General features: G+C 34.1%; 1 protein-coding gene and 1 pseudogene across 1 annotated transcript; one reads left to right on the top strand and one right to left on the bottom strand.

Moving 5' to 3' along the window:
- The window catches only part of LOC120146019, a 9,961-nt pseudogene extending 9,333 nt beyond the window's left edge, over positions 1-628 (bottom strand).
- Positions 629-32,487: 31,859 nt separating this feature from the next.
- On the top strand, positions 32,488-62,678 carry LOC120147188. The gene is made up of 13 exons (XM_039160628.1): positions 32,488-32,591; positions 32,867-32,923; positions 33,020-33,502; positions 34,129-34,215; positions 37,092-37,133; positions 37,289-37,333; positions 45,267-45,332; positions 45,441-45,497; positions 45,592-45,653; positions 54,455-54,574; positions 61,039-61,116; positions 61,209-61,315; positions 62,478-62,678. The coding sequence occupies exons 2-10, from the start codon at positions 32,888-32,890 to the stop codon at positions 54,471-54,473; spliced, it is 897 nt and encodes a 298-aa protein (XP_039016559.1). The 5' UTR covers positions 32,488-32,591; positions 32,867-32,887; the 3' UTR covers positions 54,474-54,574; positions 61,039-61,116; positions 61,209-61,315; positions 62,478-62,678.
- The last annotated feature ends 9,411 nt before the right edge of the window (positions 62,679-72,089 follow it).

Raw genomic sequence — 72,089 nt, 5'->3', positions numbered from 1 at the left:
ATTATTTTTATAAATTTTAATAGTTACCTTAAAAATTATTTCAATAGTAAAAAAGAAAGTCAAAATAATATTTACAAATTTATTATAGATAATAAAAAAGATTTTAAATTATTAATTAATAATTAATAATAATTTGTTAATTTATTAATTTTTAATAAATAATAAGATAAATAAATTATTAATTTACTACACCCAAAAATCAAACTTTAATTATCCTAAAAAAATTTGTGAGCTTAACAAGCAACAAACCGAGTCGAGCAACAAGTTTTTTAGCGAGCATGACTCAAGCAAAATTTTAACGAACAACAAATCAAATCAAGCAACAAAATTTTATGACGAGCACGAATTAAACACTATCAACTCAAAATCTACTCACTCGATAAACTTCACCGCTACATATCATAGAATGCAACATTAAATTGATCAATTTCACATATTCCAAAATTGAATAAGTTATGGAGTTTGAGGTTACCTCCAACACCTTTTGCTCCACGGAACGTTTCTCTGGATTTTTAACTTGCCCTCCCATAAAGGCTAGATATTGCATAAGCATCTTCGTACTCTCTGTTTTACCAGCTCCACTTTCCCCACTTACCAAAATTGCTTGGCTTATTTGCTCCTTAATCATCTGTCTGCTCACAACATTAATTACACAAATAATTCATTTCAACAATGCAAAAGAAAGGAGAACACAGAAACATGCTATCTGTAGGCAGAATCTGCAATAACATTTGGATGTGGGCTCAGTTCCCTGAAAGCTGCCCCTTTGTACTTTTCCATCATTTCATTTGTTACTAAATGTGGAAGCCTTTGAAAAGGATTTACAGCAATCAATATATTTGCTGTATAGGTCTGGAATAACACATCAGCACATTTAGCTTCAGAAAGCAATGCCTTATCTTTACACCAAAATTGAAACAGTCGTGAAATAAATTAAAGCAACATATTGACACTTGGTCGTCAAAAATCACCCTCAATAGGACTACAATATGTGAAACAGGATGTGAAATGACTAATATGAGTAAGCACTAAATGTCATCATACTGCATATATTCTTACAAAGGCATGTCATTGAAATATTTTGAAGAGCTTGAAGTCCATGTAGCAAATGATGGACCTTCACAGCCAAACTTGAGAGGGAGTGTGAAAATCAGGGGATGTTAACTGATGTTTGGTAGGGATATTTTAGAGCAATTGAGTTGACTGGTTTTTGGAATAGAACTTTAGGAGTAATTGTTGTACTTTGCGCCCATTACCAACTCTAAAATAAGTCTAACAGCAAAAAGAAAAGGCTAAAAAGATGCAAATCGTCTATTATACTTACATAAATTTCATTGATATCAAATCGAAGTTTTAAATTATGCAAAACTCCAGGTTCATGCAAATATGCCAGCTTTGTCATATCATCAACACCAGAGGGAGGAAATTCAGGGTCCTTTGGATGGACACCAGATGCCTTGGTCACAACCTACACAAGATGAAAGGAATAAACAAGCCACAAGCCTTTCAAACTCTGATTTCATTTTATACAGTCAAGGAAAATTAGAACTTAAAAAGATGAAAGATGCCATGCTGCGAAAGTGATGACCGTGTCCATAATCTAAAGAAAATATGTTTTACCATTGAAAATTCTACATTGTACAAAATATAAGTTGAACAAGAAGTTCTAAATCATCAGCATCAATAAAGCATGTTCTCGTAGAAGAAAGTAAGAAAAGAAGTAAATCTAAGGAACAATTCAAACCTTTTGTTACCTTTACCAGATTATGCCCTAGCCAAATCATGAGCCATGATATATTTCCTAAAGTTACTGTTCTAGTAAAGATCTTGCATCCTAACTCTTATTACCTTATTAGTGATTACAATTGGTCCTTGTATAAACTATAAAACTGTTCAAATTGGAGAAGAAATGTATTTCTTACTTCATATTGCTCTAACAGTAACTTACAATTTATAGGAAGGAATTAGTCTAAACTAGGAAATGATCCCTAAGATCAGGGGATTTGATTAGAGACTATTTACATAAGGTAAACTCCAAGAAATAAGGAAAAAGGATTACGTCTCTTTATTCTATGAATTCCAACACTCCCCCTCAAGTTGGAGTGTGTATGTTTATCAAACCCAACTTGCTAGTGAGATGTTCAAAAATATTTTTGTTTAGGCTCTTGGTTAACAAATCGGTAATTTGTTGTTTAGTTGGTAGGTAGGTTATGCATACTTCTCCTAAGTCGACATTTTTTTTGATAAAATGGCAATCTATTTCTACATGTTTGTTACGATCATGATGATCTGGATTGTAAGCAATGCTAACAGCTGTTTGGTTGTCACAGTACAGTTTTATAGGTCTGATATGAGGCATTTTTAATTCCCCTATTAGTTGTTGTATCCGAATTCCCTCGCATATACCATGAGACAAGGCTCGATATTCAGCTTCAGCACTACTACTAGCAATATCAGACTGTTTTTTACTTCTCCGCGCCACAAGGTTACCCCACACGTAGTTGCAGTAACCGCTTGAGACCGCTTGTCATTTACCGAAACTGCCCAATTGCATCTGTGTAGATGTACACATATCGACCAACTATTTTATTGAATTGTAGGCCCTTGCCTAGGGTTCCCTTCAAGTACCTTAACACTCTGTGGATAGCCTCTAAATGTTTCTCCCTTGGATTATGCATATACTAGCTGATAACACTCACAATGAAAGCAATGCCAGGACGAGTGTGTGGTAGGTAGGTAGGTAGGCAGGCAGGCAGGCAGGTAAATTTTCCCACGAGCCGTTGATATCTCTCCCTGTCTATTTCTTCTCCATCCTCATTAGTTCCTAGTTTCGAGTTAAATTTTATTGGGGTCTCAACATGTAACATCCTCAATACCGGGTTAGTGACCAAATTGTAAAGTTTCATAAATGGGTGATTTAAGTAGGATAATTAAATAGTTCAATGATTTATTGGAAATATGATGAAGGTTATTTAGTAATTATTGAATGAATTGAAGGGTAAACTGGTCAATTGACAAGTAAGATTTTTATATTCCTTTTATAATATAAGCAACCACGTGGGAAATTAGAGAATTATCCAGAGTTTTCTTTCTTCTTCCTCCTCCTTCCGTATCTCCAAGCTCAAAGGTGAGTTTCTTTGTTTATGGATTAATTGTTGATTTTAGGGTTGGGGTTTGATTATTAGATGATAACTAAGCTTAAGGAAAGCTTAAGTTATCTTAAAATCAAAGTATGATGGAGTCAGGAGGGATTAAAGATTTGAGGTTCTTGGGTGAAATCTTGAAATAGAGTTCATAACTAGAGTTGGAAGTTAAATTTGACTTGTCAAGGGTCTAATTAAGAAGTTAGAAGCCATAGAATTGGAATCAAAACATATTGCAAAGTTGATTTAATTCTTGAGTTACATTTGAGGAATAGAATTTTGAAGTTAAAGATAGTTTATATATATATAAATTGGTTTAAGCATGTGTATATGAGTTGATAACATGAAAGAGGATGAAAGATGAAGCATTTGAGTTGATTTGAGTAGATTTTCGGGCTTAAAAATTAATTATGGGCTATGTGCATCGATGCACATTCAATGTGCACCGATGCATCAAGAGTAAATCTCTAGAAATTGTTCAGTGTGTATCGATGCACAGGAAGTGCATCGATGCACCTCTTAAAAATGAAAACATCGAATGCAATTAATGCATCGATGCATAAGGAGTGCATCGATGCACATGTTAAGGGATGCATTGATACATGGTAGGATGCATCGATGCACTTCAAGGGGAAATTGAAATAAACCTTTCTTTTGGTCTAAGAAATTATAGATTAGCGTATATCAATTGAATACTGATATGTATCAATGTATGATTATGTAGATATCGAACATGAATAAGTTCCGGTATGATCATCAAGTTAAGATTCGATCGAAAGAAAGAAAATCATAAAAGGGGATCGAAACTTAGTGAGGCCAAGGTAAGTGCATATTAGTTAGTTTATGGTGCTAAATGGAAACAAGACTTGTGACAAGTCTATTTCCCATGTTAAAATGCATGAATATATGATTATATGTATATGCATGACATGAATTGTATATATGCATGATTATATGTGTTAACATGCTTTTGAATGTAATGATATGAGAAGTATGTGATATGTGATGTATATATATATATGAGCCATATGACATGATATATGCGAACATGAGAAAACAAAGTATAAGATATAAGCTATGTAATCCTATGAGAATATGAAAAGAAACTATGTGACTACATGTATATGTGAAAGAAGCTATGAGCTTATATGACATATGATATGAAAGTGTACATGTGAATATGTGACATGATACATTGCTAATGCCCATGTTATGTGTAAAGAGAGCTAGAGGTATAGTTGGCATGCCAAGAGTCGAGGGTTCTACGTGGTCCTTCGGGACATATATGTATTCTTTGGAACATTTACAGGGTCTTGTGAGACACATATATGATCCATTGAAATATGTATATGGTTCTTAAGGAGTGGTCCTTTGGGACAAATACAGTGCATAGGTCCTTCGAGACAAAATTCATAGCCCCTAGTGGGACCTCATACGAGCTGTGGTAACAACATAGTGCACAACCTCAATAGACTCACATATCTACAGTTCTCACAGATGTACATGGGCTAACAAAGAGATAACAATAAATATATATATTACATGTAAAGTATATGCTATTGTGATATGAATTGTATTATATGATTGATATGATGATGTGTATATGTGTACATTTGATTACATGAAATGCTATTTTGTTTTGTGTGATAGCATGATATGATATGATATGATATGATATGTTCATGCATGATTAAGTAGTTAGAGTTACTTTAATGTGTTTAATGTCTCACTAAGTCAACGACTTAGCGTGTAATTATTTCACACGTAGGTATGAGAAATGAGAGTGGAATAACGAGAAGCAAGACAGGTCAATATTTTCCTTACGAGGATCAGATCAGAAACATATTGAACATATATATTTTGTTTATAGAATTAGTTGGCATGTAGTTACAAGATTTTAAATTGAGTATGCTCTGATAGTTTTAAAGAACAATTTGATTGTGATTATTAATGTAAAATGCTCATTTTCTTTAATGATGAAATTAAGATTTTAGTGGATTTGTACAAAATAGAGTTTTGAAAAGTCAACATGACACCTCGGACTCGGATACGGGTTGGGGTGTTACACGACAGGTTTGCAGCCCAACATGTCAGTGTCCTTTAGTAAATCTAGAACATATTTTCGTTGAGATATGGAAATACCTGTCCGAGACCTTGCTGCTTCCATTCCAATGAAGTATTTTAGATTTCCCAAATCTAAGTTCAAATTTCGTACTATGATACTCCTTTAAACATTTGATTTTATCATAATCATCTCTTGTTATGATGATATCATCAACATAAACTGTAAAAATGGAGAATTTACCTTCTTTTGAGTGTTTGTAGAACATAGTGTAGTATGTCTGTCCTTGGATGTAGTCCCTGCTGGTCATAGCATTGGCGAATCGACTGAACCAAGCTCTTGGGGACTGTTTCAACCCATATAATGATTTCTTTAACCTGCACAGCCAACCTTTTTCTTCTTCAAATCATGGTGGAAAGTCCATATACACTTCCTCAACTAATTCACTATTTAGGCAGGTATTTTTTTACATCCAATTGAGTCAAAGGCCAATCAAAATTAGCAGCAAGTGACAAGAGAGCTCAAATAGTATTAAGTTTGGTAACGGGAGCAAACGTCTCGTCATAATCAAACTCATATGTTTGTGTGAACTTTTTTACCACAAGTCGAGCCTTGTGCCGGTCAATATTTCCATCATCCTTGAATTTTGTGGTGAAAATCCATTTGCAGCCTACGATTATTTTTCCTCTAGGAAGATCCGAGACTTCCCTTGTTCCATTGTTTTTTAGAGCACTCATTTCTTCTATTACAACACGTTTCCATTTGGGAGATTCAAGAGCTTCTTTCATATCCCTTGGAGTCTTTACATGGTTGATATTTATCATAAAGTTTTTATAAGACTTTGATAAATTTCCATAAGACACAAACCGATAGATAAGATGTTGGGTGCAGGTCATTGTGCCTTTTCGAATAGCAATTAGAAGATCAATAGATGAAGAATCATGAGTTACCTTTGGTGTAAAATAGTCTTCGGTTGTGGATGAGTCTGGAACTACTATGTCAGTTTCAGGAGAGTAACGACGTCGAGAATAAACAAGGAGTTCAGGAGCACGCTGTTGTTGTGTTTCTGAGGTAAGTTGTTGCTGTTATTCAGTTGGGAAATAAGTATTTTGAGAGTTCAAATCATTATTCTGGTATTGTGTGGGAAGAATTCCTTCATAGGAATTATAAGGATGCCATTTGTATTGGAATTTTGTGGGAGATTAGGTACAGGTGGTGGAACAATAAGGAGGGTATTAAGGGTCTCATCCTCATTGAAAATGTAACATCCCAAAAGTCGGGTCAATGACCAAAATAGATTTTTTGGTAATTTAGTGACCAATCTCATAAGAGATTGAAAGTTTAGGGATTTAAATGAAAAGTATTGATGTTGGATTTAAAAAACAAAGTTTGAAGTAAAAAGAGTATTATGGTCATTTTTTTAGGAAAGATTTTTATTTCCCTTTACAAAGGGTAATAAGCACGCGGGAATGAGATAATTTCTCCAGAGCATTCTTCAGTCTTCTTCTTCTTCCTCCCGTATCTCCAAGCTCAAATGTGAGTTTATTTGTTTGTGGATTAATTATTGATTTTAAGGTTAGGTTATAATCATTAGAGGATAATTAAGCTTAAGGAAAGCTTAATTTATTCTAAAACAACAAGATGAAAGATATAGAAGAGATTAAAGAAAATGAGTTTTTAAGTGAATTTTTGAAATAGAAGGACTTAATAGATTTTGAAGTTGAATTTGACTTGTCAAGGGTTAAATTAAGAGATGTGAGGTGATAGAATGAGTTTTAAAACATGTTGAAAATCTGGTATGATTCTTGAAGTTAATGAAGAGAGGATATTAAGGTTAAAGATGAGATAAATGAATATAAATGAGTTTAAACATGTATATCTAAGTTAAGAATAAGAAAGGGGATGATATATGACGTAATTAAGCTGAAAAGATTGGTTTTTTAGGTATAAATTGGAATTTTGGGCTATGTGCACCGATGCATCAAGGGTAAATCCCAAAAATTGTTCAAGGTGTATCGATGCACCTGAAGTGCATTGATGCACTCTTCTAAAATACAAACATCGAATGTCATTAGTGCATCGATGTACAAGTAGTGCATCGATGCACCCCCTTAAATGTAAACATTGAATAAGATTTATGCATCGATGCAGGGTGTGGTGCATCGATGCATACATTCATTAAAAGATGAAAATGTCTCTTCTTTTAGTCCAAGAAATGATAGTTTAGAATATATTGATTAGTATCAATGAATTACTATGTAGATATAGAGCCTAAACAAGTTCCGGAACTTGGCAAATAAGATCGATCAAGGAAAAGATAACAGATCGGTATTGACTAGTGAGACCAAGTGAGTACATGATATTAAGTGTACATGATGTTTATGGAATTAAGACTTGCGATAAGTCTAATTCCGATAATAGATGACATGAGTACAATAATATAAGTATAGTGTGATATGATGTTTAAGAGTACCTGAGCATGATCGTGTAATAATATGGTGCTAGAAGTATATGAGTAAATGCATAGGTTTAATTGTCGAATGTATCTTTATATATGAACCTTGTGAATGCATGTATGTGTGATAATAGGTTACATGATCATAAGAGATAAGATATATGATAAAATATATGTTAAAGTGATATGACTCATATGTGTTTCTATGAGAACGTTACACGATATGCTATGTATGTAATATGAGTGATGTGAATATATGTATGAGATAAGAATCATAATTATGAGCTATGTGAAAAAAAATACAAGTAGAGGTGGAAAGTTATGTGATATGTGAATTTGAATTTCATGGAAAAATGCTACGTGAAAGTAAACTATGTGACTATGTGATATGAATATGTGAATGTGTAATGAGGTAAAAGATAATTCCCATGGCATGTGTTATGAGAGCTATATGTATAGTTGGCATGCCAAGAGTCGAGAGTCTACGCGGTCCTTTGGGACATAGTGGTCCTTCGGGACATATGTGTTATAAGTGGTCCTTCGGGACATCTACGTGGTCCTTCGGGACAAATTCTACGCTCCCCTAGTGGGAATTATACGAGCTGTGGTGATAGCATAGTGCACAACCTCTATGTACTCACATACCTTAAGTTCTCAATAGTGTGCATGGGCTAACCAAAAAGATAACGATAAAATGTGAGTTGCAATGAGAAATGTGTTACATGTTTTATATGATGATATATGTGAATGTGTGTATATGTTACAGGAAAGAATGTGTGTTATGGGTTATGGCATTTGTTATGGGATGTACATGAATATATGTTAAGGTATATATATGAATGAATATCAAGGACTCATATGATGATGTAAGAACATGTTATAAGATATAGAATAAGAAAATAAGAGATCATATGAACAAGAGAGAAGAGATAGAAAGGATAATCATATAAGAGTATGAGAAAATATAAATGGTGACATGCATGTGTGTATGTAATTGTTACATGAAAAAGTATGTATACCAGTATGACGTTGTATTACATGATATGTACATTCATTTGATAATTTACATATGTATTTATATGTCTCACTAAGTCTATGACTTAGCTTGTGAGTGTTTCACACGTAGGTTCAGGAAAGCAGGAAGAGAAGCTAAGAGGAGTAAGACATGTTAGTTTCTCCTTACCGAAGGTCAGATCAGAACCTAAATGAATAACATGTATTTTGTTATATATAGAATTTAGTTGGCATGTAATTAAAAGATTTGTATTAGATACACTCTGATCAGTTTTGTAAAAGCATATGTTTTATATCATAGAAAATAAATGGTTTTATTAGAAATATCAAACTGAATTTTGGGTATTTTGTAAAAGTAAATGTTTTGAGTAGTCAATGTGACACCTCAGACTCGTATCCGGGTCGGATACGGGTTGGGGGTGTTACAGAAAATCTCCCCCTGAAGATGAGTTGCTGAAAAATAAGGTTCTGTTTCAAAGAAGGTTACATCTCGGGAGACAAATACATAACACAAAATAGGTAACATTTGTATCCCTTTTATATAGGAAAGTAACTAATAAAAAAACAAGTATGAGCACAAGGGTCGAATTTAGATAGGTTGGGTTGGTGACTATGGACAAAGGCCTTACAGTTGAATATTTTAGTTGGTAAGGTTGGAACATGAAATAGTGGGAAGGACTTTTGAAAAGTGTTTATAGGTGTTTGACGATGAATAATTTTAGATGGCATTCATTTGATTAGGTAGTATACAGTAAGGACAACCTCTCCCCTTAAGTATCTTGGAATATTTGTGGTAAACATTAGAGCTCGAGCAAAATCTAAGAGGTTTCGATTTTTTCTTTCAAAGATTCTATTTTGTTGTGGTGTGTCAGGGTAGAAGCTTTGGTGTATGATGCCTTGTTCTGCAAGGTAATGGCTTAAAGCACAATTGAAGTACTCTCTTCCATTATCGGTGCAGAGCATATGTATGGTGGAATTAAATTGGGTTTTAGATTGTGAGAGGGGGTGTAGCTGTGGAACATGGATGAGTTACCTGTCATGTGGTCAGAGGCACCTAAATCTAGGATCCATGAGGACTGATTACTAGAATCAAAAGTGATATTAAGGGCATTACCTTGAATAGCTAAGGATCCATGAGCAGTAGATGTTCCAAGTATTTTATGGAGAGTTTCAAGTTGAGATTTGGTTAGGCGAACATCTAGGGTATTTTCAGCAGTGGATGAAGTGTTGGAGGATAACAAAGCCTTGATTTCTTTCTGATTTTTTGTGTTTCTAGGGTAGCCGTGAAGTTTGACACATTTCTCTCTAGTGTGACTAATGCGGTTGCACTGGCTACACCAAACTCGTTCTCCCGATCAAAATTAATTTGATTCACTCATTTTTTTGGAATTGAGGACCCCTAGATATATGGGTTGAGGTTTCAATAGAATAGTGTCCAGTGGTGGTCACTGGTTTTTGGTCTTTACTATCTCCCATCATAACTCGACGATGATTTTCCTCTCTTCGGACCTCTACAAATGCTTCACCAATGGTAGGAAGAAGAGTTTTGCCCAAAATATGTCCACGAACCTCATACAAATCCCAATTCAGTCATGCTAAGAAATCATAGAGTCTCTCGTTGTTGAGGTATGTTACAAACTTGGAGTGTTTTAAACCTTTACCTCAGTCTGCTTCATAGTACATGTTAAGTTCCTGCCACAAGATCTTCAAATAGTTGTAGTAATGTGTTACCTCTAGTGTCCCTTGTCGAATGTCATTTAGTTTTAATTTGATCTCAAATATTTGGGAGGTGTTTCCAAGATCAAATTAGTTTTTCTTGACTACATCTCACATTTCTTTTGCAGTCTTGAATAAAAGATAGGTACGACTTATGTGGCTTTCCATTGAATTGATTAACCAGTCCATCCCGATTGAGTTATTGAGTTCCCATGTAGCATAAGTAGGGTTCGTTGTAGTTGGTTGAGGGATTTCTCCATTGATATACCCTAATTTCCCACAGTCTCGAATAACCATGAGAATAGATTGAGACCACTATAGGAAATTCTTTCCATCTAAACAGTGGTTAGTGATTATAAGGGCGGAATTCATATCACCATAAGGGATTGGTTGATTTATAGTTTGGGAAACATATGAGGTTTCAGATTCGGTAATAGTTTCTTTGTTTTTTTGTCATGGGAGGAAAATAAAACAAGAAAGGTTTCTAGAGAGTAAGAGCAAAATAGGATCAAATGAGTCCTAGAACTCTGATACCATGTTTAAATTGGATAAGAAATGTATTTCTTACTTCATATTACTCTAATAATACCATACAATTTATAGGAATGAATTAGCCTAAACTAGGAAATGATCCCTAAAATCATCGATTTAGATTAGAGACGACTCTTAGAAATAAGGAGAAAGGATTATACCCCTTGATTCTAGGAATTCCAACAAAACATATCTAGGATTAGTTTGCTTATTGCAGTATCTTGAATGAATGGAAAATCTCTTTTTCTTTATTTATTTATTCTTTTGCAGTGAATAAACAGTTGACTCGATAGCCAACATGAATAGGTAATGGAACAAGAGCTATGAAATGTAACTTTCTAGTTCATATTTTAACACAAATGATACATAATCATCATATTTTGTTTTTCGTTCTACGGCCTTTTTCTTGTTCAAAGATACTTATCTCGTGTAGTCTTAGACATTTAAACAGTGCTGATTTCTCGTCACTAGCTCATATTTAAAAAATAAAAACATTTTCTTTCTGACCCAACAGCCGTGCATAAGAAATATGCCATAATTCGAAGGGTTTGCATACCACACCTACAACTTGATTCATGATGCCAACACCTCCTTGCACTTCCAGCTACAAAAAATTAGAACCCTACACTATATGACTTAACAAAGTTGCCCTAGTATCAAATAACATTCCATAGCATTAGATAATACTATGGCATAACATATGAATAAAAACACTCTTGAGTAAAACATTAGGTGGGTGTAAAAGAACTTATACCATCAGCACTAGCATAATGGTCTCACAGTAATTTTGAGCAGCAAACTTGTCAAAATTCAGAAGTTAGAGGGTTTCATTTCCAGGTTCTTCAGATGAGCTTATATCTCATCAACAAGGTCAAAAGAATTCCCGGCTTAAACCGAATCACACCAACTTATCTTGTAACATACGGTAAACCATTGGCAACCAAGTACTAGAAGATCAATAAATCCTCTACGCTCTTTCATGCTTGCTAAAGCTTTATATTATGTTTAGAATAAAATATGGCTTAGCCATAATCTCTAGATATTCAATAAACATAATGAAAATCGTATCATCTCATGAAGGAAATTTAGAACTTCCAAATTCATTCAACTATGGCGGTGGTGATTTTCTATTCAATTCTAGCTTAAGAATACACATATACAAGTTTCATGATTGCAAGAAACAAAGTAAAAAGCCCTTCATGAAAGAATTAAATCATTGAGTTGCAACAAAACTGCTGTTGGAAGGAAGTTTAACATATTTGACAATAGAAGGAAATAAAAATATTATGTTCCAGTTATTGCACAACATAAAAGGTAAAAAAAGGTAAAACAAACACTAACAGTTTTCTCTTTACATTTTACTGTAATCTCTTCCCCGTTAATTTGTTTAACTTCCCCATCTAGCCAAGCTGCCTCAGGGTCCTCCACCCAAACGACAGATCCGACAATAACATTGGATGGAGCAACCTGTGATGCCATGTCAAATCATCAGCAAGTCAATGTGAAGTAATACAGACACATCACAAACAATGAAACATAAAAATAAGTTGTATTTCTACAATTATATATAGGTATAGCAAAAGGGTTGTACAGTGCATTTTGTGACCACCATTCGATGCCACATTGTTGAATCCATATTTTGGTTTCTCTACATCTCTCTCACCCTATAATCCTCTAAGACAATTTTATTACATCCTTCAATTAGCAAGTAAAATAATATTGAACTTGAACAAGCACATTTGGCTAGTTAGCCAAGTCGTTCATTTTGTTACCTTATATTTCCTTAGGTCATGGAAACCACATTCAAGTGAATAAAACGAACTCTTAGAAGAGCAGGGTCAAAGCTGTATATTATGCTCACACTGCTGTAGGGGAATTATTGATTGAATTGCGTTAAGCAAATTACGATAGTGTTATCAGTCAGTTGATTTCAAATAACAATTTCCAGGTTACCATCCATTAAGAAACCTTTCGACCAAAAAAAGAGAGAGAGAAATGCAGCTCTGGAATGAGTTGAAATTAAATTTCCTCAATAATTACAATGATTATTATTTTAGAAAATGAAGCTCAAAATCCAATAATTCACATTTAAGAAGTGCACATTTCTAAATCAACCCAACAACAAAATGGAGGAAACAAACAACATTCAGGAAAAACAATAGAAATATATAAATTCCCAATTGAATTACTTCACTGGAGCTAAATAAGCTGTCTATTCATTCACGGCACTGAATCCAAAATCAACAGAACAATCAATTAACTTTAAAGCAAATACAGGGAAAGAGAAACAAGCTCGAACGTAAACAAATTCAGAGGGTGAAAAAACAAATGCATACCATTGTTTCTGATCATTAGATTCAGATCCAAGGCAGAGCCAATAAACCCAGCTTGATCCTTCAACGCATAAATGCGAAACACGACCTTCACACTCCTATCAATCGCACCCAATGCATCTCTTCCTTCTCTCCACGATTGCAGATAATCGATTATCGCAGTGTCCGTTTCTTCCCATTACGTTTCTTGCAGAAAATGAAGGAGCAAATTGGATTGATTATCATCAATAATAATAATAATGCGTATTATTTGATTATAATAATACAAAAAAACATACCTTTAAACACATATTCGCCAATGCATGAGAGTGGCAATTATCAAAAGATACACAAATATTCATTCGTCTCGTTAACCATATTTCCTTTTTCGTTTTTGGTTTTCCAGAACGACGTAAAAGCACAACATTCACGATACGAAATTCCTTGTTTATCCTCGACTTCTGAGGATATTTACTCAACACTGCTTTTTCACGGTAAATGCATGCATAAAGTTTGTGGCATGGATTGAATTGTTCATGCAAGTTCACATTACTTTATTTAGTTTTTTTATATAATTTATTGTAACATCTTTTGGATTTTATAATTCAAATCTAAATGATGATCTGTGGATAATTTGCAATATGTTCACGGTAATTTACTATTTTCCTTTTCTATATAAATTACTTCTTTTACTGCTATTAGTGTAGCATGCTAAACAAAGGGTTAAATTTTTACAGTGGCAGGGAATGGAACAGCTCGGTTTTGAAAACCTGTCAAGGCGAAACGACACCGTTACTCGGAACAACTTATCCCGGACCATTGCCGCCGGTGACGTCCGTAGTGAAGCAAGTTCCTCAAACGATATCAAAGCCGGTGGCTCTGCATCGATATAACGATGCTTTCGCTGCTGAGGAAAGATGAGCATCCTTCTGTTAATGGTGGAAGCAAGGGAAATGATTGTAGCCATTGGTGTCTTGCTGGACCTCCTGATACTTGGAACCAAATCCTCTATGCATTGCTCTCAAATTCCCAAGGAGCTAGGGACTTTGGTTTAAATTTGTAGCTTTTTTTAACTTGTTTTTTTCTAGCTTAATAAATTACATTTCTCAAAAAAGAAATTAATTAAACATTTACAAAATCAAATCTTTTCTTTAAATTAGATAAAAATATAAACTTTTCCTCGTTGCCAACAGTAATAATACTTATTTTTATAATTTTTTTTATAAAATGGTACTATGGTAGGATTAACCTTCCCATTTATTCTTTAGACTTAATTAGAAAATAAGTGTCTAAATTATACTTCTTTTTAAATAAGTATCTTAATTTTTATTAATTGCCTAAAGTTACACTTTAAGTGTTTGGTTCGTGATGACCATTATAAAATTCATTAAGTGACACATGTCATATTTTGATTATTTTTTATTTTTTATTTTAAAATAAACTTTAAAATGTTATTATTATATTTAAAAAATCTGAAACCTTTCTATTTTACACAAAATACCCCACAATTCATAAAGTATCTTATTCTAATCCCCTCTACTCCGGTCACCGACCATCTTCGATCACCCATCTATCGTTGAACGACCATCCATTCATTGTAAATCATCCAATGATCGACCATCACCATTGTTGTCATCTTAAACCTCAAATTTCAAAATTTCTAAACTTAAATCCCTAATCCCTAAAATCTCAAATATACAATCTCTAAAATTTAATAACCCTTAATGTAGAAGTAAACCTTAATAATCCTTAACCTGGAAACTTAATAGCCCTAATGCCAAATCACCATTGGAAATTTGAAGTTGAACGAAGGGTGTTGGGGGGACGAACAGTGAGGGGAGAAAAAAGTTTTTTCTTCTTAAAAATAATATTTTTTTAAATTATTATAACGTGACACATATTACTTAACGAGTTTTTTAATGATCGTCACCGTCAAGGTACCTAATGTGATAACGTTTGTAACATTAGACACCTATATTAACTAAAATAAAGTTTAACCACCTACTTAAAAAAATATAATTTAAACACTTATTTTCTAATTAGTCTATTCCCTAATTACTTGACAATCATTTTGGATAAAGTTTTCCCTGAAATAATATATAATTATTTGGGTATAAATCTACTAATTTTTTTTATTTTATATCAATTTAAGATTTAATTTATATTAGATATTACTATTAAATATTAGGTTATGAATTGATTTTAACGTTAAATTTTAGAACGTTATATTAATATTGAATTTTAATTTCATGTTTAATTAAAGTATTAAATCATTAATTTATTAATGATATGATGACATGATAATTTGGTACTAATATGAATATAAGAGAAAATATATATATTTTTTATTTCAACTCATCATCTTCATTGAAGGTAGAATTTTTTCAGTTATTTTTAATTGTCATCGTAAATTATCATTCTTCAACTTATTTAGTGTCATGTATACATTGATGAAATTGTTTTCTCTCTTTATAAAATCTTTTTAAAATGTATGAAATTAAGCAAAAAAACCTATAATTTTTAGGAATGTTGAGGGTTTTCCAAATTTAAGAAATTTTGGGGTGTTTGTTCAAAAATTTAAAGGCAAAAAAATCCTCTCAAGACGAAAAATAATATAGCGAAACAAACTTTATTGAATTATTGTCAGATGAGATAAAAGATTTAGAACATTAATCCTTTAAATATATATTTTTTAACAATTTTGAGTGAGTTTTAAGAAAAACAGTTCACTGAAAAGAAAGAGAAATGAAATACAAATGTTTTGATTGTCGTGAATTGTAATTGGTGACGGGCGGTAATTGATCAAGAGTTGACATTTTTTATAGGGATCAAATTCATAGACATACTAAAGTTTATTGCCTAAATTTGAAGCATTTTAAAATTTAGTGATAAATTCAATACATAAATTATAATTCAACACATCATCATGTTAACAATTTAACAATTCAGTGTTATAATTGAAACAAATTAAAGCTTAGTAAAAAATATATGAAACTTAAAATTTAATGATACTCATTTTTTTATAAGTCTTGACTAAAAAAATAAGTATCCAGACTATATCTTTTATTAACTTTAGGTGTCTAAATTTTTTTTTTATTAAATTAGGTCTCTAACGATTCCAAAATTATCATTTTAAGGTCAATTCTATCACAATCATTAAAAATCTCTCAACCACTCAAAACATGACACGAGTTAAGTTTTATATATTTTTTAATTATTTTAAAACTTAAATTTGTTATTTTTATAAAAAATCAAATATCTCAAAATTTAAAAAAACTTCAAAATCTTTAATTTCAAAACACATTATCATTGTTAGTCTTCGTCGTCGTTGTCATAGTTGAACACCCACCCAATTGTTACCAAATTACCACTGTTGATTATTTCCTTATTGTTGCCCTTCAAAAATATTATTCTTCTGTCATTGAATAATAAAAATTCTACGAAGGTTAAATTACAAATTTATCCTTAAACTATTTTAGATTTACAAAAAAAATTTATAATTAAAATTTTATATGAAGTTTAGAGGTTAAAATAAAATTTTACTCTTTCATTAAACATTTTTATATTTTCAATTTTGTAAAAAAATTATATAAATTTTATGAATTTAAATTTTTTAAAGAAAATATATAAATATTTTCCAGCTTATTAAAAAAACAAATATATAATAAGAAAATTTGGATTAAATATACATTCCAATAATTTTTTATTCCTTTAACCAAACACAGTAATCTTACATTCCTGTTAAACCAACCAAACACAAAATATATTTCCAATAATCTTATTCCTAGTAATCTTTTATTCTCACTAATAATATTACCACCACCGACATCGTTAAATCCCTACCCACCATCGTTGGACCTACATTGTCGGTTATTCTTATTTTTGTCACCCTAATCCCCATTTTGGGTCAGCAACTGATCTCTCATAAGACGATGAAAGTTGGTTCGTCGTCAAAGTTACAGTATGGGTAGTGGATTTGAATGACTACCCAAAAACCAATTGGTTCTGGTCGGTTGAAGAGACGGGTTAGGTATATTACTGAACTGGAGGAAGTCAAACCACACACTATTTCTTTTTCTAGCCCTATTATTGGTGATGGAATGCAAGATGTTAGCCAAGGATATATGGAAGCTGACCGAACTATGAAGGTTAGAATTCACGATCCTGTTGATGTGGGTTTGAAGGAGCAGGCACAGATAAAGAGCTCTTCGACTTTTGGTATTGGTAACAATAATTTCGATGGTGATCCTTTGCCAGAGGAGGTTATTGAGACTCAAGAAATTACTAGTAGTATCTCGAAAAGTTTTGTTTTAAAGAAAGTCGTGTTTCATGAGACTACCGGTGAGGTGATGCCTAAGGGAGCTATTAAAGATGGGGCGGTTGTTACTTCTGGAAGCTATTCCAAAGGGAACTTCAAGAAAAATATGAGGTTACTAATCAGACTTTGCCTAAAAGGACAAGGATGGGTTTAGAATCAAGAAGGTGATGTTGGGATGAGAAGCGTTTACAACTTTGTGGCGGTGGTTGAGGGTCAACACCACCCAAAAAAATGTTAGTGTTATGTTGAAATTTAAATTACGGTCGCGTTTTCGGTTATTTCTGTAACTGTAGTCATCGCGGGCGCTATTAGACGTTATTACGGGTGTAGCGGGTAACTCAGACGGCGGTGAAACCGCAATTTCGCCGGCGATATCATGTTTTCGGACCGTGATTTGAAACCCTGGTGAAAACTGTCGTGGTATGAACAATGATGCGATAGTTCATTCGTCGGACCGTTTTATTAGTCATAAATTTATTAATGTGGTGTTTCTTAGTGAAACAAGAATAAGAAAGAATAAGTGCACTTTCATTTGTTGTAGGCTAATATGGATAAATGCTTTGTAGTTGATAAGAGCAATACTCGTACTGGTTTACTGTTCTTGTGGAGGAATGAAGTGAATATTGAAATCTTATCTTGCTCTCACTTTCATATTGATGCCATTGTTACTCAGGGTGTTGATCGTTTTTATTTTGTTGGTGTGTATGCTAATCATCGTGCGCACTTGAAGCAAGAAGTGTGTGATACTATTTCTGCATTACGTTCAGTCTCTCATTTTTCTTGATTAATGAGGAGACTTCAATGCTATCCTTAATGATTCAGAAAAACAGGATGGTCGTAGGAAGTCTCTGGTTCAAATGGATGAGTTTCGTGATGTTCTTGTACAAAACGGTTTGTTTGATTGTATTCCTTCTAGAGGATGGTTCACATGGACTTGTAGTGGGGTGACTAATCCGACTATTAGGAAGAGACTCGATAGATATGTTGCTAATCAGAACTGTTTAGTCTTTTATCCGAATTATAAAGTCTTCACGAAATTTGATGATAAATCGGACCATTGCTACTTAATTATGAACACAACTTGGACTCGACAATTTAACAGGCCAACTCGAGGTGATTCTTTCAGGTTTGAGTATTTTTGGGCAAATGATAAGGATTGTAAGCTGCGAGTGGCTCACGCATGGAGGTGCTCTTCTAGTTTTGTTGCTGAGAAAATTCAGGAGGTTAGGGAAGGTCTTAATGATTAAGAGTATGAGCACAGGAATTCCTCACAGAAACGTATTAAGGCTTTACGTAATTATATTGATCGTTCTCTTCAACATCTTTCGAACTCTAAAATGGTTGAGTTTATTAATAAAAAGCTCGAGTTGAAGAGTCCTCTTGAGTTTATTAATCGTTCTCTTCAACATTCCAGGGTTATGTGTCTCTCTAATGGTGACCATAATACCTCTTATTTCCATGTTCAGGCAAGTGGTAGGAGGAAGAAGAATTTTCTATGTGGCCTTTTTGATGAACAAGAGCAGTGGAGAGACGATTCTGAAATCATGTATATTATTATTAATTAATTTTCAAAATTATTTACCTTATCTAATCTTATTACTGATGAATCTAATTCTTACTGCCATTGAGCCTATTATTAATGCTTATATGAATAATATGCTTTGCATGGACTTTATTGCTGACGAGGTTATTGTAGCATTTAGGGACATTAACCCTTTGAAAGCTCTGGGGTTGATGGTTTACCTACTCGTTTCTATCGTTTGCACTGGATTCGTAGAAAGTCAAAACAATTATGGGTGCACCGAAAGTTGAAAATAACTTTCCACCTATTTTTGTTGAAATTTTGATAAAGGGATAATTGTAATTTAGTCATTGTTATTTAAGGTATTTATAAATTAGTCCTTAAGCTTCAACTATAAATACCCTAGCTCATTTAGCTTCAAAATCATCCCAAAGCATTCTAGCTTTCTTCCAATACTAGAGAATTTAGAGAGTTTCTTGAGAGTTGTTTTCTCATTTTTTTATCAAGAGAGAATTATCATTGTTTTCTCCTTGGTAGATCGAGAGAAGTTATAATTCTTATTTTCTCATAGTAAAATTCTTCTACCGTTGTCCGTGGTTTTTACCCTATATTATTTACGGGTTTTCCACGTAAATTTTGTCTCTCTTTTATCTTTATTTTTATTTTCTCAAATTATCAGTTGCGATTTTGCTCTATCTGATAGCCGTCTTCCACAACAATTGGTATCAGAGCCAGATTTGAGTGTGTAATATCTGCTTATTGTCTTTGTGGTTGCCACCAAAAGGTGGATCCTCCAACATAAGAAAATAAGAAGGTATTACCCATTCTTTTAAGGTTCTAGAGAACTATTCACGATAGTGAAATAGTAGGAGTTATCCGTAATAGAAGCTATGACAACGAAATTTGATATTGAAAAGTTCAATGAGATAAATTTCTCATTGTGGAAATTGAAGATGAATGCCATCCTGAGGAAAGACGGTTGTCTAGCAGCTATCAGTGAAAGGCCGATAGATTTCACTGATGACAACAAATGGATCGAAATGGACGGGAATGCTATGGCAAACTTTCATTTAGCATTAGCAGATGAAGTATTGTCAAGCATCGAGGAAAAGAAGACAGCTAAGGAGATATGAGATCATCTCACCAAATTGTACGAGGCCATATCGTTGCACAATAAAATTTTCCTTAAGAGAAAATTGTACACTCTCCGTATGCCTGAATCTACTTCAGTGACGGAGCACTTAAAAAACTGAACACTTTATTTTCTCAACTTACATCCTTAAGATGTACAATAGGAGAACAAGAACGGGCTGAGCTTCTACTTCAAAGTCTACCTGATTCGTATGATCAACTCATCACCAACTTGACAAACAGTAATGTCACCAGTCTAGTCTTCGATGACGTTGCAGTTGTTGTTCTACAAGAAGAAAATCGGCGCAAGAACAAGGAAGACAGACAAGTAAATCTACAACAAGAAGAAACGTTGACAACGATGAGAGGGAGATCAACAGAACGTGGCCAAAGTAGCAGTCACAAACATGGTAGATCAAAGTCAATAAGTAAAAAGAATTTAAAGTGCTACAACTATGGAAAGAAGGGTCACTTGAAGAATGATTGTTGGAGTCTAAATAAAAAACTCCAATCCACAAGGTAATACAACAAACACTTCAGATGATGGAGATGCTCTATGTTGTGAAGCGTCAACCACCGTGGAAGGTAGAACAAGATTTGCAGATATATGGCTCATTGATTCGGGAGCAACATATCACATGACCTCAAGAAGAGAATGGTTCCATCATTATGAACCTGTCTCAGGAGGATCTGTGTATAGTTGTAATGATCATGCCTTAGAGATCATTGGCGTGGGAACCATCAAATTGAAGATGTATGATGGAACAATTAAAGTTGTTCGAGATGTGCGGCACATGAAAGGCCTGAAGAAAATTTATTATCCTACGGATTGTTGGATAATAATGCAAGCAAGATTGAAACACGGAAAGGAATCATGAAGGTGTTCTGTGGTGCGCTTGTGGTACTAAAAGGCGAAAAGATAGCAGAAAACTTGTACATGCTGAAGGGAAAGACTTTGTTAGAAACAGAAGCCTCTGTTGCCTCATGTAGTTCAGATTCTACAATGTTATGGCATCAGAAACTTGGACACATGTTAGAACAAGGAATGAAAGTCCTTGTGGAGAAAAAGTTACTTCCAGACTTAACAAATGTATCACTTATTTTGTGTGAGCATTGCATAACAAGTAAGCAACACCGGTTGAAATTCAATACGTCAAATTCTAGAGGTAAAAGTGTTCTAGAATTGGTTCATTCTGACGTATGGCAAGCACCAGTTACATCCCTAGGCGGAGCAAAATACTTTGTCTCATTTATTGATGACTACTCCAGGAGATGTTGGGTGTACCCTATTAAGAATAAGTCAAATGTGTTTTCAACTTTCAAAAACTTCAAGGCGCGGGTGGAACTAGATTCTGGAAATAAGATAAAGTGTTTCAGAACAGATAATGGAGGAGAATACACGAGCCAAGAATTTGATGACTTTTGCAGAAAATAATGCATCAAAAGACAGTTCACAGTGGCGAACACTCCTCAACAAAATGGAGTGGCAGAGCGAATGAACAAAATCTTGTTAGAAAGAACAAGAGTAATGTTGAGGGATGCATGCCTAGAAAAAATATTTCAGGCAGAAGTAGTCAATACCGCCTGTTATTTAGTGAATCGAGCTACATCAACTGCAATAGAGCTGAAGACACCAATGGAGATGTGGACTGGTAAACCAGCTGATTATTCAAACCTCTATGTATTTGGAAGTATTGTGTACGTGATGTACAACTCCCAAGAAATTTCAAAGTTGGATCCAAAATCCAGGAAATGCAAATTCTTGGGGTATGCTGATAGTGTAAAGGGGTATCGCTTGTGGGATCCCACTGCCCGCAAAGTGATCATCAGCGGAGATGTTATCTTTGTAGAAGATAAACTACAAAGAAAAGAAGACGATGATAGCACTGAAAAGTCATAGACTACACAGATACATGTGGAAAATGAGGTTGAAGAAGGAGATTCTTCTGAAGCAGAACCAACACATGATGAACAAGAACCAGAGAGTTCTGAAGCTCCAACAACTTGTCAATCAGATCGTGTAAGAAGATGTCCCAATTGGCACTCAGATTATGTTATAGAAAGAAATATTGCATATTGCCTTTTAATAGAGGACGGTGAGCCATCAACATACCAAGAGACAATAAACAACTCAGATGCTTCACTATGGATGATGGCGAATGCAAGAAGAAATTGAAGCCCTTCATAAAAATAATACATGGGACCTTGTGCCACTACCACAAGGAAAGAAGTCAATTGGTAACAAATGGGTCTTCAAAATCAAGCTAAATGGTGATGATCAAGTGGAGAGGTATCGTGCAAGACTGGTGGTCAAAGGATATACTCAGAAATAAGGTATTGATTTCAATGAAATTTTTTCTCCTGTGGTTCGACTAACAACAGTTCGAGTAGTATTGGCAATATGTGCTACATTGAACTTACATCTAGAGCAGCTAGATGTTAAAACAATTTTTCTTCATGGAAATCTTGAAGAAGATTTACATGCTCCAGCCTGAAGGTTTTGAAGAAAAAGAAAAGAAGAACTTGGTTTGCATGTTGAAAAAAATCTTGTACGGTCTAAAGCAGGAGCCGAGGTATTGGTATAAGAGATTTGATTCCTTCATTATGTGCCTTGGATACAACAGACTTAATGCAGACCCTTGTGTTTATTTCAAGAGGTCTGGTGATAAAGATTTTGTTATATTGCTATTGTATGTAGAAGACATGTTGGTTACAGGACCCAACAAAGATCATATTGAAGAATTGAAGGCACAACTGGCTAGGGAATTTTAAATGAAGGACTTGGGATCAGGCAAACAAAATTCTAGGGATGCAAATACACCGAGACAGAAGTAATAGGAAGATTTGGCTTTCACAAAAGAATTACTTGAAGAAGATCTTGTCACGATTCAACATGCAAGATTGTAAGCCAATTTCTACCCCTCTTCCTATTAACTTCAAATTATCCTCCAGTATGAGTCCTAGCAGTGAAGAAGAGAGGATGGAGATGTGTCGAGTACCGAATGCATCAGTAGTGGGAAGTTTAATGTTCACTATGATATGCACAAGACCAGACATTGCACAAGCAGTGGGAGCGGTTAGTCGGTACATGGTGAATCCAGGCAAAGAGCATTAGAATACAGTTAATATGATCCTAAGATACATCAAAAGAACCACAAATATTACATTATATTACGGAGGATCAAACTTACTAATCAATGGGGTATGTAGATTCTGACTATCCAAGAGATTTGGATAAAAGCAAATCTACTACAGGATATGTGTTCAAAATTGCTGGTGGAGTTGTAAGCTGGGTTTCAAAATTGCAGTCAGTTGTGGCTACATTCACAATAGAGGCAGAATATGTAGCAGCTACACAAGCCAGTAAAGAAGCAATTTGGTTGAAGATGTTATTAGAGGAGCTTGGGCATAATCAAGAGTATGTCTCTCTGTTTTGTGACAGTCAAAGCGCCTTACATCTAGCAAGGAATCCAACATTTCATTCAAGGACAAAGCACATACGAGTTCAGTACCATTTCATTCGTGAAAAGGTGGAAAAAAATAAGGTAGATATGCAGAAGATCCATACTAAAGACAACATAGCAGATTTCATGACGAAGGCGATCAATGCCGATAAATTTACTTGGTGTCGATCCTCTTGTGGCCTGTCAGAGACGTAAGCAACATGAAGGTAAAAGATAGAAAAAATGGTGTGAAGATATGATTATTCCAATCAAATCTTTAAGTGGGAGATTGTAGAAAGTCAAAACAATTATGGGTGCACCGAAATATGCAATTAATGCACCGAAAGTTGAAAATAACTTTCCACCTATTTTTGTTGAAATTTTGCTAAAGGGGTAATTGTAATTTAGTCATTGTAATTTAGGGTATTTACAAATTAGTCCTTTAGCTTCAACTATAAATACCCTAGCTCATTTAGCTTCAAAACCATCCCAAAGCATTCTAGCTTTCTTCCAATACTAGAGAGTTTCTTGAGAGTTGTTTTCTCATTTTTTATCAAGAGAGAATTATCATTGTTTTCTTCTTGGTAGATCGAGAGAAGTTGTAATTCTTATTTTCTCATAGTGAAATTCTTTACCGTTGCCCGTGGTTTTTACCCTATATTATTTAGGGGTTTTCCACGTAAATTTTGTCTCTCTTTTATCTTTATTTTTATTTTCTCAAATTATCAGTTACGATTTTGCTCTATCCAATAGCCGTCTTCCACAACAATTTGATGGGTCAGGATGTTGTGAATTTGTGTCTTCAACTTTTGAGAGGCGACATGAATAGGAGATTGGTTAATAAGACTATTATTGTTCTTATTCCCAAAGTGATTGATCTTACTCCCAAAGTGATTGATCTTACTCGTATAAAACATATTCATCCTATTAACCTTTGTAATGTGGTTTATAAGATTGTTTTCAAAGTGCTTGTTCATGAGCTGCGAGCTCTCATGTAAAATGTACTAGTGAGAATCAAGAAGTTTTTCCTTCAGTAGACAAATTTCCGATAACATTTTGATAGCCCATGAAATTATTCACTATATGAACTCTTTGAAGAGTGGACCTAATAAAGGTGTTGTTGGACATAGAAAAGGCATATGATAGAGTTGAGTGATCCTTTTTTAGGGTCGTTATTCTAAGGTTGGGTTTTTGTTCTGATTGAGTCTCACTTATTATGAGATGCGTTGAGTTTGTTACTTTTTCTGTTCATGTGAATGGATGTTTATCGTAGGAGTTTAAGCCTAGTCGATGTTTAAGGTAAGGGGATCTATTGTCTCATTTTTATTTTTATTTTGTACACAGGGGTTCTTTGCTTTGTTGCATATATTGTAGAGTCAGAGGAGGATTCGGGGTATTCGTGCGAGTCACAATGGACCCAAAGTTACCCACCTTCTATTTGTGGATGACAACATTATTTTCATCAAGCCCTCTATTCAGGAAGATGAGCAGATTAAGAATGCACTCCATGAATGTGAGCTTTCCTTTGGATAGAAGGTTAATCTTAAGAAATCTATGTTGCACTTCAGCTCTAGCACAATTCAGTCTCGTAGGCGTTAGATTTTATCTATTCTTGATAATCGTGAGGTTAATGACTTGGGTCATTACCTTGGTATGTTGCTTCATATAGAGAAAAACAAGACCAACATCTTTGGGTTTTCTCCAAGATAAGGTACAAATTTGTATAAGGTTAGACTAAGTAGCTTCTTTCTTATAGGGGACGAGAGGTTTTTCTTAAGGCTGTGTACAGGCTCTTCCGCAGTATGTGATGTCGTGTTATCTCCTTTTTGATGGGTTGATTAATAATACGGTGGGAGTGATGCGGCGTTATTGGTAGTCAGGTAATACTTCTAAGCAGTCAGGTAATACTTCTAAGCGTGGATGGTCATTAGTTGCTTGGAAGACTGTGTAAACCTAAACGAGATGGGGTTTTAGGTTTCTGTGATCTCCATAGCTTTAATATGGCTCTTTTAGACAAACAGTTGTTACTCTTTACCAAGGATCCTGATAGTTTAGTAGCGTGAGTCTTTCATGCGAAATATTTTTCAGATGGAGACATTCTGAATGCTTCTCTTAAATATAATAGTTCATTTGCGTGGAAGGGGTTTCATCGTACACTGCAATCTTTGAATGGTGGCTTGTTCTGGAAAGTGGGCATTGGGAGTAACGGTGTTCAAAACTAGGTACTTGGTTCTCTAAGTAGTATATTCGTCGGACTATGATTCAGCCTGTTAAGTTTGGGTACTCAATAGTCGGGTACTCGTACAATTTGAGTAATCTTATTTTTGGGTCACGGGTACTCGGTTCATATTTTTTATTTTTTTAAAAATCACATAGAAAATACATAAAATTTAAAAGTTCAAATACACAATTTATACACAAAAATTAGTGATTTGAAGTTAGTTTTAAGGATATATATATTAAAGTTTTTTTCCAAAAGATTACATTTAAAAATATTAATATCTATCGTTTTTTTCTTTCGAGTGTCATATTAATAATTTAATAAAAAATTGAAAATTTTAAAACTTAAAAGTACATAATACAAACCTAAAAAAAATTATGGATTTAAATTTTAATTTTAAGGTAAAAGTATTAATGAACCTAAAATAAAAATATAATTTAAATTATATATATATATTAAAACTATCAAGTCGAATCGGGTATCCAATTATAAAAACATTTCGGCTTAGACCCGACCCAAATACTTATGAAAAATCATGAGTCGGGTATCCAACCCAGTTGGATAATTTTTTTAAAAATTACCAGATTTTTTTAGATTCAGGTATGTGGGTCGACAGGTCATGTATTTTTTAACACCCCTAATTGGGAGTAATATATGGCTTCATAAGGATAAGTGGAGCTATAATTCTTTGGTGTCCTTAACAGGAAGTTACATTGACTCTGTTGATAATCTCGTTCGTTGTAATGAGTTTATGTTGCCTGGTACTAATATTTGGAATGATTGTTTGATTCGCAGGGTGTTCAATCTAGAGGATGAACCGAAGATTTTGAATGTGGTTATAGCTCCGTGTACTAAGGATGTTATTATTTGAGGTTATCATGATTTTGGGGTGTATTCTGTGCGCTCCAACTATTGTTGGCTACAACAAAGGTCACATACACTTGATCGCCGTTCCAAGGTGTGGACGACCATTGCTAAGATGAAGATCATTTCAAAAAATTGTATCTTTGCATGGAGAATAGCTAGGAATCCTCTGCAGGTTGGAAGTCGTCTCAAAATGGCAGGATTGTCCAACAGAAGTTGTCCAACGTGGTCACCTTAAGAAATTGTTATATATGTTATTTGGATTTATCCATGCACTCAAGAAGTTCTTAAACTAACCGATTTTCCTGCTAGTATCATCCTTAGTTCCACATATGATCCTTTCAGTTGGATGGAGGAAACTTTTTCGATTATTGGGCTTGCCCATTTTGCTTATTTTTTTAATTGTTTTATGGAATATATAGAATAATCGAAATGATTTTGTTCATAATAACATGTTACAACCATCTTGGATATTGGTTACAAAAGCTAGAGTTTTGCTTAAGGACTTTTTGGATGTGATCGGTGCAAAGCAAGGAATGCAACATGATGGAGGCTTTCCGAGTGGGGTTGTTAGATCGATTTCCATCGTTGGTCGATGGATGCCTCTAACTGAGGGAGTGATCAAAGTTAACATAGATGGCGCCTTTGATGAGGTTCGAAGGTTGGCTGTCGTGGGTTTAGTGGCTCATGGTCGTCGAGGGAAAGTCCTTGGTGGGCTTGAGCAAACGCTTATTGGTTGCTTTGATGCCAGTTTTGCCTAACTTCATGCATTATGCTTGTGATCAAGGGTGCGATGATGTTCACTTTGAGACAAATTCGGTGATGCTTGTGAACAAATTTTCACGACATTCTGACGATATTTCCACTCACGGGTTCTTTGTGCAAGAAGTTCGCTCAATTCTTATGTCCAAACCTAATTTTCATGTTACGTTTGATCATCGATCTTGCAACGTTGTAGCTCATAAGTTGGCAAGTTGGGCTCTTATGAGCGGTGGTTCTTTGTTCTTTGATTCGATTTGTCCCAACATTATTTCAAGTGATGTTATAAACGATGTACATGTTTCTTGATTAATGATATTTGGGCATTATTTTTTCCTTAATAGGTTTAGAAGGAAATTTTCTTTAATGAGGTCCGCTTATTGTAAAAAAAAATCTCATAAATCCTTAAACTTAAATCCCAAAAATTTCTATAAGCATTAAATCACTAAATATATATACACCCAAATTCTTAATCTCAAAACTCTAAATAAATATATATACACCCAAATTCTTAATCTCAAAACTCATTACCACCGTTGATCGTCAATATCGTCATCGAATGCCCACCCGTATATCATTTGGTCTATACTATTGACCATTCTCTTTTCATCATTCAAATCCCTTAAATCTCTAAACTAAAGTTGAGAATTAGAGTTTTAGAGATTTGAGAAATAAAGTTTTATTGATTTTTGAGATATTTTGTGAAAAGAAAAATTTAGAAGTTTGTTTAAATTTATGAATTTTATTTTTTAAAATTAAAAATTAAAAGAAATTAAAAACGTGACCATCTCTTAAACATTGATTAGTTGAGTAGGTTTTAACAATTTTTTCAATGGTCACAATAGTATTGACCAACTTTAAAAATACTATAGGTCTATTTTAACTCAAAAATCTTTTATATGTTAAAATTTAATCAGAAGTATAATTTAAGGTTTTATTTTTTAATTAATTTTTTTTATAATTCTACTACATCTCTTATTAATTTTAGGTGTTTAAAGTTCGGATTTTTTGTCAAAACAAATGTCTAGCATTTCTAAAATTATTATTTTAAGGTAAATTCTATCACGGTTGTTATTTTTTTCAACCACTCAAAATATGATCAAAATATGATCCGTGTCAAGTTTTATATTTTTTAAATTTATTTAAAAAATTTAAATTTATTATTTTTTTAAAAATCCAAAAATCTCTAAAATTAGAAAACCTCAAAATCTATAACCCCAAAACTCATTACCGTTGTTGATTGTCATCGTCGTCATCACCATTGAATGTCAATTCAATTTTTGCCAGATTACTACCGTCGATCATCCTCTTGTTGTCGCCCTAATCCCTTAAATCCTAAACATAAATCTCTATATCTCCTTAAACCTAAGTCCTTACACTCTCAATACTCAAATCCCTAATTCCCAAAGCATATTACAATCGTTGACCACCACCGACATCGTCGAATATTCGTTGTAAGACCTCTATTATTGATTATCCTTTTTTTCACCCTAATCTCATAAAATCTATGAATCTCCAAGAACCTTAAAGCCATAAATCCATGAATCTCCAAGAACCTTAAAGCCTATTAACACCACTGATCATTAACGTTGTCGTTAAATACCCACCCCTTTCTACAATGTCAACATTCTCTTATTATCATCTAATTCTCTTAAATCTCCAAATCTAAAAAATTAGGGTTTTAGAGATTCCATAACTAAGGTTTTATAAATTTTAAAGTGTTTTGTGAAATTAAAAAAATTTAGAATTTTTTAATTTGTATATTTTATTTTAGAAAACAAAACTTAAAGGAAATTAAAATTTAGTCATGTGTTCGACATAGATTAGTTAAATAAGTTTTAAATATTTTTTTTTTCAATTATCACGATAGAATTGACCAACTTTAAAAATATATATATATATATTTTTTAATTCAAAAAATAAACGGAACTACGGAAGTATAATTTTAGAATTTATTTTTTAATTGAATATTTTTATAGTTATATTACATAAATTTAAAAAAATATTTGATACAATTTTGTTATATTTATGAGATAAATACAAGACAATATATATTAAAATAATTCTTAATCATCTGACATTGAACGTTTATACTCAGATATTCTTGACATATATTATGCTCGAACCCAAGATCTCAAGGAATAACAACAATTCCTTAATCACTGAAATCGTTTCGTTTGTAAAAAAAAAATTTGATACAATTAAAAATAAAAATTTGATATGTTGAATATTTAAACTCCATTGTGTATTGCATAAAGGTGAGCAAAACTCAATTCAACTCGATTAGAAAAAACAATTTTTTCGACTCGACTTGAGAAAACGCGTCTCAATAAGTTGTAATCTCATAGACTCTACTGTACTCAAATTTTTTAAATTGAAGTTGAGTTATAAAATATAACTTGAATTTTTCAAGTAGTAACTTGAAATTTTTAGTATTATTAGATTACTTTTCAAGTTTAAGTCTAGTCCATCGATTGTGTATGATATACATATATATATATATATATCACATATAAAAAATATGAAGAAATATATATCTATTGTATATGGTTTTATAAAAATTAGTTCAAATTAGAATCAAATAGTACCATAAATATAATAAATATTTACAATTAAATTTAGGATAAATTACGTATTTAGTACCTAAATAATTAGTTTTGGTTTGTTTAACTTTTGTTTCATTTTAGTACTCCTACCGTTAAAAATTTTAATTTTTGTTTTATTTTAATATCTCATTCAAAATTTGATGATAAATTTGAAAAAATTAAAAGTTTAGTTACTCAAACCAAATGTAACACCCCAATTTTCCTTCTTGTTGTTGTGCCTTGCTGTTACTGTCACGAAACAATAACCCGAGCGGGCTGCCACCGCCGTCGGCCGTGGTTGTTGCACCATTGCTCGTTCCTCATCAGCCAGCCATGGGGATAATGTCCAGCAGTTCCGTTTCATCCGAATTGACAGTCCCCTTTATTCGAATCAAACTCTGCTGTCAACTTCCGAATTAAACCGGAAAAATTTTAATAGTCATCATAAAATTATTTCTTAAATCTGGAAATTTTGTATTGGGATATGAAATTGATCAATGTAAATTTTGCATGAGTTATCGAATTAGAATCGAATTTATCGCCTCCTCCACTGTTACCGACTTGTTTTGCGTGGACTGACTGCGAGTTTTAATCGATTACTTAGTTTAGATATGATTTTGATATTGAATTATAGTAAATTATTCGTTAGTTATTATGTAGAAACTGATTCCATTTGATCCATTCATAGAGCTGATCGTGAGAATCGTCGATTGTGGTTAAAGTTATTTTGTCAAGGTGTAACTCTATTGAATGATATATTTCGTTTGTGAATTATTTAATTGACTAATAATTTATTTATTAATTGTGAACATAATTGTGATGTGACATTTGTTAACTAACACGTGCTTTAGATAATATTTCTATGTTTTTTTATTATGTCAAATTTCATAAAATGTTTTTGTATTTTTTGAAAGAAGATACATTTTATTAATATATTTACAAAGTACACTACCTCAAAGGTCTCATTAAAAAATCTCCCTAAATCTAAATGGAGTAAAAAGAGTATGCCTTGAGGTAGTAGGAAGCAAAGTACAGTAATAGATAATCATTCAAACATGACAAAATCTCACCCTACAACAGACTATAGACAAAGAAAGCTAGTTATCTATCCGTTGTACCCACTAACCACCCCTAACCTGTGTAAAAAACAGCAGAAATAACTGCTGGAATAACGATCAGAGCAGTTAAAAACAGTACCAAAACAACTAAGAAGCATCAGACCAACGAACAATCGAACATTACAGTAAAACCAACACAAAGCATACATCAAAAGCTCAAACAAAGGCTCAAAGCAACTACTTCGATCGTTACCAACAATCACCAAGAGTAATGGATTCTGGGGTTCGAACGAAATATTGAACAACAGGAATCTGCATCGGCCATAAACAATTCTCCCACAGTCCTATCTGCAGCAAAGCAAGATAGAAAATTTTGTCCACCGAAAAAGACTCACCGTTAAACATTGATTTATTTCATAAAATGTTATATGATGCATGTTGATTTATTTGACTCAAAATTAATGTTATACATTCGGACTTTGAAATTAAGTAAATATTTTATATTTGGATCAGATTAGAATTCAAATAGTTTAGCTACTAAAATATTTGTTAACTAAAAGTTAATAATGAATAAATTGAAAGTTTAGGTACTAAAGCGAACAAAAACTGATAGTTTAAGTACTAAATGTGTAGTTTACCCTTAAATTTATTTGAACAACTCCATTTTTCTTGAATTTTTATAAAATAAAACTTTTCAACTCAAATAACTCAAAATTTTTATTCAACTCGATCAAAAGCTTATCCTAGTCCTGCATAGTCTAGATAAAAAAATGTAACTCCTAAAGTTTAATATAAAAATAAGTGTATAAATTATACATCGAAAAATGTTTTAGTACCTAAAAATTTTTTTCGCTAAAAATAAGTGTCTAATATTTTATCTGTTACACTTTTAGGTGTCTGACGTCAACCACCATTAAAAATCATCGTAAAATGACACGTGTCATATTCTAATAATTTAAGATTTTTTATTTAAAATAAAAAATATATAATTTAAAAAACCTATTTTTTCAAATCTTAGAAAAACCCAAAACATTATGCTGTGTTGTTTTTTAGTATAAAATATTAAAAAAAAATTTAAATATATCAAAACGTGACACGTATTAAAAGTTTTTTTAATGATAATTAATGATTAAATACCTAAAATAATAACGAAAAAAATATTAAATATCTAAAATAATAACGAAAAGAAAAAAAATTATATTCTTTTAACCATTCAAACGTTTTTCGAACTATTTGTCAGTCTTATTTTTATATTAAGCCTATACTAATGACTGTTACAAAAATCTATAGTTTGATTATTGAATCAAACAAACGGATTCCAAGTAAAACGCCGGTGCGATCTCAGCCGGCGCCGGTTCTCTGTGGCTTCCGCCCATTTCCCTTAAATCACCTTCTTTCTTATACTCACATGACTGCTGCTCCCATCCCTTCTGTTTAAACCAAACCCTACGACGCAGGCAATACAGTTAAGCAATCAGGTCTCATTCTTCGGTCTTTGCTTCTCTTTCCCTTCCCTTCCTTTGATTTTTTTACCCCAAATGAATACTTTAATTTCACAGAACTATTCCTTTGTTTCCCTATGTTCGCACACAATGAATTTAGGTTTCTTTTATGTATTTTTAAAAAGAAAGAAAAAAATGGAACCTCAGCTGAATCTGTTGTTTATAGTTTATTCTCTCTAAAAGTTTACTGTAAACGATTGTGATAAGTATTATGTCTTCAATTTGTGCAGGTTCTGCTCCATCTGTTATAGATGAATACACCTAAGTGGTTTCGCTGCCTGTCCAATGTTAAGGAATCCACTTGGAAGATATCCATATTAGGTGCATCATTCCATTATCATGTTTTAAAGAAACATCGTTATGGTATTTTTGACCCAGCAAAGCCTTGCATTCCTCATAGTATTCGAGCTCAAAGGTGTTTCCACCACCAACTTTCGCAGCAGGAATGTTTTGGGCATGGTGGAATGAGTTCTCAAGAAAGTTCGATGTCTGGGAGAAATTTGTTTTCGAGATTAAACCAACCTTGCTCTTTCCAAGGAAATTCTCCTTGGTCGACACAAGGGAGTCCTGCATATTGCAATTATGGAAACATTGCTAACAATGAACCCAATTTAAGTAGAAATTTTCTTGCACAACTTTGGGTTGCAGAAAGAAAAATGACAAAGGACCTTGAAAAAAGAAGAAGAAAATGTAAGCACCTAAACTATGTTGGGGCACAGGAATCATTCGAACATCCTTTTGAAAAATGCTTTCCCGGCAGTAGAGTTAAAGTAGAAGAATCTAGTGATCGGGCTGAACCGGTTTTCAAGCAACAACCAGTTAGTCAATCTATCTCAGGTTTTCTTCGGCCAACTTCACAAGAAGAGGTAAATTCCTTTTTAGTTTTCTTTTCTTTTCATCTTTTTTTTTTGATAGGAATACGATGCTCATTAAAAACCTCCCTCTAAGTAGTCCACTGCCCTAAGGCAAGAACCCTCTAGTGGAAGGAGGAAAAGAGTACATCATTTTATTAATGATAAAACAATTACATAAAATTTAAAAACACTCCTACAAAAATACATAAGACTTGATACACTCCTGCATGACCTCTCCTCAAAGACATACAAACCAACTAAAAGCAGTACAATCAGCCAATTCCCTCCTTCGCTAGCTTGTCCACCTCACAATTACAGCACCTAGGAATCCATATGATAATGAACTGATTTAAAGAAACATTAGACGCAATCTCCTTCACAAAATTTGACAGGTAAATAGGACCTTCATTTCTTGATAGCCTTCATTTCTTTTCATCTTTTTATATTTCATTGGGTGAAGGGAGATCCAAACCTAGTTCTTGGAGCAGGGGGATACGTTCACCTACAGTTGAGACTAATTTTAGATGCTAATTCTGTTATGTTATATTTCTTTTAATGGTTACTCTTTCTTTTTGGAGGTTTTAACACCTATACATTCAAAAAATTAGCTGACAATTGTTGTTTCTGAAATTATTCAGGCTCAAATTGCACCTCTTCTTGCTAGGTCCAATCTGCTAATCACCAGGGATATTGAGTGGGCAAATCTTGTACTTGGTTTTGAGCAGGTAATACCCCCCTCTTACTCTTTATAGCATATATTAGAGCTTTAATTTTGCGATGCATGAGCATCACAATGACGCTTATCATCAAAATCTTTTCTTATGGTGTAATGATCTATGAATTGACATGCTACAACAAATGTTGATCTTTTCCCAATGTTAGTTTTTCTTTGTTCTTACTCTTTGGCAACTAGAAGTTTCTAAAATGCTCGTTAAAAGAAAAATAGGTTTATATTTGTCATGTTACAGTCTATATGGAGTTTACATATTGTGTGGTACTGGTTGATGAGTTTTACATAAATGCGTTTTATTCCTTGGTGAACTTTTATATAATCTTGATGTAGTTTGAAAAACATCTCTCATAAAAACATAGTTTGTAATTTGTAGTTCTAAATGCTGCATGAATGAATTCTTTTGGATATTCCAGCAAACTGATTCAAAAGAAGGGAGGGAAAGATTGATTATTGAGAGTGATAGTAAGGTGGCAGTTGGCTGGGTTAAGGATGTGGTCTCTTGTCCTGTTGTTTATGTTCAAATTGTTAAAGACATTATTCAAAAGCTTAGTGTTTATGAAGGTTTTATTAGTTGGGTTAGTAGGACAGCCAATATAGAGGCGGATGTCCTAGCTAAGGCTGGTATTGGTTGAATTATGTTCTGTTAAGGGCTGTTTCTTTCTGGTTTTGTATCTCTTGAGGGAGATTAGTTTGTATTACTTTGTTATATTTGAGTTTTAATGAAATCCTAGGGCACTCTTTTCCTCCTTGTGCGGATTAAGGAGCTATTTTTAAGTTCCGTTAATCATGAAGGGGGTTTTATTGAGGCCTTCTATTCCTATAAAAAAAAAAGAGAGGGAAAGAAGGAGAAACTATTCATAAAAAAGGAAAAAAAGGAAATTGGAATATAAGAAAAGCAGTTGGGTAAAATTGGTTGCAGAATATTAGGATAGGATGAAGAGAAGGAACGGTTACACATAATAAAATCAGAAATCTTTAATCTACTATGCCAAAGCTCCTAGATACTAATGTCTAATACACAATTGTAGACTATATTCTGCATCTATATTTTTTTAAATGCAAAATCGTAATTACTAGAAACTACTATTGATACTGTAAATTGAACTGATTTAGTTCCTAAAGTCTTAAATAAAAATTCTTCTATTGACTTGGTTCTTCTCTTGTGCTACTAGAATTTAAAAAATTCAGAGAAAAATAGGGAACATAAATCTTGAACTACATTTTTTTACTATTATTTCCTCTGTTGTAGGGATGAAGTAAATTTCTTTTTTGGGTTTACATGCTCAAGCAATATTTTAAACCTATAGTATCATATATTAGAGATATGCCGAAACATAATCTTTTGCATAAAACAATTCCAGAATCTTCCAAGGGCCATACATGTAAATGTTTGGTGACTAAAAACAATGAGTAAATGCAAACAAGTGACTCAAGAAAATACCTACTTGAGATATAGTAATCACAAGTTGATTCCCAAATGTTTGCTTGAATCTTGATCACGTAGAAAAGTCACCAAAGCCTCCCAAGTGTTTAATGGTGATCCATTAACCATAAGCTAAAACCTTCTCAAAGTTACAGAAAATCTCGTGTAGCAAAATGACAAGTGTAAAGCAAAACAATCTCTCGGAAAGATTAGGTATCAGTAACAAGGTTCTTATGTATTCTCTTGGTTATTAGTCTATTCTTGGAGAAAAATTCTGCCTGGTGCCTAGGTTAGAGAGAGAACAAGAAGGCAAGAAGTTTTAAGAAAATTAAGATCGATATCAACTTATTGATGCTTAGGGACACATGTTGGGTGTGGGATGCAAAGGTTTATATGACCTTTAGGATATGACAACCCATATGAATTGGATTTCTAAAATTCATTCACATTGTACAACATGACTTAGATGCAAATACTTCTCATGCCCCATGATTTAACTGAAAATTTTATGTTATCTCTTAGTCTTTCACTTTTGTTTAATTAAGTCATACTTAATTGAATCTCAATTTCAATCCTACTTTATGACAAACACAAGTGCTCATTAAGCTACCAACATCTTGATAACAGAACATAAAGTATAATCCAAGCTTTAACAGAGATTGAGTAATTTATATCTAAGACCATAAGCAACAGCTAGCAATGCATCATAGGCCCAAAAATGTTAGTAAGTTGAAAAGAAATGGATTGAAACATGGAACAATAAAAAAAAATATGCAGAGAGTAGGAGAAACTGAGGAAGAACAAACTAGAGCTAAAAGGAGAAATTACAGTTCTTAATATTTAGATCTCTCAAAATTTCAACAATTCAATTCAGAATTTGGAGAAATTAAAATAACACGGGCTCTTATTGCCTCTGTCCAAAACCTTAAAATATTCCCCAAATTACCAAGTGTAATTGTAAAGTTCCCTCAGAGTAGAGAGTACAATGGACCTATGTAAATATCAAAATTATCAAATAAATTTCTTAATAATTCAAATTTTCTATCTAACGTCTTTTTGTCCCATTTAAGAACTATGCCAAATTTTAAAATGTTTGCACTTATTAGAATTAAAGCTTGATTCTCGGATTTTTTGATTTTGTATACTTGGCTAGGTTGGTTTGCTCCTATCACACCCACTCTATCTATATAATAATTTTTTTAATTGAGATTTCATGCCATACATTCCCAATTTAATCTTGCATTTTCATTCTTTCATTTGTTTGCATTTTCCTTATTAAGTTATTTCTTTAAACTGTTTAATAGAGTACTTCATATCAGGGAGAATTTATTTGGACATTCTGATGTTAGAAATACATATTTATTTCATCTCCGTTTTCATTTGGATTCCTGATTTTGCCTTTTATTTTTATCATTTGTTCTCTAATCATATTTGTTGAAATGTAGGAGAACCGATATGCAATAGTGGATGTCTGCTACCCTCAGTCAGTAAGTACGATTATAAGATTCTTTTCTTGCATTTTTTTGCATATAGGGCAAAGTTGGTAGCAATTGAAAAAATATTACGCTCCATAAATAAAATGAGAAAAAAGTGTCCACCTATAATTCTTCTAAATACTTAACTGTAAGCTTTATTTTTGTAGCCTGTTGGTTTTATTCGTGAGCAGAGTAACATCATTACTAGACAGGTGAACTACTAAACTCAATTTTTTGTTGGACATGAGTGTATATGTGATCAACTTTACTGTTATTTCATTTCATATTTAAATTTTGATAAAGTTTTAGAAACCTTTTGTAATCTCAAACTACTTTCTCTTTCCTGTTGTTTATGGTTCATGATTCCATTGTATTGTTTCCTTATTCTCTTTTGTGAGTTCTGCAATTGTCTATATAATTTTTTCTACCTTAAGTTCATTTCCATTTCATTCATGATGTGTCACAACAACTTCCTCCAGTTACCCTTTATTTTGAAGCAATGAAGATTGATTATGTGATGTTTTTTCCAATCCTCTATTTCTTTGGTAATATATGAAATCTTAATCGTATGATGTCATTACTTCTACCACATTGTTTTCTAAATTATGTAAATTGCATGAAGAAAAAGCTTTTTAAAATTAAAATCCCAAAATAGCATGAATGGTAAAGTTCAGAGGACTTATATGCGTTTGTAATAGTGACAAAGGTGCATCTATAGTTAGTACTAGATGAAGACTGATACCTGTGTCAATTTCTAAGGTAGTATAATCTAGTTCCATTTTTGGCAAGTTCTGAGTTGTGCAGTATTCTCTAGATTCCATTAGGTCGCTTCCTCCTTGTATGGACATGAAGTTCCTCTGTTTCAAGTTGAGTTTGAAATTGTCAAAACAGACCTTATTAGATTGATTATACCATTGGAGGATTTTTGGAATTAATATGAAGGATGATAATATTAATGGGTTCCGGCAGATTATTTAGGGCTTCCACTTGGGGCGAAAAGTAATTAGTCTGTATTTGGGATCCTGTTATTCAAAGGTTCCAAAAGAAGTTAGCAGGTTGGAAGGTGGAGACGTTATTGCTAGTGGGAAGGGTTGTTTTGATTAAGTCTGTTTTAAGCTCTCTTCCAATTTACTTCATGCCCTTATTCATAATTCCTTCTTGTGTTCTAAAGAAGCTAAATGCTATTATGGTGCGATTCCTTTGGGGGGTCGTCTGACAGGAAAGATGTCCATTGGGTAAAGTGGGGTTCTGTGTGCAGACCAAAGGATATGGGAGGCCTGGGAATAGCTAATTTGGTTATGATGAATAGAGCTCTTTTGGGGAAGTGGATGTGGAAGTCTGTTTCAGAGAAAGAATCACTGTGGACTGGGGTCTTATGCCTTGTCAATAATCTTGGTTTCAACTTCTTTGTTGTCGAAAAATTGATTTCCACGAGAGCTTAGTGGATATGGAAAGGTATAGTGAAGAGATGCTACACTTGTGATGATTTTGGTGCTTGTTTTAAGGGTAATACTCACATCAGGGTTGGCAATGGGGAATCTTTTTCGTTTTGGCATTGATGCGTGGTTCGATGGTGTGCCTTTGAAAGATCGATTTATAAGATTGTTTATCCTCTCGACCAACAAAGAAGGGAGAATTGCTGATTTTAGGTTAAGGAGCTCGTCGGGGTGGTTTTGGGATATTCAGATGAGGAGGAATTTGGCAGATTGGGAGTTCGAGCAGTTGATTCATTTGTATTCGGTGTTGGGCAATTTTCAATCTTTGGAGCAAACTGATGATAGTTATGTTTGGATTGGACAGGGCGATGGATGTTTCTCGGTGAAATCGTGCATGAGGCATATGTTTGATAGGTCTGAAGTTAACTCACTCTGGTCAAAATCTGTGGCTAGGGGTGGCCCCTCCTCGAGTGGAGTCATTTGTGTGGCAGGTGGCTTATAAAAAGGTGGCTGTTAAAGTCGAGTTAGTTAAGCGTGGGGTTAGGGGGATCGAGGATCAGACGTGTCCTTTGTGTGGAGGTTTTTCGGAATCTGTTACTCACTTGTTTGTTTCTTGCACTGTTTCTTGGGGTCTTTGGACGGGGTTTTTGAGTATGTGGAACATCTCTTTCGTAGTTCCAGAGTGCCTGGTTGCGTTACTCTCGGCTTGGTATGGGTTGGTCTCGTTTTCAACCATATGGACCTGTATTCCTAGAGCAATTTTGTGGTCGGTTTGGAAGCAAAGAAATGAAATTGTTTTCAATAAAGGGAAACTTGATCGTGTTCAACTCTTTTTCTTGGTGAGATACAGAGTGGCAACTTGGTTTTCGGCAAAGTTTCAAAATTATTTGAATCCTTTTGATAGTCTAGTGGGTGATCTTACGTTAGCGGATTCCTTTCAAGGGTCAAGGAAGATTAATTTGGTTCGTGAAGGATGGTGTCCTCCTCCGTCAGGCTTTCTTAAGGTAAATGTGGATGGGGCTATGGATAGTTATTGGCAGAGGGTGGAATAAGTGGGTTGCTTCGGGATGAGAAGGGTATCATGTTGGATTCGTTTTCAGAGAAAGTTGTCTCGGGCCCTCCAATTTTGGCTGAATTGCTGGCGATCAAGAGGGGTCTACAGCTATTTTTGGACTCGGAGTGGGCTTCTAGGGGAAGGCTAATTTTAAAATCTGATTGTCTAGTGGCTCTTGAATGGATTAAAAATCCAGCTTCTTGTACTCCTTTTTTTAAAGCTGTGGTGAATGATATTGCTAATATAGTGTTAAAGAGGGGTGTGGTCATTAGGCATATTTACATAGGTGCCAATCATAAGACAGATGAGTTTGCCAAGTTGGGTGTTGGATAGGATTGTCGAGGGGGTAATAAGTAGGTTTTGGTTGGTAGTTTGTATTTGGTTTTGTTGTTTGGTGGTTGGAGTATGATTGTAATTGGTCTATGTATTGATGTTGTATCTGTTTTTTTTAGCAATAAAATTATTGACTCTTTTCCTCTATCCAATGTCCGCTGATCTACCTTTGTAGATCGACGGTTATGATGGGGGTTTTTAACGAGGCCATCTTTCTATAAAAAAAATTATACCATAGGAATTTTACACTTGATATAGACATAGTAAGCCTTAGTTAGGAAACTCTAAACTAGGAAAGAGACTGATTCTAAGAATGTTTGACCTAAAGTAATCCCTTAAAGTTAGGGATTACAATCACTAACATATTTACAGAATCCTAGCTAATACAACCAGAATTCTTTATTTAGGAAACTGGAATCTGACACTCCCCTTAAGCTTGAGAAGTGGATATCATCCATTCTCAACTTGCTTACTAACTTCTAAAAATTCTTCCCAGAAAATCCTTTGGTATGTACATCTTCCAGTTGGCCATCAGTGGACACATAAGGAGTGCAAATTAGGCCATTGTCAAGTCTCTCTTTTATGAAATGTCTGTCAATTTCAATATGCTTTGTACAGTCATGTTGCACTAGATTGTGTGCAATATTGATAGCAGATTTATTATCATAATAAAACTTCATTTGACCTTCCTACTTGATTTTTAGATCTTCCAAAATAATTTTTAGCCATAATAATTCACAAATCCCAAGTGCCATTGCCCTAAATTCAGCTTCTGCAATGGATCTAGCCACACATTCTGTTTTTTGCTCCAAGTCACAACGTTGCCTCATAGGGAAGTGCAATAGCATGAGGTTGTTCTGCATCAATATAGGCATCAAGAGTTAGCTTCTACCCTTTCTTAAATAAGATTTATTTGCTTGGCGTGCCCTTTAAGTACTGTAGGATCTGGTACACAGCCCTAAGATGTGACTCTTCGAGGTTGTGCATGAATTGACTTTTCACACCAACTGCATATGCAATAGCTAGTGTAGTATGTGACAAGTATATGAGCTTTCCCACGAGTCTCTGATAGGAACCTTTATCGACAACTACATCTTCTAATGCATCTCCAAGTCTGTAATTAACTTCTATAGGTGTCTTAATTAGCTTGCATCCCAACTTGCCCGTTTCTGTCAACAAATCAACTATGTATTTTTGCTGAGATATGAAGATTCCTTCCCGAGAGTGTGCTACTTCAATACCGAGGAAATATTTTAACTTACCAAACTCGTTGACTTCAAATTCCTTCACTAGACATTTCTTTATATTCTTCATTCCTTCCAAATCATCACCTGTCATTATAATGTCATCTATATAGACTAATAAGGTTGTCACTCCCCCTAAATGTAAGTGCTTTAAAAATATAGTGTGATCACCTTGGCTCTGGTTATATCCCAACATGAGCATTGCCTTGGTAAACCTTCCAAACCAAGCTCTCGGGGATTGTTTCAGTCCGTATAAAGCCTTCTTTAACTTGCATACCAACTGTCCAACATTTAGATCGAACCCTGATGGGATATCCATGTAGACTTCCTCATCGAGCTCACCATGTAAAAAGGCATTTTTTAATGTCAAATTGTTGTAATTTCCAATCTTGATTAGTAGCTAGTGACAACAACACTCTCACAGTGTTCATCTTTGCAATAAGAGCAAAAATCTCAAGGTAAATCTATTCCATACATTTTTGTGTACTCTTTAGCAACCAATCTTGCTTTGGACCTCTCCAGAGAACCATCTGATTTATACTTTGCTTTGAACACCCATCGACATCCCACTGATTTCTTTTTTTTGATAAGATTAGAAGGCCTCATTAAAAACCTCTTTCTTGATTAATGGATCTTGAAAGCTCCTTAATCATTGGAAGGAGGAAAAGAGCGCCTTAGATTTTCATAAAAGAAAATAAGATTACAACCTCGATAAATCTCTTCGAAATAACCCTTACAACAGTATATAAATCCCACCCGAACAGGAATCAAATGCTAAACTGAAACAGCAAACAACATAAAGATTAGCCTATTCCAGCCTTTGCTAAAGCATCGGCATCCATATTAGCTGACCTAGCAACCCAATTTATAAACCCCCCCAAAGATCTAAGATTGTCAACAATATCACTAACAATGAAAGCATAAACACCTGGGCATGAATTGACATTGTTGATACAGTCTACTGCAACCCTGCTATCACTCTCAACAATCAGCCTATCTTTGACCCTCCCTTGAGCAGAAGCATATAATGAAATACCCCTCTGAATAGCTTTAAGTTCAATCATAGTCGGAGGTCCCGGACCAGCTGGCTCTTGAAAAGAACCTAGGACTGAACCTGAATGATCCCTCCAAATACCTCCTATACCCGATTTCTTCCAGTCACTACTAACGGCTGCGTCCACATTCAATTTAAAAAAACCAGAAGGGGGAGGTCCCCAAGGGAATGAGGAAGACTTCATAGAGCTGTAGGGCGAGTAGGAATCTGCTAATGAAGGATCCATAATCAAGGAATCCTTATGAATAGAAACGTCCTTGTGCTTAGCTAGAAACCAAGAAGCCAGCCTAACTCGTGATAAGAAAAGTAACTCTAACTGATCAAGCTTTCCCCCTTCAAAGACAATAAAATTTCTGGCCTTCCAAATGGTCCAAATGATAGCCCCAGGAATGAAAGTCCAAATAGAAGAATTTGATTCCCACTGATTTCTTCCCTTTTGGTAATTCCATTAAGTCCCATGTATTATTCATTTCAAGAGCTTTCATTTCAGCTTTAATGACATTTTTCCAATTCTCATCATTTAAAGCCTCAAATACGGTTTTGGGAATATAGATAGAGTTTAGGCTAGTAAAAAAGGTTTTATAGTTATGGGACAAATTTTTGTAAGACATGAATAAGTATAGGGGATTTTTTGTGCAGACTCTAATTCCTTTTCTAATTACAATCGGAAAGTCAAGTCTCTTTGATCAGATTTTTCAGTATTTTTAGTTATGTTGTCATTATTGGGAGTAGGTTTAGCAAGAGTAGGGTTAACAAGAGTAGGTTCAACAATTACCTCTGGTTGCATAGGAGAAGAGGATGATTAAGCCTGCATCGGTGCCTTCCTCCTTGAATAAACCAGTTGAGGACGAGTAGTGTCTTGAATCCCTTGCTGTGATTAGGGGTATTAGGTTCTGTTTTGGTTGTTTTTTGCGGAAAGGGTTGTTTCAGTGTTTTTGGGTTCTATTGGATGAGAAGGTGTTTGAGTGGGTTGAAAGGTTTTAAAACTGTCCCAAAGGTGAAGTTCATCTGAATTCTTCCCATTTCAAATTTGGAGAAATAAGGTTTGGCTTTAAAGAAGGTAACATTCATGGAAGTACACATTTTCTTGGTTATGGGAGAGTAACATTTGTAGGGCTTCTTAGTAGCGGAGGAACCTCGAAAGATACATTTTATGGATCTAGGGTCAAGTTTGGTTCTAAGTTGCTGGTGAACATGAACAATGATGAACAATTGAATACTTTTAATGGGAGATTAGAAGAAATGAATTTGAAATGGGAAATTGTTGAAGGACATCAAGAGGTTGTGTAACACTTTGCTAGGCTCTATTTATAAGATATGTGGCAGTTAAAACGACTTCTCCCCAAAAACTTTTAGGAACACTCATGGAAAATATTAGGGATCTAACAACCTCTAGAATGTGTATTTTTTTTTAGCAATCCCATTTTGTTGTGGTGTATCAACATAAGGGATTACATGAATTATGTCTTTTTCTTTAAGATATGAACCTAGTGTTTTTGTGTAGTATTCATTCCCCTTACCTATTTGAAGGACTTGAACATGGCTTTTAAACTGATTTTCTATCATAGTGTAAAAGTTTTGGACTATCTCACCAGTTTCAAATTTGTATAATGAATGTCCATGTTATCCTAGATTGATCATCGATGAAGGATATGAACCAACGTGATCCACCAAGGTTTTTAACTTTGGATGGGCCTTAAATGTCACTATGGATAATTGAAAAAGGTTGAGGTTGTGTGATTTGTTTTGGGGTAAACAATTCTTCTATGCTTGACAAGTTGGCAAATATCACACGAGAAAAAATTTAGGATTTTACTAATAAACAACTTGAAAAACATTTTCAAGATAATGAAAATTGGGACGTCCTGGCCTATAATGCCATAATAGAATATCATTGGAAAAAAATGTGAAGTACAAGGGAATTTAGAAACAGATTGAGAAACACTACTTGAGTGGACTTGTCTTGGAGGATGAGTGGATTGGATTTTGCTGCCGACATCATCTCCTCGTTTTTTTAGTTTGTTGGTTCAGAAAATTGCTTCCCTAATCTTGGAGAGGGAGATCATTATTAGACATATTCCGAGGAGCTGGAATTGTGAGGCTGATACTTTAGCTAAACAGGGGATTGGATGATGAATGAAGGTTGCCTTAGAGGTTTTGCTGTCGGGTTGGTGGTCTATTGAGGTTGTTGGGGCTGAGTCAGTTTTGGTGTTGTTTAAGGGAGTTCTGGTCGCATTGGGGTTTTGCTTTCTACGTTCTGTAATTTTTTAGGTTTTGTTATTTTGTCTTATGGCTGTATTTTATGTACTTTGTCTTTGATGAATAAAATCCTAAGGCACTCTTTTCCACCTTCCGCTGATTAAGGAGCTTTCCTAAAAGATCCATTAATCAAGAAGGGGGTTTTTAATGAGGCCTGAAATTCTTATAAAAAAAAAGTATGTAAAGTCTACCACAGAGCTTAGCACTGCCAATCACCTTTCTGAGTTCAGTGTTATCTTATCTCTTAATTAGATAAGACGTAGAGTACAAATAAGTTAAATAAAAATCTAGTTATTAAAGTACAATAAAACTCCGATTTATTCAGTTACAATCTACACTGCCTAATCCTAAAATGTTGCGTGTTAGTTTAACTTTGTCCAAAGGCATGATGTGAGATTAATCTTAGGATCTCTAATTGTACACAATAATGAGGTAACATCTGACACACTGGTTACTTAACCAACGGATGTAAATAACATGTGATTCTCATTGAGAGGTGGATACAAGTTTAGATAACTTTGTAGGTATGTCTGCATTCACTTGTACTGTTTTGAATCACCATTTGTTTATTTGTTTGATTGTACCACATGCAATTGTTTGGCTTCTATATCTTCTATGGGTAATGATTATTTTGGATTCTAATATGGTTTTTGGTATAAAATTTGTTAATGAATTTTGCTTCATTGCATTGCTTCGACCACATGGTTGCTATTCTTTTCTTAACATTATAATTTGCATACTGCTGACTGTTTTGTGTTTTTGCAGTTGCTGCGTACAAGACGCCCTTTCGTTGCATCCATCACTGATGCCATGGGTCAAGAGCTGTTTAGGGTAAGAAGAATATCTGCATTTTATTTTGAGCTACTGTATATGTTTTCTGGCCCGTAAATATTGAAGATATGATCATTTCAGCTTTAAGGGTTTGATTTACACATTCAGGTTCGTAGGCCTTTTTGGTGGATAACGAGCTCAATTTTTGTAGAAATTGATAGTAAGGTATGCAAAATTTTAATATTGATGTTCCTTTTGTATATATGAATCTAGCGCAGAAAGTCTCGTTTCAAGGATTTAAAATGTCATTCCTTCCTAGGAAATTGGCGTGGTTCACAGAAGGTGGCATTTGTGGAGGAGGGTGTATGATTTGTACCTGGGGTAATATCGAATAGCCATTTTCAATATTATATTCGATATTTGATAAATGCTATTAATATTAGTTTGTTTACCAGCATTAGATTGTTTAAGTTCCTTTTTTTGTTTATATAGTGAATCTTTTTTTTTTTGATAAATGCTATTAATATTAGTTTGTTTACCAGCATTAGATTGTTTAAGTTCATTTTTTTGTTTATATAGTGAATCTTAGCAAGCAGTATATGAAGTTTGTGGTATAATTTGGTATTAGTACTGAATATTTGGTGGTTGGATACACTTTCTTGTTGAAATTGTATTTGATTAATTAAAGAAGGATGTTCTTACATAAATACTACCAAGTATGACATCAAAAAAAAATTAGTACCTACTTTTAAATATGGTGGATGGGACTACTTGCTTGAAAGCAATGAATATTTTCAATCCTAAACTCCTAGTGTTGAATTATGGATCCCTATATATTTAAGTTCTAAGTGTCAATATGATTGATAAAAGCCGACTTATAACACATTGTAAAATGTAAAGGGTCACCTGCATTTTGAAAATTCTCTTTGAAGTTGAAATAGACTGAATTCTAATATATATTTCGTAGAAACGTTACACTGATATATATACAAGCAGTAGACTTAACTTAGGAAACTTCTAAACTAGGAAATTAAGTAATAATCCCTTAAAGTTAGGAATCAAGACACTAACAGATACTAAGATATTTACAATATCTCCTAGTTAATTTCACACAAACTTCCTAATTTAGGAAGTTGTTTTCTAACACTCCCCCTGAAGCTGGGAAGTGAAATCATCCATTCTCAGCTTGCTTGTTAGTTTCTAAAATACTTCCCAGGTAATCCCTTGATAAGTATATCTGCTAGTTGATCTCCAGTGGATACAAAAGGACTACAATTTAGGCCACTGTCAAGTTTCTTTATTATGAAATGTCTGTCCATTTCAATGTGCTTTGCTCTATCATGTTGAACCGGATTATGTGCAATGTTGATGGCAGATTTATTATCACAATACAACTTCATTGGACCTTCGCACTTGACCTTCAAATCTTGCAAAATGATTTTTAGCCATAAAAATTCACAAACTCCAAGAGTCATTGCTCTAAATTCATCTTCTGCACTGGATCTAGCCACAACATTTTGTTTTTTCTCCTCCAAGTCACATGATTTCCTCCCAGAAAGGTGCAGTAACCTGAGGTTGACCTTTTATCACCTATGAACCTTGCATAGTCTGCATTAGTATATGCTTCCAAAGTTAGTTTTCCCCCTTCTTAAATAAGATTCCTCTACTTGGTGTGCTCTTTAAGTACTGTAGGATTTGAGTCGCAACCCTTAGATGTGATTCTTTAGGGTTGTGCATGAATTGACTTACAACACCAACTGCATGTGTACCAAGAGAAGGTTCCTCACTTGTTTTTTTTTCGTGTTCGGTTGCGTGGGGTTTATGGATGAAGTTTTTAAACTTATGAAATCTTTCTACGTCCCTTTCTACGATTCCTAATGTTTTTTTATCATCTTGTGGAAGTCTAGTTCCAAAGTCTTCTATTTGGAACTTTATTCCGAGAGCCGTCTTGAGGTCTATATGGAAATGTCGGAACCAGGTGGTTTTCAAAAACGGAGGTATTGATCAGAAACAATTGTTTTTTATGTCGAGATATAGGGTGGTTATGTCGTTTTCGGCGAAATTCCCTAATTTTCCAGTTTTCATGGACTGTCTTGTTGGTGATCCGAAATTGGCTAATGAAAGCAATCATTCCTTGAAGAATAATCTGCCGAAGGTCTCATGGAATCCCCCTCCCTTGGGTTTCTTCAAATTAAATGTGGATGGGGTTGTGACGAGGGATTGGAATAGAAGTGGTGTTGGTGGTATTTTGAAAAATGATGAGAGCAAAATCATGGGTTCTTTTTCGAGGTCTTCGGGTTTTGGTCCTCATATTTTTGCTGAATTGAGGGTCATTCAAACTGGTTTAGCTTGGTTTGTGGAATCAGAATGGCACTGTAAGGGTCGGCTTATTATAGAGACGGATTCAGAAGTTGCAGTCAAATGGATTAAGTCTCCTGAAGCTTGTCCTAATGTGTTCTTACAACTGGTTTAGGAAATTGTCAGTGTTGTAATGGAATGTAGGGTTGCTGTAAGATCAGTTAAAAGGGTTGTAAATTGGGAGGCTGACGCTTTGGCTAAGTCGGGTATAGGGTAATTGTTTTGGTTTCTTTTGTTTGGGTAATTGTATAGGGTGGGTTTTGAGGAAGATGGTGGGTGGTGCTTTTGTAATAGTCTGTGTTGTAGAAAGTGTAATCTCTTTATGGAATAAAATTCTTAGGCACTCTTTTCCTCCTTTCGATGTCCATTGAGGTACCTATGTACAGCGACGGATATGAATGGGTTTTTTAATGAGGCCTATTTTCTTATAAAAAAAAACACCAACTGCATGGACAATATCTGGTATGGTATGTGACAAGTAGTTAAGTTTTCCCACAAGCCTCTGATAGAAGCTTCTGTTAACTGATGCATCCTCTGTTGTATCTCCAAGCATGTGATTAACTTCTATAGGGGTCTCTGTTGGCTTGCAACCTAGTTTTCCGGTCTCTATCAACAAATCTATGATATATTTTTGTTGTGATATGAAAATTCCTTGTCGAAAATGTGCCACTTCAATACTAAGGAAGTATTTTAGTCTGCTGAGCTCTTCGACTTCAAACTCCCTTACTAAACACTTCTTCAAATTATCCATTCCTTCCAAATCATCCCTTGTAACTATAATGTCATCTACATAGTTTCAGAAACAAAGTATTATCACCTTGACTTTGCCTGTATCCCAGCTTGAGCATTACTTTGGTAAACCTCCCAAACCAGGCTCTTGCGGATTGTTTTAGTCCATATAGTGCCTTATTTAGCCTGCACACTACCTGACTAGTATATGGACCGAATCCTGGTGGGATATCCATATATACTTCCTATCAAGATCCCAATGTAAGAAGGTGCTCTTGATGTCAAACTGTTGTAATTTCCACCCTCAATTGGTAGTACTGTCACCGTGTTCATATTTGCAACAGGAGCAAATGTCTCAAAATAGTCTATCCCATAAGTTTGAGAGTACCCCTTAGCCACTAATCTTGCTTTGTACCTCTCCAAAGAACCATCTGACTTGTACTTTATTGTAAACACCCATCTACATCTCGCTGCTTTCTTCCCTTCTGGTAGTTTTACCAAGTCCCATGTCTTGTTCTTCTCAAGTGCTTCCATCTCAACCTGCATGGCCTTCTTCCAATTCTCATCTTTTAATGCCTCGGATACATTTTTGGGATAAAAATTGAGTTTAGGCTAGTAAGGAAGGTTTTGTGGTTATGGGACAAGTTTCTGTGGGACATGAATAGGTACAAAGGATGTTTTGTGCAAGCTCTTTTTTCCTTTCTAATTGCAATAAGAAAGTCAAAATCCCTTTGATCAGAATTTTCATTGGTATTATTTTGAATAGAAATAGGTTCAATAATTACCTCGGGTTGTATAGGAGATGAGGATGATTGAACAGTGGCTGACGCTTTCCTCCTTGAATAAACCAGCAGAGGACGAGTTGTGTCCTGAATCCCTTGTGTTCTGGGTGTATTAGGTTTGGTCTCCTCAGATTTTAGGGAAGTAGGTTGGGCTGGATCAAACTATTGGGCTAATTGGTTAGCAGAAAACTGATGTGTAGTTGGTTGGTCATTAGGAACAGTGGCTGAAGCTGGAAAATCAAGAAGGAAAAATTCTGTCCTTATCTTCTCTGAATGAAATCTCCCCCTGAAGATAAGGACGGATAAAGTAGTTTTCTTCTTCTGCAAAAGTGACATCAGCAGAAACAAAGTATTTTCTTGTGGGAGGGTGATAGCACTTGTACCCTTTTTGAGTGAAAGAATAGCCAACAAACTCCCATTTAATGCCCTTAGATCAAGTTTTGCCCTATTATGAGAATTTATATGAACAAAGGCAACACAACCAAATATTTTGGGATTAAGTTCTATTTGAGGTGTTGAAATTAGGGGAAAATTTTGTTAGGATTTGTGGGAGGGTGATAGCACTTGTACCCTTAGTCACTTGGTGGGGTTGAGTGATTCCCTTCATTCCCTAAAACCTGAGTAGTCTCGGTGTTGTTGGTTTCAACGACTTCACCCATATTTTTCTCAAATTAACTCTTCACATTCGAGGAAAGAAATTGAGGACAATAAGGGGCTGTTAAAAGGAAATAAAATGGTCCCAGAAATGAGCTAAAAAAACTCTTATACCATGTTGAAATAGATTGAATTCTGATATATATTTCATAGAAACATTACACTGATATATGTACAAACAGTAGACTTAACTTAGGAAACTTCTAAACTAGAAAATTAGCTAATTCTAGGAAAACTAATTCCTTAGAGTTAGGTATCACAAACACTAACAGATACTAAGATATTTACAGTATCTCCTAGTTAAATTCACACAATCTTCCTAATTTAGGAACTGTTTTCTGATAGAAGTTATAATTCCCATGGGTGTACAAGTTACCTCTCAATCTTATTTGGGGAAAAATTACTTTAGAATCTCTTAGTGTAGCATTTTACTTTACTTTTGTAGTTACTTACAAGGCATTATAGCATGAAATTAGCATTGTAGTCATTACTTGTCAAGGATTTACTGGTAGTATCATTGAACCAGTCTCAAATATTGGGCAATTTTAGAATTCTGGTAGGATGGCTTATAGATTAGATATGGACTAGATATGGGGCTCTTCTCCTTTTGTTTACATGCACTAGTACCTTTTTGAGAGACAAAGCTGTCTCATATTTTTTAACAATGCCAAGATACAGTCACCTGTCAGCATACTGTTGTGGGATAAGTATAGAGAGAGAGAGAGGAGAATTCTTTGATAATTTAGGGAAGAACAAAAAAATAGACCAGAAAGATTAGGCAAGAACAGGGGATATTGGGGGTGAAACATCAGAATTTGGGGGAAAAGGAAGAAAATCAATAGAGGTTGAAAATCAATATAATCAAAATCTCAGTATCACAAATATTCAACATCTAAAAGCTAATTGAGAATAAAATACTATATGTATTTATAACCAAACCTAAAATCCTATCAAAATACGAAACTACTATAGTAACCTTGAAAATGCCCAATTGGTCTTGAGAGTGATTGTAAAAAAGCAGTGGATTGGATCTTGATGCCTTTTTCTGCCCCAACGTTTTTTAGTTCTTTGGTTGAGGAAATTGGGGCCTTTGTATCTGCTAGGGGTATTATTATTAATTGGATTCCTGGGAGTTGTAATTGGGAAGCAGACAAGCTAGCTAAGGAGGGGATTGGTTGAGGTGTTGAGTTTTATTTTATTTTTTTGATAAGAATTGTAGGCCTCGTTAAAAACCCCCTTCTTGATTATAGGAGCTTATAACGAAGCTCCTTAATCAGTGGAAGGAGGAAAAGAGTGCCTTAGAAATTTATTCAACACCTGAAATTACATAAGATACAACCAGAAAAACACCCTTCAAAAACAGAAAAACAGAAGACACCCAAAAACAACCATAACCAACACCACTGACTTAGGGTAAACCAATTTAGATACCTGATTGGTTTACCTCTTACAAAACTACCACCACCCTAACAGACTCAAAGCTTGTGCTTTGCCCGAGAAAACACAAAACATACAAACCAAAAATCTACAGACAATCAACCAATCCCCTGCTTAGCTAACTTATCAGCCTCCATTACAGCTCCTAGGAATCCATCTAAGAACAACATCCAAAGCATAATAAGAGCCCCAATTTCCTGTATCAGATCACGCAAGGAAGTAGGGGCAGGTCGTTGGTTCTTAATCCAATCCACTGCACTTTTTGAATCACTTTCGATAATAAGTCTTCCCTTCTTAAACCAACCCGATGAATAGAAAAAAACAATTCCCTCCTTAATAGCTTTTAGTAGGTGTTGAGTTTTATTGTTGTATTGTTCTGTATTTTATCTAGGGATGTTTATTATGTAAGCTGTATCTTATGTAATTATGGTTTATCAATAAGATGAGGCACTCTTTTCCTCCTTCCACTAGTTGCCTCTTTCACAAGAGCCAACTAAGAGGGAGGTTTTTAATGAGGCCTCCTATTCCTATAAAAAAAAATGCCCAATTGGTGCTATACATGCTTAACCCACTTAAATATATCGTGAGCTGTCTTTACTCCATCACTACATTAATTCTACAAATATGCTTCATTCAAGAGCTTATACTTGCTATTTTTGTTTGTTTGGAAAAGGTTTGGTGAAGTCATTTCTGTTTTACATAAATGAATTCTGCTTTTGTTTAGAACACCTATGCGTGGTATTATCATTATTTTAAGGGATAGATTAGAAAATGAGTATTTGTGACCGTGATCAAGATGATTCTGTGTGGTAAATTTATTATTTCAAATAGAGTTATAAGTCTCCTTTAAATAGACTAAATACATAGAGTTATAGTACAAATAAAATTACTCTAGATAGAATTCTATCCTATTAAGAGATAAAGAGTTATAGGATATCTAAACTGCTTAGTTAAGAGTTATAGGATATCTAAATTACTTAGTTAAGTTACAGGATATCTAAACTACTTAGTTATTTACAGTAAATCTAACTCTATTTACTGTCTACAATCTACAGATAGCTTTCCTACTTGATTGTTTTTTAATTTGACTGGTATCATCCTTTAACCCCCCCCCCTACAAGTCATAAATGGTATTACTGGAAAAGAACATAAGTTTGGTCTTTGATTGATAATATTGTCTTGATTGATGCTGTTGATGACTTCCTAATTTGGTCAGGGAGTGGAGATGGTTTGTTCTCAGTTAAGGCCTGTAGATCAGCTCTTATTCGTAGCTCTGGAGGAAATTTTCAGTGGAAGAAATGGGTTTGGTCTGGATTGGCTCCCCCAAAAGTTGAAACATTTTTATGGCAATTATCTCACCAAAAATTAGCTGTTAGAGTGGAATTGAAGAAAAGAGGTATTCCTTTGGAAGAGTTATTATGTCCTTTATGCCAAAAGGAAGAAGAAACAATTCACCATTTATTTATGTTTTGTCCTGTTGCTTGGGAGTTGTGGAATTTGTTCATCAATTTATGGGAGGTTAATATTGTTCTGCCCAAAGATCCCCCGTCTCTACTTAGTTCATGGTCTTATTTGAAGGCTTCTTCTTCTATTTGGAATTTCATCCCGGGTGTTGTTATGTGGTCGATTTGGAAGGCTAGGAACTTAGTGGTGTTTGAAAAATGGAATTTTGAGAGATTTACACTGTTTTTCATTTGCAGATTCAGGCTGGCCAAATGGTTTCTAGCTAAATTTCCTGAAGCTAACATCCAGGTAGATCTATTAATAGGAGATCCAAGGCTTGCAGATGGTTTAGCAGTCAATTTTCAGAAGAAGAAGAAGGATCTGTGCTGGTATTCACCTCCACCTGATTTTTATAAATTCAATGTGGATGGGGCTGTTAGAAGTGATGGTTTGCAGGGTGGAATTGGAGGTCTGTTGAGAGATTCGAATGGCTCTACCGTGATCTATTTCTCTAAGCCTGTCGGACTTGGTCCTCCTCTGTTTGCTGAGTTGAAAGCCATTAAAGAAGGAATTGATCTATTTCTACATTCGGATTGGGCGTTGAAGGGAAGACTTATTCTCAAAAGTGATTGTAAGACTGCAGTGGATTGGATTTTCAGGCCTACTGAGGCTCCTTCGTTCTTCAGTTCATTGGTTCGGGAACTTGGGGATGTAATTTCGGGTAGGGATATTATGGTTAGGCTGATTCCTAGGGCTTGTAATTGGGAGGCGGACAAGTTAGCTAAGGAGGGGATAGGTTGAATGTCCTTACTGTTAGCGGTTATGTTTGGTATTTTACTTCGGGTGATGTTGTAAGTTATAGTTGTATGTAATTCGGGTTTATTAATATATTGAGGTACTCTTTTCCTCCTTCCGCTAGTTGCCTCTTCTCAAGAGGCAACTATGAGGGAGGTTTTTAATGAGACCTCCTATTCCTATAAAAAAAAAACATAAGTTTGGTTTTCTTCTTGTCCTCGAGCAAAAAGGTGTCTGTTGTACTCATTTCTTCCCCTTCCATGTTTTTTCTGTCTTTAATCCATCCTAGTGAGTGAGGCTTTTCCCCTTCATTCTTTATATGTTCCTTTCTTATTTGTATTCTTTGCTTTCTCCCAATGGTTCCATAGTTTTGCTATGACTACCGAATTTTGTATTACAGTGTGGATGTGTGTATATACCCTTATATATATCTTTAGCTTCTTATAATCATGATAGAATGTGTTTCCCAGCACCCCTTCCCCTTTTATATACTTTCCTCACTTTCCTTGAATTTCTGGTTAAATTATTTTCCTATAAGAGATCAGATAAGGAACTTGAATCAATTGAACTTTTTATTTTCCTCTATCTATTAAAAATTAGGTCAAGAGATTTCTTTTTGGATTATCATTTTATACACTATTGGTCGAAAAAATAATTCCAAGAACAGTGTTAAGCTGATGCCAAGTGTCCCATTATTTATTTTTCAGATTTTTAAATATACTTAAAACTACACTTGTCATCATCTGAAGACCGCGTGTGGAGTATTTTTTTCCCTCTGATGTTGTATCACATAATAACTCTTTGTTTCTTATTTATCTATCAGAATTGTGGAACTATTATTACGTTGAGAATTGTATATGCATTCATGACAGCTTGTTTAGAGCTCTTGTCAAGGATAGTGAGCAATTACTTAGTTTCTTTTAAATTTTATTTTACGTTTAAATGTAGCATTAAAGCCAAGATTGTTTTTTTTTTTTTTGGTAGGAATAACAATTTGCTGTAGTTGAAAATCCTGGCTTATGGAATTGGACTTTTACTTTGAAGGACATTGATGGACAAGTTCTAGCTGAAATAGATCGTGATTGGAGGGGTTTTGGCTTTGAGTTTCTTCTTCATTTAAAAAAATATCTCTTAATTCTCACTTAATTCATGAGCTCTAGTTTTTTTTCACAGTTTCCATGTTAAGTTTTTGCTTATATTATTATTGTAAAATTTTGTTACTTGTTAGATTATAGCAGAGGTTTCGACTTTCATTAAACTCGAAATCCTCCTATTTTGGGATTTTCCTGCAAATCATTACTAGTTCATCCAGATGTAGACATTAAAGATTAATCCGCTGTTCCATTTCTAAAATTCCTGGCCTGATATGGGTTCTTTTAGTTGCTGGAGCTGGCTTAATTCATCATAATCCCTAAATTATAATGGCACACGGTTTGCAACTTTAGCATGCTTAATAAGAAAGACCCAACTATCTTCTACCCCAAGAGAGTTTCCTTAGTAATAAGATACTAGAATCTGTAAAAGTTCTTAATAGGAGTGTAGTATTTGAGATCGAAGAAGTTGGCAGGGTCCTGCGTTTGCTTTAGGAACTTCTTTTGTAAGATATTATTCATCTTGTGAGAAAGATGGTAGTGGATGTCCAAAGCGTTGAAGTGTATGATTTCATGTGTCAGTCGGCAAAAGATAGTAGCAGAAGGAATTCGAGGATCGAATATGTAGAAATCTGGTTTACATGTTTCAAAGGAGAAAACGTTAGGTTGGGAGTTGTGTTAATTCTCCTAATTAGATCGTATGCGGTTGATTCATACATTTTTGCATTTCCCATTGTACAATGTAGTTTCTAGAGAAATAGAATTCTGATTTCTATTTCATAAGTTTGATTACCAAAAAGAAGAAAGTCCTCATCCTTTTAAGGACTTTGTACAAGTAGTTTAACCTAATTCTAACTCTATTTAAAGTTTAAATTAGAGATAAACTAAGAAAAATATCCTAAACTAGCTAACAAACTATTTACAAAATAAAACAAATCTTATCTACAATCTACACTCCCCCTCAAGTTGGTAAGTACATACTATACAGTCTCAGCTTGGATGTAAGTTCGTCACAGTTGATTCTAGGAAGTGCCTTGGTAAGTACATCAGCCAGCTGCTCTCAAGTAGAGAGAAAATTAAGCTTAACTGTTCCATTTGTGACCTTCTCAAAGATAAAGTGGCGATCTATCTCCACATGCTTTGCTCGATCGTGCTGTACCGGATTCTTGGCAATGCAAATGGCAGATTGATTATCACAACTAAGTTCAAAATCCTCACTATGATTCATTTGAAGTTCTTTTAGCAATCGTTGAACCCAAATACCTTCACAAATTCTTTGTGCCAAAGCTTGAAATTCAGCTTTAGCACTGCTCCTTGCCACTACATTCTGTTTTTTGCTTCTCCAAGTTACCAAATTACCCGAGACTCGAGTGCAATACCCACCGGTGGACCTTCGTGATGTAAGCTCTCCTGCCCAGCTTGCATTGGTAAAGACTTCCACTTTTCTGCTCATTCTTAGTAAAAAACAACACATTTCCTAGTGTCATTTAAAGGTATCACAAGATCCTAGTTACTGCTGTAAGATGCTCCTCTCTAGGGTCATGCATAAACTGACTTACAATGCTAACTGAAAAAGCAATATCCGAGCTTGGAAGAGATAGGTAAATAAGTTTCCCTACCAACCGTTGATAATGTTCCTTGTCAACGGAAACACTTTCTCCATTAGTTTGAAACTTCAGATTTTGCTCCATAGGCGTCTCAGCAGGCTTACAACCTGTCATGCCAGTCTCCGAGAGTAAGTCCAAGATATACTTTCATTGATTAATCACAATTCCAGTGTTTGATCTAGCCACCTCCATATCGAGGAAGTATCGCAAATAACCAAGGTCCTTGGTTTCAAATTCGGTTTGTCAAAAAAGCCTTAAGTTTTTCAAATTTCCTAGGAATCATCACCCGTGACAATTATGTCATCAACATAAACAATCAAATAGCCTTTTTTTCTGAAGAAGTCTTGACAAACATAGTATGGTCAGATTGACATTAAAGGTAGCCAAATTTCAGTATAGCCTTAGTAAACCTATCTAACCAAGCTCTATGTGATTGTTTAAGGCCATATAAGGATTTCAAAGCTTACATACCTTGCCTGGACTAGAATTTGTGTTTAATCCAGGAGGTTGTTGCATATATACCTCCTCCAGGTTTCCATTAAGAAAGGCATTCTTAATTTCAAACTGATGGAGGGGCCTGTCAAGATTTGCTGCAAGTGATAACAAAATCCGCACTGTATTGAGCTTTGCTTTGGGAGCAAATGTCTCCTGAAAATCAATCCCATAAGATTGTGTGAAACCCCTTGCTACTAGTCTAGCTTTGAACCTCTCAATGCTCCCGTCTGCATTGTATTTCACCGTGAAAATCCATTTACAACTCACTGCCCTTTTTCCCGGAGGTAAATCAGTCAAGACCCAGATCTTGTTCTCTTCGAGTGCCCACATTTCCTCTTCAACAGTCTTTTTTCACCTTGGATCCTTTAAACCCTTTAGCAGTAAAGGCTTTGAATGAAGGCATCAATTTTCTGTAGGCAACATATCGCTGTATATGATGAGCAGTGCACTTTCGAACACCTTTTCTCTGAACAATAGGTCGATTAGATGTATCAATTACAGGAGCAGGGTCAACATTTAAAGAATCCGTACCTTTCTCATCATGTAAAGGAATTGGATTCGGGGCCGGCTCTTGAGCAGTCCTAACCGGTGTAGTAACATGTGGAATAGGCCTTTTCCTCCTTGTATAGACACTGAGTTCCCTTTGTTCAAGGGAAGTTGCTGAAGGAGGGTTTTTAGGTGTAGGAGAATTTGGTTCGAGTTGGAGTATGGGCTGGGTTGATTGTGATATAGAAGCAGGGCATCAAGAGGAAATTGTATTGTTTGAGGCTGAAATTCATCCCAACACTCCCCCTGGATTTCAAAAGTTGAGAAATAAGGCTGAAATTCGTGGAACGTAACATTCATAGAAATGTAGAATTTTCAAGTGATAGGAGAATAGCATTTATAACCCTTTTTAAGAGACGAGTACCCAAAAAAACACACTTGACAGCCTTAGGATCTAACTTACCCTGAAATTGTTTATGGATGTGAACAAAGATAGAAGATCCAAAAACTTTTACCGATAATGTGGAAGTCATATGTTTGAAAAAAGGAAACTGCTGGAGAAAGACATCTCTTGGTGTTTGGAAGCCTATAACACGACTGGGTAGGCGATTTATAAGATAGGTGGTAAGCAAAGCCTCCCCAAAAAGATTTTGGAACATTTGAAGAAAAAAGAAGAGAACGAGTCACCTCTAAAAGATGTTTGTTTTTTCACTCTGCGATTCCATTTTGTTGTGGAGTGTCGACACATGAACTAATATGGATAATGCCCTTTTCTGCAAAGAATGTACCCAAGGTATTTGTAAAATATTCAGTCCCATTATCACTCTTTAGAATGTGAATTTTAGAAGAAAATTGAGTGTGAACCATGGAATAAACGCCTTAAAGATACTTTTTGTTTCAAATTTTTGTTTCATTAAATATGTCCAAGTGGTTCGAGAATAGTCATCAATAAAAAAATGAACCACCTAGCCCCAGAAATATTCTTAACCAGAGATGGGCCCCAAATGTCAGTATGGATAAGAGAGAACGGTTGAGATGATTTATAGGAAGATGGAGGATAAGGATTACGTTTATGTTTTGCGAACTCACATATGTCACAATGAAATTTTAATTAAGAAATAAATTAGGAAACAATCGTTTTAGATAATGGAAACTAGGATGACCAAGGCGAAAGTGCCATAACAGGATGTCACTTGAGTTTACGCTAGACAGAAGAGAAGAAAAACAAACAAGATTGTTGGTGCAACTTGATAGGGCTTGCCTTTTAGGAGGAGATTGACCTTCAAGAATGTAAAGTCCACCACACAGATCAACACTGCCAATCACCTTCTCCAAGTCCAGTTCCAGTTCCTGAAAAACACAACTACATTTTGTACGACAATGAAGATCAAGACGCAACCGACTAACAGATAACAAATTGCACTGAAGATTCGGAACATAGAGAACATTTTGAAGCATAAGATCACTGTTAACAAACACGGATCCAACACCCTGAACAACAACTAAAGTTCCATTAGCAGTCTTCACATGTCTTTGAATGCTTAGTTGTGAAATCGTTAGAAACAGGCTGTGGTTTCCTGTCATATGATCAGTAGCACCAGAGTCGACTATCCATGAAAGTAGCGTAGAGTTTGAGTGAATCGAGAAGTTACCAAACTGTGTTGTAGATGCAGAATTGGTTTCAGCTGAAGAGAGTGTCTGCCGAATTAATTTTTTGCGATCCGCAAGCTGCTACAGATTGAAGTGGCCGAATTTTTTGCAGTGACCGAGTTATCTGCAGTGGCTGAATTTTTTGAAATGACTAAGGAAGAAGAAGACTCATCCAGGCCAGCATTACTTCCGAAGAAGTGACAGCCATCGTGAAGAGGATTTTTACGTACCAAGCTGATACCATGTAGTTTCTAGAGAAATAGAATTTTGATTTCTATTTCATAAGTTTGGTTACGGAAAAGAAGAAAGTCCTTATCCTTTTAAGGACCTTGTACAAGTAGTTTAACCTAATTCAAACTCTATATAAAATTTAAATTAGAGATAAACTAGGAAATATATCCTAAAATAACTAACAAACTATTTACAAAATAAAACAAATCTTATCTACAATCTACATACAAATAAAAACTGTACACTGTATTTGTTTCTGTAAATGTGAAATTGTTAGTGAAAACTGGTAGATGGTACTGGCAAATAGTTTCTAGGGATCAATTTTCTTGAAAGCAATGATCTATACTATGTGAGAATTTATGAAAAAAGAAGGAATTTTTCGCTTTTAATTATTTGGTTGAAGAAAGGAAAGACACTTTTTGAATAGGATGTAGAATTTATGTCAAAGCTGATATCCTCCTCTGTATAGGATCCAACTGGAGTGTTAAGGGTCGGCTGATCTTGGAATGTGATTGTAGGAATATTTGTGGAGTGGCAAAAGGACCCTTTCAGGTGCCCTAGTTCCTATGAGTTTATAGTTAAGGAGATTGTTGCTATGGTTAGTAGGGAAGAAATAATTGTTAGGGTGATTAGTAGGAACGCTAATAGGGAAGCGGACGAACTTGCAAAAAAAGGGATGGGGTAATTCTATGAATTCTCAGGCCGTCTTTTCTTGCTAGGGCAGGGATGTATTTGGGGTTTGTTGTGATCCTTGTAACTTCGGGATTTTATCCCTTTATCAATAAAATCTGAGGTACTCTTTTCCCCCTTCCGCTTTTTGTCAAATTCTTATGAATTTAGCAATTATGAAGGGGGGTTTTTAATGAGACCTCCAATTCTTATTAAAAAAAAAAATAGGATGTGTATTACATAAACAAGAGTTCTTTATGTATTAGGTTTCTTGTCTCCTAAGACTCTTATCAGCTAAGAAACTTTATCTATAAAGATGCTTATCTACTAAGTAATCTTGTAACACCCTGAACCCAATCCAAAATATCCGTAGGATCCAAGGAGCTACACTAGGTCACCGAGGTGACCACTAAATTTAAAACATTCTCATTTCAAATCCAACACATCAAATTTACAAATCATCCAAGCTGAATAAAATCAAAGCATAATACTATAAAAACGTTTGTACAAAATCAGTGCAACAATCTTTTTATGCAAGTCTGCATCTTCAAGACACTTACTACTTGGATGTATTTCAAACATATCAAAGTATTTTCAGTACCTGGTTATTGTGTTGCAATTTTGAGTGAGTCATCTCCCCTTGTAGATCATGAAGTTGAGTCTCTGAGTCTCAAAGAGTTTAAAGGTGTTTTATGAATTGGAGCCTCTCTTGCCGCATCCCATATTTCCTTGGATGTTTTGTAGAGAAGGAAATTTTCTCCAATTTCGTAGTCATTGAGTTTATTAGCCATGACATGACCATGTGATTTTCAATCTTCCATGTGCAATACTTTGGATCAGTTGTTTCTGGAATAGGAACCTTCGTGGTGAGAATCATCTTTGTCTCCTCCAGAAATATATATAAGAACCGATGGTGACCATTGAAGAAAATTGTGGCCATTGATTTTGGGACTAGTGATTGGTATTGATGAGTATTTGATGATATTGGTTGAGGAATGGCTTTTGAATTCAGAATTGACTTCCGAGGAGGTGTTGTGTGTCTTCATGTTGTATAAGGATTTAGAATCTAGTTCTGATACCATGTGAGAATTTGTGAAAAAGGAGTTTTACACTTCTTATTATTCGACTGAAGAAAGTAAAAACACAACCTTTTAATCGGATGTGGCTCATTATACTTTATTTGTTCCGGGGTTGGATTCATTTCAACATTATTGTCATAAACAGGTTTATGTTACCTAGCTGTGTGTTTTCTAGTTGAATTCAATTTTGCTACATGAATTAAAATTCTTAGTTTTCTGAAAATCGTATATAACCCCCCAAGTAATTTGCCTATACGCAGATATTTACAGATGCTGGTCAGTATGTTATCCGCTTTGGGAATGCTGATCCCATCTCGAAGACTGGTCCAGCTAGCATGGTAATTTCTGCATTAGAAATTGAAAGTTCTTTGTACATGGAGATTAAAAGTTTTTAAGTATTTTGTTCACAATATTGTTGATTTTGTTGCAGATCCAAGAGTTGGATGTAAGCCGTCCACTGACCCTCTCAGAGCGAGCGGTTGCTGTTGCTCTTGCTATATCATTGGATAATGATTACTTCTCTAGGCATGGTGGCTGGTAAGAATCCTTGTTTCTAATTGATATTAATTTAACTTTGAAATTTATTTAGAGGAGCAAGAAGGAAGAATTATTTTACATGATTTGATTGATATTTACTTCTACTATGCATTTTCAAATGAAAAAGTTACTTTAAGGTTTGGCTTGGTTATGTGGAAAGAAAATTGGAACTATGGCAAATTAAAAGAGTAGAAAAATAAAATGATGCAAAATACATTATTTCTTTCATGTGTGCTTAGTAGGAAAGGTGCAAAAATGAAAGGTAAAAATGTAATTTTCTTTCTATTCATTGCTTAGTTGGGTTAAAAAATGAGAGGAAAGAAAGTAAAGCTTTTGAAAAATACATAAATTTAAACTAAATTTGATTTTCTCACATCCCCCCCCCCAATTCCAATTTGTTGTTTTTTTACGTAGAATAAAAAATGATAACCCCTCATTTTCTTTCCGTTCACTTTTATTTCTTACAAGCATACTCAAAATTTATTTTCTTTCCACATTTCTCCCTCCTTTATCCTTCAATTTTCACTCAACCAAGCACACCATAAGGCCTTGTTTGGCATAGTGGAAAGAAAATTGAAATGATGGAAAATCAATGGGTAGAAAAATGGATTTTTTTTCTCTCTTTGCATTGATGTGCTTGGTAGTAAAGATGGAAAATTAAAAGAAAATGTAATTTTCTTTTCGTTCATTGCTTGGTAGAGTTGAGAGATGAGAGGAAAGAAAATAAAGCTTTTGAAAAATACATAATTTTGAAGTAACTTACATCTCTATCACATTTTCTTTCCAACTTGAAATGGTTTATTTGTACACATAGATTAAAAATGATCATCCCTCCCACTTTTCTTCCCTTCATAGTTCATCCCTATGTTGCTCTAGCTCATTTTTTCCCTACTCTATGAAGTACATGTTAGCTCTCCAAATGCATGTAAACATTTCGAAGTAATTGAATATACCTGAATTAGACACACTCAAATCCGAGTAACAATTGCATCCAATAATGAGCATCTTGTACGAGGTTAAATGCATTTATGCTCATATTTGTTTTGTTTCTTTGGTGCTTTTGAAAAATCTCAGCTTGGTTAAATGCACTTGTAGCTCAGATAAAGCAATAGAAAGATGAAGATTGAATAGTAATACAGCCTTTATTTTGCATCTTTAACAGGGGAATCCCTTTTATTGCAATGGGGGAGTAGTTTCTCTAATTGAGAAAGAGACATTTGGGAGCTGCAATGATCTGTATTGATACCATTATGCTACTTGCTGTCTTGGACTTTTCAAACATTGTTTTTACGTCTTTTCTTCTTTCGAAATGAAACACGAGTATTGTTTGTTAGGGGAAAATGTTTGGTGAACCGTCTTTAGACTTCCGAGGCATGAGCTGCTTAAAATTGTTTCACTGTTACAACATGCTGTTTCGATATAAAAGCAATCACAAAGATCTTTATTATGGTTTATTATGGTTTGATCAGGACATTATTTATTCTAAAACAATGTTAGTTCATAAACTTATCAAATGACCTTAGTGGTGAAAAAAATATTATTTTCTTAAAGATCATGAGTTTAAGTTGTTACGTCTAAGGAATGTGTTTTGCCAATAAATTAATAAGTTTTAAACATATATTATCTTATAATCACTCTATTTAACTTTTGAGATTGAAGACTTAAACAAGACTGGAATTCATGACAAAAAAGTAGGAATTGAAATCAAAATAAATATTAAATGGACTTAAGGAGAATCTTGAACTTCAAAGCCCAACCCAAAAGAGAAGAAAATTAGTCCCAGTACATTATAGAATAAATTAGTGCATAAACTTATTAAATTGACTTACCATGAGCCTATTATTCACTGATCCAGCAAAATAAGTTATCCTCGTTGAATTTGCTTCACATTCACCCAATTCAAATCATAGAATGGATTTTTTTAAATGTGTATATATTTAAGGGTAAACTATTAAAATAACTACTTAACTATGGGATATCAATATAACCATCATACTTTTAATTTTGATAATATGATCATATAACTATTTAAGTGGTTTTAGTGTAGCCATCTGCTATTACAAAACAAGCATTGTAACAGATATGGTCGTTATTGACTAATGGTGAGTCAAAGTTCCATATAAACTACGTTGTTTGTTTTGCAATGGCATGTGACTACCTTGAAAGTACGGTGATTATATCAATACTAACCCAGTAATCCATGATTAAGTGGTCATTTGATTATTTTACCCTATATTCAAATATAAAAGATAATATTTTAAAAAAAAAATTAAATATCTAATAGATTTTTATTTTTCTTGATAAATTTAGTGAGAAAGAGAAGTGGAAGGTGACAACGGAGTCCCCTATGAGAAATAAAAGCCAACAAAATTCAAAGATGAGCAAAAGCTTTTCGACATTTGGTTTGAGATATGAGAAATAAAAGCCACCAAACTTTACTTACTTTGGTGGTGACCCATTGAAGCAGTGGAGTTGTGGTTGGTATCAGGTAACTTCCCAATAATAAATCTGCTCAAACTAATGCATTTTCTCTTTCTTATGGAGAGTTTATGTGTTAATCATTTCCTATTAATTTACGTCAAAACTTCCACAATAATGCATGGGGAAAACTTTATTTTCCAATATAATGTTGTAATGCGATTATTTCTCCAAATGGGGCGATTTACACAGGAAACTTGGATCTATCGGCGTCTTTAGTAGAAAACATGGATCTATCGACGTCTTTAGCAAAATTTGCATGCAAATGGATCTCTAGGAGTCTTCAAAACAATTTGCATTCAAACATGGAGGTCTCGGCGTCTTCAAAATCCAACTTGGAGGGCTCGGCATCTTCAACACAGCTTCCATGCTCGTTGGATCTCTCGGCATCTTCATTGGTTTGGCAGCTATAGATGTAACACCCATAACCCGTATAATTATACATATACAGATTATAGATGTCACCCGAATTTCGAAAACCATTTTCATTTCAAAACTCGATTTAGAATTTTAATTCCTTAATTGGTAATTGATATTATAAAAATATCATATAATATAATTTATATTACGTTATAAACAAAATTTAATTCAAAATATTTTTTTATGACCCGTGATCATTGAACAATGTACAGTGGATGAACAGTGGGGATCGGTTCCCTGTAGGGGGAATCGATACCCCAAAATCATTCTAAAAATTTTGCTTAAAACGTGGTTATTGTTCATGCTACAGTAATTACTACGGTAACTTTCGAAAATTACATATAAAACTCATAAAAATTAACATTTCATCACTATTAAATTTTTTTCCAAATTAATTCAACAAAACAAATTAAACATTATCAAATTACATGTCACTATCTAAATCAAATTTCATCATAGGATGTCTTACTGATGTTGAAATATACCTCTCGATGTTTGATGTCGTTTTGAACTCTTTATTCTTATTCTTTGCTTTTTACCTACGCGTGAAAATCATCATACGCTAAGTATAAACTTAGTGAGGCAATTAAAACAATAAACAATGCAATACAATTCATGCATGAATTTCATTGTTAAAAACAAATGCCATAAATCGTGTTACCAACATATCCAATATTTTACCATGATCAAAATTGTATAAAATTTCTTACCATTTATCCCATAAGCTCATAAGCTTATTTTACCAATATATTTGTCATTATTCTATAAGCTTATTTGCATATTTACCATTTATTTACCAATACCATAAATCATAGACAATAGCCCAATATACAATCCTGAGGACCCTGGGTACACGAGTCAAATATAAGCATCGTAGTGCTAATCTGTATGACACATAAGGTCGTGTCCACCATCTGTACTAGGTATCCTTAAGTACAGTCCCGTATGGCACATAAGGTCGTACCCACTATATACACTAGGTATCCTTTAGTGTATCTCGTATGCAGCCTGCTGTTGGACTCTATGGCATGCCAACTATACCCTGTCCCTCAATGACTTACTTGGACGTACAGTCTATTTTATTTGATCCATCAATGGCAAAGTATATTATCAATATTTAACTCTTAATAATTCCTTTTAACATTGGAACCAACTTTTCCAATTTACACAAAATGGTCCTTTACCATTTTATTACTTAGATTTTTAATACCAATAATTCCATCATTGAAATTATTACCATTCAAATGCTTTTACAAAAGCATAATTGCATTTAAGTACCCCAACTATACAAATGTTGTACTTAAATCACAAACCTTTTCAAACTTCCAAAATAGTCATTTTTCACATCTTACACTCATTTCAATTCCCAAACAATAATTTCCAGCATAATACATCAATTATACAACACTTACACAACAACCCATCAATTTTCCATATTCAGACTACTCGTACTACCTTTAAAGAATCAGTATTATGTCCTGATATACACACTGTAATTTAATTCTGTTTCTTCCGTTGAAAACTAGACTTGAATACGAATCTATCCATATCAATTACTCCTTCTAATTCATTATGTACAATTTATGGTAAATTTTCAAAGTTGACCAACAGAATCTGTTGTCCGAGTTTTCTGACCTCTCCTTGGTTAAAAATTCATATCTTTTTGTATACACCTTGAAATTGATCCCCGTTTGTTTTAAACAAAACTATATCAATATATGAACACACTATATAAAAATAACCTCCAAATTTTTTTTTATAAAAATTCTGGTGAATTTTCAAACCCACTATCAATCTCAAAATCTAAACTATTTTCTTAAACCTCATCCTTAAGTTCTTCATCAATTCTTACAACCAATTCGTTAAAATCACTTAACTCTTCATAACCCATAAAACACAAGAACCCCTTTCATCAACTCAAGGTGAACTTGAACAACCAACAAGATTATCATGAAATATTGGTACCAAATGATAGTGTTTTTCCCATATAACAATTTTCTATTTTCAGCATACTCAAAATCCTAAGGAAATTGCTTGAAAATGAAATTGTAGATGCTCGTTTTTATCCGAGTCTAGGTCGGAGCAAGCCCGAAGCAAACCAATTACAGGCCCCATTCAAGCCCAATGGACAGCAGATATATGCACAAGAAGAGAGCAGTTTGAGGGTCGGTTTTTAGCAGTTTTGGTTTTTAGGAAATAATCACCCATCATCAGTAAAAGGAGATTAACCACTGGAAATGTGGAGGATGAGGGATCAACCATCAGAAATCATACAGAGAATGGGGAATTAACTACTGTAAAAGGGAAGAACCAAAAAAAAAAAGAAAACAGGAGCACAGAGCAAAAACATAGCAGAAACCAGTAGCCATTCCCAACCATTAACACACATCGAAATAAGAGAGAGAGAGATTCCAATTGGAAAATACCCATTCAAATATGTTCATTTAGCCAAAAATCCAAAAAAAAACAGGGCCATCAATAACAAATAGAAGCTTTTCAATGAGATAACGTAACCCTTACTTGCCGGAGTTGAAGAGGAGAACCACCACGTCGCTTGTATCCCCATTCCAGTAATCGAGGAGATCACGTGCAAGAAAATTCCCAAGGAGTCTCACCGTTGTATTCAAAAAAGTCGAAGAAGCAATAGAAAGTAAAGATCTATTTTTTGGTATTTTCTTTCTTTCTTTTCCATTTCCAGTATGTTATGGGTGTTCTTATTTCTAAACAAATAAAAGATGTAAGAAAAGAATGAGTTTAATCTCGTTACCGTTTCTTTTGTTGATCCTGTCGTTGTCGGAGTGTAGGTCGCCGTTCATTAGGGATTTCCTTACTAAAAAAATATATTAAAAAAATTAATTTTTTCTCCCATATCTGAAACAGACGAAGAACTAGAGGAAGGAGAAGACGAAGAACTAGAGGAAGGAGAGGGTTTTTAAATAAAAAAACAATTGTTTTTTAAAGAGTAGCTTAGCATAAATCTATAGGAGTAATACGAAGCGGAAAGAAAATGGGGATCTCCTTTTTAAAGGAATCATGCTTCTCTGTATTAAATTTCAAGAAAATTAGGTGTTTAAGATTGGGTTACCTGGCTCGGGTATGTTCTGACGCCGAAGAGAGCCTTCGATCTTCGTTCTTCGTGTGTTGGGACTTTATCACAGAACCCAAAAGAGAGCCTTGGTCGTTGGTTGATGTGGTCTCCATTTCCCCTTCAAAGAAGATGAAAAATGAAAGCATGGTGTTTTGGAGATGATACGGCTGAGTTGCTTAGTTTAATATTAAAGAATATTATATATTAAAACTTTAGGGTTAATTAATGTTTGGCCATTGAAATTTTATGGTATTTTGCTTTCGTGCTCTTGTTCTTTAGTCTCATATTTACACTTTAGTCACCTTTAAGACTGCTTTTGAATTCTGCCATTTTATAATTGTCCTGATTTCGTTGTTTTCCCAATTGTAATTTTAGTTGTAATTTTTTAGATTATTTATGTTAAATCCTCTATATTTATGCGTGTTTTTATTTAAGTCCCTAATTTATTTTTTGATTTGTATGTTGAATTTTACATTTATTTAATTTAGTCATTTTCAATGTATATATATATATATATATTTTTTAAATTTATAGTTTAGCATGTCATGTTTTCGTTTTGGTATTTAAGTCACATTTGTATATATAATATGTTAATGTGCATAATTTATAACTTTTAATTTTAAAATGTATGTATATAATTTTTGTATGTCACATTGTATGATATTTTTAATTTTGTTTAATTAATTTCTGGCATGACATACTTTTTTGGTACAATTTGTATGATAGCCTCACATGCATAACTCGACCTATTACATAATCGGACTAAGGGTAATACCCTTTTAATTTAAAATTGTTTTAAGTGGGCAGTCATAACTGATTTGAGGTCCACTTTTAATGATTTTAAAATAAAAGTGTATCCCATTAGTGATGCCTAAAAATTGATCTATCACTCTAAAATTTGGGAACGAAAGAAAAGGAAATGTTCGTTTATTTAAATTTATCGAGAAAAGGTTGTTATAACTTTTAAGATCTGGTCTCGATATTTGTAAATAATCGAATATTCTTTATCTTTTTAAAATGATTTGGTAATTTTAATTTCATTATTTTGAATGCTTTTGAATGTTTTTAAATTTATATCTTTGTTTTATGGGATCAAAAATAAAATTAAATTAGAATTTGTAAAGTTCATTGCAAAGACATTAATTAATCGACTAGGTACCGTTTTAGGGCGTTGTGGGGTTGCTAATCCTTCCTCGCACGTAACCGACTCTCGAACTCAGATTTTAGTAACGCAGACCTTAATTTGTTGTTTTAATTAAAATTTATTTTTATTTAAAATAACAAACATTTTTGGGTGCCCAATCACACCTTAAATAAAGATTGGTGGCGACTCTTTGAACCGTTTTTTATCGTAAAGAAAAAACCAAAATTTTTCGAAACGAGAGGTCTTTTAAATCGCATTTGTTTTTAAATTAAAAATCAATTGAACAAAATAAGTTAAAAATTGATGTGGTTTTCAAAATCTCACATTTTCACTTTTGAGGAAAAAATCGTTTCAACAGAAATTAAAGCTTGTTCTTACCTTTGAAGAAGCTCAAGTCTGGTTGGAGAAGAAGATGGGCAAATTTTGTTGAAATGTAGAGAACATCTCATCTTAATTTACCTTAAATACCACTTAAATGAATAAAATATTCATTTAATTGGGATAAGACCAAATTACCCTTAATGAATCTTCTTAATTACCATAAAATCTTGACAACTCATCTTTATCATATTTCAAAGTCAAAGATGAATTATTTTGACTTTTAATTCCGAAATTCTCCTTGAATTTTCAAAATTTTCATTTTGTTCATTGACTAAATTTTTGGGGTATTACAATAGATTTTGGAGCAAAACGAGGAAATGGGTTGTAACAATGGGGAAGATCGTGAGTGTTAATGAATTTAGTGCATATTGGTCCCATAAAACAACACAAAATAAAGGAAAAGTAAAAGAAAGGGTAATAATGCATTTGATAATGGACAATAATCCATCTAAAACAGAACACAAAACAACATAAAACAAATCAAAAGCAAAAGAAAGGGTAATAATGCATGTGATAATGGGCAATTATCCATCGAAAACAGAACACAAAACAGCATAAAACAAAGCAAAAGCAAAAACAAAAAAACATTTTAGAAAAGTTAATCAATAATGCATCGATAATGAGAAATAATGCAGAGAAAATTTTGCATGGGGTCGGGATGTAAATCACTGCATGCATGTGAAGCAATAATGGTGTCGTAATAATGCATCGAAGATGATTTATAAATAGAGGATAGTGGGAGGGAGAGTGTGAGTTCGAGGAGAAGTTAGAAAAGAAGAGAAGAAAAGCTTGCATGTTCGAGAGTTCTTTCGGGAAAAAAAAGAGAAAAAAGTTCGAAGAAAGGAAGAAATAAATCAAATATTTAGTAAGTTTTATGTAATTTTTATAATTGTTCCATTATGTTAATTTTAAATAAAAAATAATTAGATAAAAAAATTTTGAATTTAAAGAATGAACTATATTTTTTATTTTGTTAATGAGTAGGTTAGTGGTTGGTGGTTATTAATTATCCATTAACATCTCGGTAGGTTGGTGGTTGCAGGTTAGTAATTATCCATTATAATTATGAATGTAATTTATTTTGAATAGCTTTATTTTAACGTGTAGAGAAAATGAGCAACAAATTTTTCACGATTTTCCATTATAATGGACATATGATGGAAAATGAGGTAGGGTTATTTTTCAGTCTGAAGCACCTATAAATATGATGTTTAAAAGGGACATCACATTTTTTAGAGATGAAGGCGAGGATAGAAAGGAAAATCTGTGCTAAAGTTGATGGTTTGAGGTATAGATTTATGGTATGTCCTAATCCGGTCAGGTATGCTGCAGTACCAGTTGAAGAAGATGATGATATTATAACTATGGTTGAATTACATGACTCAACAAATATTCCAATTATTGAATTATTTATTGAGTTGTGTAATATATCTAATGTGCCTGAGTCATCGAGAAATGTGGTTGGAACTTCATCTCAAATGGGTTTCGAGAGACATTTCGATAACCCGACATATAGGTCGATGAACAGCTTTGTGGCGATGTTGGAAAGCGCAAATGAAGTTGGTGGAACATCTGGAGCCGCACAGTATGACACTGAAAACCGATGGGAAGAAATACTTGAAGATTCCAGTGAAGATGAAGAAACTGAGGAACCTTATTTGGCTGAGGATGACGTCATGTTCGATGGTGATGAAGCTGATATCAATATTGGTGAATATCCGACACCGTATCCACTACTTCGTAGAAGTCCGACATGTCGACCGGAATCTACTCGTATTCATACCAGTGTGGATATTCATATTAGAGAGAAAGGTCAACCGAAGAGATGTGGATTATGTAGAGGTGAAGGTCATTCAAAAAGAAATTGTCCAAACCTTACACAGTACAGGCCTCAGCAGTAATCTTATTATTTTATAAATTTGTTAATTAATTTTTATAATTTTATAGATTATATTCGATTCAATTACTCGAGTATATATATACATATTTATTACTTAACGTTTAAAACGTCAATTTTAACTCCTTACTGAAATGAAATAATAATTTAGTAAAATTTAATAATAATGATTTAATCATTATTAAATTTTAACTACTAATGATCTAATAATAATAATGTAATGATTTGATATAAATGATTACTAATTAAATTCATGATTAGTAATAATCATACTAATAATGATTTACTAATTATTAATTTAATGATATGATTTTTAATGATTTAGTAATGATATGATTTAGTAATGATTTACTAATAATGATACTAATAATGTTTTATTATTAATATTTAATGATTTAATACAAATGATTTAGTAATAATTTGAAATAATGAAATTGTAATAATTACTAATAATGAATTAATAATTATTATTAATAATTATTTAGTAGTAAAAAACCCAATTTAATAGTGATGATATTCGATTCAATTACTTCAATTTGATACAAATAATTCGAATAATGATTACAACTCTTGACGGTGTCGGGGTGTTGTTGAGTAATAATGTTAAGGCGCACATCGGTTTCGTTGTGGCCGTTGCACTTGTTCAGGAGTTTGTTCATCATAACCAACCTGATCATTCATCGAGGGCATAGGTTTCGGTGTTGTAAATATTTGCCCACCACCACTATGCTCTTCTATCTGAGGACAAATACTCGTCCTTGTCATCATATATGTCATCTGATCAAAATCATTTGTTGCCCCAAACATGGGAGAGAACATGAGTGATTGATGAGGAACATGCTGAGGAGTGTAGGGTGTAACATCAGAATCACCAACCACTTGACTAAATGATCTTGTGTGATCAAAAGATTCTGGTGGGATATTATCCATTGCCTCTTTTTCTGCTCCAGGGTGAGAAGAACTCCCAATCCTTCTTAGTTTCTCGGGCTTACCAATTTTTTTTCGTATACTCTATAAATTGTCATCTTTCTCTGTTCATTGTCAAGAACGACTTTCCATGTTCCCAAAAATAATTCAGGAAATCTGAACTCTGGAAGTCAAAGTCATTCACTTGTATGTGAGTGAGCGTTGGCAAGTATGAACTCCTATTGTTCCAATGATTGATATGGTTGGCATGCCTCACCGATCAATCCTCATCGACTTTACCCCGCACATCTAATTTGTGGAGAGTGTCATGATTCTCTGGAATGACTGGAATAGATTGGTGGAAGCCAAACTGCCTCAACACTCTATCGGCAAATTGGAAATCCACAAATGCGAAATGGATCAATGGTGTAACAGCACACCAATATTGGTAACCCTCCCA

The sequence above is a fragment of the Hibiscus syriacus genome, unplaced genomic scaffold (assembly GCF_006381635.1).
Source record: "Hibiscus syriacus cultivar Baekdansim isolate YM2019G1 unplaced genomic scaffold, ASM638163v2 tig00002511_pilon, whole genome shotgun sequence".
Taxonomy (NCBI): domain Eukaryota; kingdom Viridiplantae; phylum Streptophyta; class Magnoliopsida; order Malvales; family Malvaceae; genus Hibiscus; species Hibiscus syriacus.
This window is presented reverse-complemented; position numbering and strand designations above follow the sequence as displayed.

Coding starts and splice junctions, on each gene's coding strand:
- LOC120147188 (XM_039160628.1), top strand. CDS start 32,888: ATGAATACACCTAAGTGGTTTCGCTGCCTGTCCAAT. Junction 37,334..45,266: donor GTAACATCATTACTAGACAG/GTGAACTACTAA, acceptor GTGTTTTTGCAG/TTGCTGCGTACAAGACGCCC. Junction 45,333..45,440: donor TGGGTCAAGAGCTGTTTAGG/GTAAGAAGAATA, acceptor TTACACATTCAG/GTTCGTAGGCCTTTTTGGTG.